Raw genomic sequence first — 72,089 nt, 5'->3', positions numbered from 1 at the left:
AGAAATGTTCGTCGAACGTTTGACGAACACCATCGAACCCCATTGAAACCAATGGCAGGCAAACACAAACACATACAAACACATGGAAAACACATAAAAAACACAACAAACAAATGGAAAAGTCACAACTACATATAGTCATGCAAAAAGAAAAGAGGTGGAGGAGTAAAAGGAGGAGGAGACACAGATATAGGCATGTCATGCCCTTCTAAAATCAAGAAAGGCTGGAGTACAAATCTAAAATCACTCTACCAACACCCAGACGTCTTGACAAAAATAAATAAATAAATAAATATCTTTAGGTAGAATGGCGGCAGGTCCATTCAGAACACTTTCCTTAGTAGACGTAGTGGTAGCCCCGTTGGGAGTTGTGCCAAAAAATGAACCCAATACATTCAGACTAATCCACCATTTGTCATATCCAAGGGGCAGGTCAGTAAACGACAACATCGACATGGAACCAAGTTCCATACTATGTACTGTACCTCCTTTGACGAATCAATCAAGCGGGTCAAGAAGTTGGGAAGGGGCACTCTAATGGCCAAAACAGATATTGAGGGGGCATTCTGGATACTACCTAGTGTCCTCCCATTGGGCTGCTTCTGTGAAGGAGCATACTACATAGATCGCTGTTTGCCCAAGGGGTGCTCCATATCCTGCTCACTATTTGAGGCGTTTAGTTGCTTCCTCGAATGTGTTGTCATAGACGTTTGTAAGGCGGCACATATTATCCATTACCTCGACGACTTCTTATGCCCGGGCCCAAAAGATTCGCCACAGTGTGAAAACACGCGGTAGTCCACCTGTAAGAAGGAGAGAGCTGGAGGGAGAGTGGACACCCCAGAGCCGAGGGGTTAGATTGAGAAAGAAAGAAGGCAGTGTAGCTTGCTTCATGGGTGGGGTACTCTGCTGAGTAGCAGAAATTGCTACTAGGCCCAAAAGGATTTCCTGGGTCAAATGCCGTTAAAAAATAGTACTTAGGTAAACAGGCAATGTAGCTTGCTTCATGGGTGGGGTACTCTCCTGAGTAGCACCAAATTCTACTAGGCCCAAAAGGATTTCCTGGGCTAGATGCTGTTAAAAAATAGTACTTAGGTAAACAGGTGGTGTAGATTGCTTCATGGGTGAAGTACGCTGCTGAGTAGCACCAAATTCTATTAGGCCCAAAAGGATTTCCTGGGCTATATGCCGTTAAAAAATAGTACTTAGGTAAAAAGGCGGTGTAGCTTGCTTCATGGGTGGGGTACGATGCTGAGTTGCACCAAATTCTGCTAGGCCCAAAAGGATTTCCTGGGCTAGATTCCATTATAAAATAGTAGTTAGGTAAACAAGCGGTGTAGCTTGCTTCATGGGTGGGGTACGCTGCTGAGTAGCACCAAATTCTACTAGGCCCAACAGGATTTCCTGGGCCAGATGCCGTTAAAAATAGTACTTAGGTAAACAGGCGGTGGGTGGCTGGGCTATTCTGCTGACTAGCTGACACTGAAGCTTTGGAGCAGACCTCTGAATACCAGGCCAAAGTATGAGGAAACAACTCTGCAGACTACCCTACCCACCTGGAATTAATGAAGGCAACGTCATTTAAAACTCAGCAAGGCAACTAAATAAAAGAGTCTCCATTTATTCCAAAAAATCGGCCACAGACACCACTTAAGTGGCATCAATTTCGCCAGAGTTTTTTAAAATGGTTAGTGAGGTGATTTTCAAAAATCATCAAGCTTTTAGTCTCCACAAGATGACACAGGAGTAGAAAAGTCCTTGTGGATCCAGGATTTGTTTATCTTGATGAACGTTAGTCTGTCTACATTGTCACTGGACAGCAGCATGCGCTTATCTGTCAGCACACCACCAGCAGCGCTGAACACACATTCAGGGAGAACGCTGGTTGCGGGGCACGACAAGATCTCCAAGGCGTGAGTGGTAAGCTCGAGCCATTTTTCAAGATTGGAAGCCCAAAATGAGCAAGGGTCCAGTTCCACAGTCATGGCATCGATGTTAACTTGGAGATACTCTTGTACCATCCTCTATAGGCGTTGGCTGTGCATCAGACTTCTTGTCTCCTGTGGCCTTGCAAAGGACGGTCTAAAAAAATCTTGAAGCGATTGGAAAAAATTGCTGTTACCATCAGATACGATGTTACTGTTACAGTTTGAGTGATGACTCCATAGTCCCACGGTTGGCAAATTAGAACTCAGAGATTCACTACGTGCACCACTGGTGTTTTGTGGAAAAGCAGATGTTAGATTCTGTAACAGTCTCTGCTGATACTCCTGCATGCGTGAATCCCTTTCTGTGGCAGGAATTATTTCGCCAAATTTGCTTTTGTACCGGGGATCTAAGAGTGTGGCAACCCAGTAGTCGGCATTACTTCGGATTCTGACAATTCGAGGGTCATGTTGCAGGTAGTGCAGCAAGAAGGCAATCATGTGTCTTGCGCATGCAGGAGGACCAAGTCCTTGTTGTCTTGGTGGTGGCGAGGTGAGAATCATGCTTCCTTCGTCAGCCCTCTCCCCCCAACCTCGCACAACAGAAATTTGATCAAGGTCTCCCTCATCTGTTGAGTCTTCCATGCCCAGCTCCAGTTCATCCTCCACTTCTTCCTCGCCTCCTGCACCTTCCTCAACAGTTTGGCTGCTACCATGCGCCCTCGATACTCCCTCTCCCACAGCCTCCAATGCCAGCCACCTTGGTGCTGCCAACCTTTGACCTTGGAGATATGAACCCTTCCGCATACGACTCCTCCTGTTCCTCCTCCTCTTGTTCCACCACCTGACTTTGAACACTGTTTAAGGTGTGCTCCAGCATGTAAATCACCGGAATGGTCATGTTGATAATGGCATCGTCAGCACTAAACATCTTCGTTGCTATTTCAAAACTGTGCAGAAGGGTGCATAGGTCCCTGATCTGAGACCACACCTGCAGCATGATTTGCCCCACCTCTTGATCTCGTTGGCCCAGGCTATACATCCTAACGTATTGCACCAGGGCTCATCGGTGCTGCCACAGTTGCTGCAACATGTGCAGAGTTGAATTCCACCATGTGGGCACATCGCATTTCAGCTGGTGAACTGGCAGGACCAACGACTTCTGTAGAGATACAAGTCGTCGAGCTGCGGGATGCGAACGGCAGAAGTGAGCACACAGCGACCGTGCCCTCTGCAGAAGCCCATGTAGTCCGGGATAGTAGGATAAAAATTGCTGGACAACCAGGTTCAAAATGTGAGCCATACAAGGCAGTGAAGTGACATTGCCCCGGCGAAGGGCTGCACCCAGGTTTGCAGCATTGTCGAACACAGCCTTCCCTGGCTGCAGGTTGTGTGGAGACAACCATTGATGGAACTCAGTCTCCAGAGCTGACCACAACTCCTCAGCTGTGTGACTCACATTTCCGAGACATTTCAATGAAAACACTGCCTGATACCGTTGAGACCTGGTGACAGCATAGTGAGGAGGTGTGCAGGATTCCTTCTGCGAAGTTGCAATGTGGGTGGCATTACCAGACAGGCATTGAGTGCAGGTAGAGGACCGATAGCAGGTTGAGGAGGTAGAAGCAGTGGAGGAACTTCTAGATACAGAGGATCAACGAGCAATTCGTGGCGATGGCAAGACTTGGACAGCAGCCCCTTCTCCTGATGTCGCCGTAGTTACCCAGTGCCCAGTCACCGACATGTAACGCCCCTGTCCATGTCTACTCGTCCAAGTGTCTGTGGTGAAATGCACCCTGTCACACACAGAGTTTCTCAAGGAAGCAGTGATTTTGTGTATGACATGCTGGTGTAGCGCAGGCACAGCTTTCTTTGAAAAGTAGTAGCAACTGGGCATCTGGTACTGGGGCACTGCGACGGATATAAGGTCTCGAAAATCCTCTGTGTCCCCCAGGCGGAAAGGCAGCATTTCTGTAACAGCTTGCAGATGGAGAAATTCAACCTCTTAGCTTTGTCATGGCTAGGAGGAAATGGCCTTTTACTTGTCCACATCTGAGGGACTGCGGGCTGGCTGCCGTGCTTAGATGGAGTTGAGTAGGGTGTCCCCGGCAAACTGCTGGTCTGTGAGGAAGGTGCAGGCGGAGATATTATGTTGCCTTGATCAAAATGTGGTGTCGATGTTCGAGAACGCTCAACCCCAGCAGGTGTTTCCACTTGCAAATGTCCTGACGACCTGCCAATCACACTGGCTCTTTAGGGAAAAGAGGTGGAAGGTCTGCATCCAAAACCATGTGCGACTGCTGTCCCCACAGTCACAGAGGATGAAGAGGACGCGGATGCACTTGATGGAGCAGATGGTCATTGACCCGACCCACTAGGCCTCATTGTAGCACAGTGAGCTTCCCACTGCAACTTATGCCTCATATCCATGTAACGGTTCATGCATGAAGAACTCAAGCTAGTGATTTTTTTGGCCACTACTGAGATTTTGTTGACAAATCTTACAGACAACATGAGTTCGGTCATCCTTTGCGATGTCAAAAAATGCCCAGGCTATGCAAGGCTTAGAGTCCGTGCGACCTGAAGAGCCACCACGACTTCTGGTCTGAGGCACAGTTGGAGTTGAGGATGCAGTTGTTGACGTGCTTCCAGTACTCCGTCTCTGTCCAGGAAGGCGCACCGTTACCTGGTCATCAGACTCGTCTTTAGCATCCTCCTCCACCTCCTCTGCTGACCTCATGGACTGGCGGACTGGGGGTTGACAGTAAGTGGGGTCTACAACCTCGTCATCATCATCCTGTGTGTTCTCAAACCCATCGTCCTCAGAGCCAACCTCTTCCTGCCCCGACTATAAAAAAGTCAAGCTTTCGGTCCAATCAGGTATCTCAGTCTCATCATCATCTTCCTCATTGTCTCCACCAACAGGAGTTACAGTTTTGAACGAGGGTCTACGTTATGTTCAGAACCTTTCTCATCTGGGCCTGGATCCGACACAAAGATTCTGGGCATCAGTACAGATAATTTCCTCGTCTGGATTCACAGAAGCTCTGGAGCAGACCTCTGATTCCAAGGCTATAGTATGCGTAAACAGCTCTACAGACTCAACCATGTGTGTGACACCATGCTCAGACGGGCAGCTGGAGACTTGGGAGCTGTGAGGAAGCAAGTGCGATTGGGGTGACAAATCTGAGGACTGGAGGAGTTGTGATATTGAAGTTGACATGGAGGAGAGCCCACTTGAACGAGCACTTGATATCCATTCAAGCACCTATCATATCAGATTGTTCACGAAAAGAAGTAGACATCTTACTTGGCTGGAAGATGGTCTTTCTTCTGCAGATGTTACTGTTGCTTTACCACCTACCCCACAGACACAACCTTTTTTTCCCCTTCCAACATGCCTATTCCCCTTTCCACCAGCAGCAGGCCTTTTGCCACTCATTTTAGTGCTTAACTAATTGGCAACTCTGTATCTGTAGTTGTTGGCACAACAACCGATGGATGAAAACTGAGCAGAACTGAGTGGCCAAACTGTGGTACTAGGCCCAAAACTAATAACTGGATTAGATGCAGTGAAAATTGAGATACACAGGCGGTATAGTTTGTTTCACAGGCGGGCTACTCTGCTGACGTGCAGACACTGCTCCTAGGCCCTATACTATTAACTGTATTAGACGCAGTGAAAATAGAGATTAAAAGGAGGTGCAGTTAGTTTCACAGGCGGGCTTCTCTGCTGACGTGCAGATACTGCTCCTAGGCCCAAAACTAATAACTGGATTAGATGCAGTGAAAATTGAGATACACAGGTGGTATAGTTAGTTTCACAGGCGGGCTACTCTGCTGATGTGCAGACATTGCTCCTAGGCCCTAAACTATTAACTGGATTAGATGCAGTGAAAATAGAGATGCACAGGCGGTGTAGTTAGTTTCACTGGCGGGCTACTCTGCTGACATGCAGACACTGCTCCTAGGCCCTAAACTAATAACTGGATTAGATGCAGTGAAAATTGAGATACACATGCGGTATAGTTTGTTTCACAGGCGGGCTACTCTGCTGACGTGCAGACACTGCTCCTTGGCCCTAAACTATTAACTGGATTACCAATACATAGAACATAGGCTCAATATGTGGCATCTCCCACCTCAATGCATAAATCTAATCCAAACAAACGGGAGCAGATGCCAGTGTAAAAAATTCCAAAACTTTATTTATACACACTTTTTAAATAATGAAATACAAAATTATTAAAATGACGGAGATATGACTGCACAATACAGCCACCTCACTAAGTAGCACATCCCATACAAATCCTTAATAAATTCGTAAATTGACGCCCATTTGGCTAAACATCACATATATATACACTGGGAGCTGGCTAAGCATAACCTTAATAGACTACATCCAAGTTTATTGAAAATTCCGATAAAATAATCCACATATATATGAAAGACAAACATAGACTGATACGTATGCAAAGATAACACACCAGGGTCACCAGGACCCCACACAATCCCTAGTCTGTTACTGCCTAACAGTACAATTGATTATAAAGTGCATGTGCAGAGAAATGTGAAGGCATTGGGAAGTATGCCTGCCGCTAGAAATAAAAACCACCAGTATATGCATCCCCACAACGGGGCATTCGTAGTTATAGGGAGGGTCGGCAGACACTTACCACAGACAGAAGTAGGCGGGTCCTGGGCTAGGTGTATAGCAAAAGCCCCCGACGTGCGTTTCGCGTCCCTAGTCGACCGCTTTCTCAAGGGAAGTGCATAAACACTGACCAGTAGGACCTTTTAAGGTCAAAGAGTGTGTCACATGTTGGACTTGGGCCAATCAAAGCGGCTGGGAAGCGGCGCATGCGCACCGCGTGCCGCAGGTCCTGGAAGTGCAAAGGAGCATCGCGCATTACTGCGCACGCGCGGGGAGTACACGGAGTCCCCAGGCGTGCGAGCAAGGCAAGGAGACGCACATGTTATGTTTGCTAATGACAGGTGTTATGAAGGCAATCCAGAAACACAGTGTGCTTAGCGATCAGAGCGCACATAGTGATCTGACAAATACCCAAAAATACAAGAACGAGCTCTGAGACGTGGAAACTCTGTAGACTGCACACCTGATCCTATCCTAAACACAACTAAAAGCGGCTGTGGATTGCGCCTAACAACTACCTAGGCAACTCGGCACAGCCTAAGAAACTAGCTAGCCTGAAGATAGAAAAATAGGCCTGACTTGCCCCAGAGAAATTCCCCAAAGGAAAAGGCAGCCCCCCACATATAATGACTGTGAGTAAGATGAAAAGACAAAACGTAGGGATGAAATAGATTCAGCAAAGTGGGGCCCGATATTCTAGGACAGAGCAAGGACAGTAAAGCGAACTTTGCAGTCTACAAAAAACCCTAAAGCAAAACCACGCAAAGGGGGCAAAAAAAAACCACCGTGCCGAACTAACGGCACGGCGGTACACCCTTTGCGTCTCAGAGCTTCCAGCAAAACAAAAGACAAGCTGGACAGAAAAAAAGCAACAAAAAAGCAAAAAGCACTTAGCTATACAGAGCAGCAGGTCACAGGAACAATCAGGAGAAGCTCAGATCCAACACTGAAACATTGACAAGGAGCAAGGATAGAAGCATCAGGCGGAGTTAAGTAATGAAGCAGTTAACGAGCTCACCAGAACACCTGAGGGAGGAAGCTCAGAAGCTGCAGTACCACTTGTGACCACAGGAGTGAATTCAGCCACAGAATTCACAACAGTACCCCCCCCTTGAGGAGGGGTCACCGAACCCTCACCAGAGCCCCCAGGCCGACCAGGATGAGCCGCATGAAAGGCACGAACAAGATCGGAAGCATGAACATCAGAGGCAAAAACCCAGGAATTATCTTCCTGAGCATAACCCTTCCATTTAACCAGATACTGGAGTTTCCGTCTAGAAACACGAGAATCCAAAATCTTCTCCACAATATACTCCAATTCCCCCTCCACCAAAACCGGGGCAGGAGGCTCAACAGATGGAACCATAGGTGCCACGTATCTCCGCAACAACGACCTATGGAATACATTATGTATGGAAAAGGAGTCTGGGAGGGTCAAACGAAAAGACACAGGATTGAGAACCTCAGAAATCCTATACGGACCAATAAAACGAGGTTTAAATTTAGGAGAGGAAACCTTCATAGGAATATGACGAGAAGATAACCAAACCAGATCCCCAACACGAAGTCGGGGACCCACACGGCGTCTGCGATTAGCGAAAAGTTGAGCTTTCTCCTGGGACAAGATCAAATTGTCCACTACCTGAGTCCAGATCTGCTGCAACCTATCCACCACAGAATCCACACCAGGACAGTCCGAAGACTCAACCTGTCCTGAAGAGAAACGAGGATGGAACCCAGAATTGCAAAAAAATGGAGAAACCAAGGTAGCCGAGCTGGCCCGATTATTAAGGGCGAACTCAGCCATCGGCAAAAAGGACACCCAATCATCCTGGTCTGCAGAAACAAAACATCTCAGATATGTTCCCAAGGTCTGATTGGTTTGTTCGGTCTGGCCATTAGTCTGAGGATGGAAAGCCGAGGAAAAGGATAGGTCAATGCCCATCCTACCACAAAAGGCTCGCCAGAACCTTGAAACAAACTGGGAACCTCTGTCAGAAACAATATTCTCAGGAATGCCATGCAACCGAACCACATGCTGAAAGAACAAAGGTACCAAATCAGAGGAGGAAGGCAATTTAGCCAAGGGCACCAGATGGACCATTTTAGAAAAGCGATCACAGACCACCCAAATGACTGACATCTTTTGAGAAACGGGAAGGTCAGAAATGAAATCCATCGAAATATGTGTCCAAGGCCTCTTTGGGACCGGCAAGGGCAAAAGCAACCCACTGGCACGAGAACAGCAGGGCTTAGCCCTAGCACAAATCCCACAGGACTGCACAAAAGTACGTACATCCCGTGACAGAGATGGCCACCAGAAGGATCTAGCCACTAACTCTCTGGTACCAAAGATTCCAGGATGACCAGCCAACACCGAACAATGAAGTTCAGAGATAAGTTTATTAGTCCACCTATCAGGGACGAACAGTTTCTCTGCTGGACAACGATCAGGTTTATTCGCCTGAAATTTTTGCAGCACCCGCCGCAAATCAGGGGAGATGGCAGACACAATGACTCCTTCCTTGAGGATACCCGCTGGCTCAGATAAACCCGGAGAGTCGGGCACAAAACTCCTAGACAGAGCATCCGCCTTCACATTTTTAGAGCCCGGAAGGTACGAAATCACAAAGTCGAAGCGGGCAAAAAATAACGACCAACGGGCCTGTCTAGGATTCAAGCGCTTGGCAGACTCGAGATAAGTCAAGTTCTTATGATCAGTCAATACCACCACGCGATGCTTAGCTCCTTCAAGCCAATGACGCCACTCCTCGAATGCCCACTTCATGGCCAGCAACTCTCGATTGCCCACATCATAATTACGCTCAGCGGGCGAAAACTTCCTGGAAAAGAAAGCACATGGTTTCATCACTGAGCAATCAGAACCTCTCTGTGACAAAACCGCCCCTGCTCCAATCTCAGAAGCATCAACCTCGACCTGGAATGGAAGAGAAACATCTGGCTGACACAACACAGGGGCAGAACAAAAACGACGCTTCAACTCCTGAAAAGCTTCCACAGCAGCAGAAGACCAATTAACCAAATCAGCACCCTTCTTGGTCAAATCGGTCAATGGTTTGGCAATGCTAGAAAAATTACAGATGAAGCGACGATAAAAATTAGCAAAGCCCAGGAACTTTTGCAGACTTTTCAGAGATGTCGGCTGAATCCAATCCTGGATGGCTTGGACCTTAACTGGATCCATCTCGATAGTAGAAGGGGTAAAGATGAACCCCAAAAATGAAACTTTCTGCACACCGAAGAGACACTTTGATCCCTTCACAAACAAAGAGTTAGCACGCAGGACCTGAAAAACCATTCTGACCTGCTTCACATGACACTCCCAATCGTCTGAGAAGATCAAAATGTCATCCAAGTAAACAATCAGGAATTTATCCAGATACTCACGGAAGATGTCATGCATAAAAGACTGAAACACAGATGGAGCATTGGCAAGTCCGAACGGCATCACTAGATACTCAAAATGACCCTCGGGCGTATTGAATGCAGTTTTCCATTCATCTCCTTGCCTGATTCTCACCAGATTATACGCACCACGAAGATCTATCTTAGTGAACCAACTAGCCCCCTTAATCCGAGCAAACAAGTCAGATAACAATGGCAAGGGATACTGAAATTTAACAGTGATCTTATTAAGAAGGCGGTAATCAATACACGGTCTCAGCGAACCATCCTTCTTGGCTACAAAGAAGAACCCTGCTCCCAGTGGTGATGACGATGGGCGAATATGTCCCTTCTCCAGGGATTCCTTCACATAACTGCGCATAGCGGCGTGTTCGGGCACGGATAAATTAAATAATCGACCTTTAGGGAATTTACTACCAGGAATCAAATTGATAGCACAATCACAATCCCTATGCGCAGGTAGAGCATCGGACTTGGGCTCTTCAAATACATCCTGATAATCAGACAAGAACTCTGGGACCTCAGAAGGGGTGGATGACGAAATCGACAAAAATGGAACATCACCATGTACCCCCTGACAACCCCAGCTGGATACCGACATGGAATTCCAATCCAATACTGGATTATGGGTTTGTAGCCATGGCAACCCCAACACGACCACATCATGCAGATTATGCAACACCAGAAAGCGAATAACTTCCTGATGTGCAGGAGCCATGCACATGGTCAGCTGGGCCCAGTATTGAGGTTTATTCTTGGCCAAAGGTGTAGCATCAATTCCTCTCAATGGAATAGGACACCGCAAAGGCTCCAAGAAAAACCCACAACGTTTAGCATAATCCAAATCCATCAGATTCAGGGCAGCGCCCGAATCCACAAACGCCATGACAGAAAACGACGACAAAGAGCATATCAAGGTAATGGACAGAAGGAATTTGGACTGTACAGTACCAATGACGGCAGACCTAGCGGACCGCCTAGTGCGCTTAGGACAATCAGAAATAGCATGAGTGGAATCACCACAGTAGAAACACAGACCATTCAGACGTCTGTATTCCTGCCGTTCAACTCTAGTCATAGTCCTATCGCACTGCATAGGCTCAGGTTTAACCTCAGGCAGTACCGCCAAATGGTGCACAGATTTACGCTCGCGCAAGCGTCGACCAATCTGAATGGCCAAAGACAAAGACTCATTCAAACCAGCAGGCATAGGAAATCCCACCATGACATCCTTAAGAGCCTCAGAGAGACCCTTTCTGAACAAAGCTGCCAGCGCAGATTCATTCCACTGAGTGAGTACTGACCATTTCCTAAATTTCTGACAATATACTTCTATATCATCCTGACCCTGGCACAAAGCCAGCAAATTTTTCTCAGCCTGATCCACTGAATTAGGCTCATCGTACAGCAATCCGAGCGCCAGGAAAAACGCATCGACACTACTCAATGCAGGGTCTCCTGGCGCAAGAGAAAATGCCCAGTCTTGAGGGTCGCCGCGCAAAAAAGAAATAATAATCAAAACCTGTTGAATAGGATTACCAGAAGAATGAGGTTTCAAGGCCAGAAATAGCTTACAATTATTTTTGAAACTTAGAAACTTAGTTCTATCTCCAAAAAACAAATCAGGAATAGGAATTCTTGGTTCTAACATAGATTTCTGATCAATAGTATCTTGAATTTTTTGTACATTTATAATGAGATTATCCATTGAAGAGCACAGACCCTGAATATCCATGTCCACACCTGTGTCCAGAATCACCCAAATGTCTAGGGGAAAAAAAAAAAGTGAACACAGAGCAGAAAAAAAAAAAAAAAAAATGATGTCAGAACTTTTTCTTTCCCTCTATTGAGATTCATTAGTTAGGCTCCTTGTACTGTTATGTTTGCTAATGACAGGTGTTATGAAGGCAATCCAGAAACACAGTGTGCTTAGCGATCAGAGCGCACATAGTGATCTGACAAATACCCAAAAATACAAGAACGAGCTCTGAGACGTGGAAACTCTGTAGACTGCACACCTGATCCTATCCTAAACACAACTAAAAGCGGCTGTGGATTGCGCCTAACAACTACCTAGGCAACTCGGCACAGCCTAAGAAACTAGCTAGCCTGAAGATAGAAAAATAGGCCTGACTTGCCCCAGAGAAATTCCCCAAAGGAAAAGGCAGCCCCCCACATATAATGACTGTGAGTAAGATGAAAAGACAAAACGTAGGGATGAAATAGATTCAGCAAAGTGGGGCCCGATATTCTAGGACAGAGCGAGGACAGTAAAGCGAACTTTGCAGTCTACAAAAAACCCTAAAGCAAAACCACGCAAAGGGGGCAAAAAAAACCCACCATGCCGAACTAACGGCACGGCGGTACACCCTTTGCGTCTCAGAGCTTCCAGCAAAACAAAAGACAAGCTGGACAGAAAAAAAGCAACAAAAAAGCAAAAAGCACTTAGCTATACAGAGCAGCAGGTCACAGGAACAATCAGGAGAAGCTCAGATCCAACAATGAAACATTGACAAGGAGCAAGGATAGCAGCATCAGGCGGAGTTAAGTAATGAAGCAGTTAACGAGCTCACCAGAACACCTGAGGGAGGAAGCTCAGAAGCTGCAGTACCACTTGTGACCACAGGAGTGAATTCAGCCACAGAATTCACAACACGCACCGCCGCAAACCAGGAAACCCGGGCCGCGGCGCGCATGCGCACAGCCACTACATCACCAATGTATAGACCCTAGTATATTGCAACCATAATTGAAAGCATATAAATAGTAAACATTACATCGATCTATAAGGTGGTATGGCGAGCATATACAGAAGCACACGCAGTACACATGCAAGGAAAGCGATCACTTATTTACAATGTAACGAAAATTTTTCATATTTCAAGCGGTTCACTCTCCATACGTTCAAATACAACGTCCTCTGTCATATCCTCCATGATGAAAATATTAGTGGCATGAATGGCATGAAAATGTATCCCAAGTCCGACTTTGAGATTGGCCCATACAATCAAGATCCCACTGCAAGGTGTAAATATGGTAATTAGTAACAGACACATCAAACAGTTAAAAACAATAAAATAAAAACACACCCTAAACAAATATCTGTGGGCAGCAAATAGGAATAGGTAACAAGATGTACACAAATATACGGCCATCAAGGTCCCAAGAATGAGGAGAAGGACTGGGATTCATTCAGACCACTGGGGGTCATAGTATCCAGTATGGTAATCCATTTAGCTTCAACCTGCGCCAAAATTTTCTTATAATCCCCTCCTCTTATACCCAGATGAATTATATCTATCCCCCTCACTTTAAATGATGATGGGTCGCTGTTGTGACATTGTCTAAAGTGACGGGGGACAGTTTTGAGGAGGGTGAGATCAGTCGCTGTCTTGGCCGCGCAAATGTCGCGCACGTGCTCACGAACCCTAACTCTGAGCTCCCTGGACGTTAATCCTACATAGATTTTTGAACAACCACAGGTAGCGTAATATATCACATTTGTACTACTACAAGAAATCCTGTGTCTGATTTCAAAGGTTTTTTTTACCGTCGGAGCTACAGAAGGTGGAGCAGCGCAGGACATTTGCGCAGGCAAGACAGCGACCGCATGGTACAAATCCTGGAGTTGGTCCTTTAGAGCCGAATGGATTTTTTGGGGTAGGTACATAATGACTGCTAACTAAGAGGTCCTTCAAATTTTTGGACCTTCTTGCAGTCAAAGATGCCCCCAGGGAGGGCTCAGTGCTCAAAATAGACCAATGTTTTGAAAGGATCTGCCGCATGTCCTCCCATTCATGATTGAATGTGGAAATGAACCGAATTGGTCCATTGCTGGTGGAACGTATTCGAGCTCTGGTACCCTTTAGGAGATCGCCGCTTGGAGTAGCCCGTGCCCTGCGATATCCCTGTTTAATGCACCGATTTGAATAACCACGTGCAGAGAATCTAGATTTAAGATCAGATGCCTGTGCCTCAAATTTCGCATCCTACGAACAAATCCGCCTCATCCTAAGGAACTGTCCAACCGGGACGGCCCTAATAGTGGAAGAAATGAGAGCTGAAGAGGCATGAATCAAGGAATTCACAGATGTAGGCTTACGGTATACATCCGTTTGGATGGACCTTTTTTCGTCCACCTCAAAACTGACATCTAAGAAATTAACTTTCCTGATGTCATGAGTATAAGTCAAAAAGATATTCAAAGAATTCCGATTCAGCGTCTCCATAAAATCCCCAAGCTGCTGCACCGTCCCGTCCCACAAAAAGAAAATGTCGTCTATGTATCTGTGCCAGCACAGCACATGGGAGGCGGCCCGCGGGCCCTCGTCGCCAAAAATGGATCTCTCCCAGGCGCCCAGGAAGAGCTTGGTGTACGAGGGCACGCAGGCCGCACCCATGGCCGTGCCGCGCCTCTGTAAGTAAAATTGATCTTTATAGACGAAAAAGTTGTGGGTAAGGACATAGTGCAGCAGCTCGAGGATAAAGTCACATAAAGGGGGGCGTACGTCATGCCCGGGATGTGGGCGGAAGCAACGCTCAAGCCACTGCCGCCATTATAACGTGTGGGGATAAAAGCACGCTGGGTATGCTCACATATACGGTAAGAATCCCCCAGGAAGAAGCGGTACGCGAAACGCGCGTCGGGGACCCTCGCCGTCACACTAGGTCGTATACCCCTTCACTTACTATTCAAACTGATACCATAAGTGGGTGTTGTTAAATGCTGCTTTGGATACGCCGGTTTTTGGCACTACTGACTGCACTTGTTGTTCATATTTACTGTGGCTATATTGTGGCATTTGCCCTTCTATTAGAACACGGCACAGGTCTATTTAGAGTCAGGTACTACTGCAAACAGTTTTAACAACAGTATATGGGAGCTGGTATTCTGCTGTACTTTTGGATCATAAGAGACAGACCCGGTCTTTGCACTTTGCACATAATTAAGGAAATATTTTCCAATAACCTTTATGCCGGGTATCTGTATTACAGGGATATATGTTTCCTATTGTATAGCCTTTTTTTATTATCCTTGTTAAATATATTTTAGATAGGATAGATTTATCTTGGGAATATTTATATTGGATTAGTATACTAGTCTATTAAGGTTATGCATAGCCAGCTCCCAGTGTATATATATGTGATGTTTAGCCAAATGGGCATCAATTTACGAATTTATTAAGGATTTGTATGGGGTGTGCTACTTAGTGAGGTGGCTGTATTGTGCAGTCATATCTCCGTCATTTTAATAAATTTGTATTTCGTTATTTAAAAAGTGTGTATAAATAAAGTTTTGGAATTTTTTACACTGGCATCTGCTCCCGTTTGTTCGGATTAGATTTATTAACTGGATTAGATGCAGTGAAAATAGAGATACAGAGGAGGTATAGTTAGTTTCACAGGCGGGCTACTCAGATGACTATCAGACAATGCTACTAGCCCAAAATGATTCGCTGAGCTAGATTACACCAAATGCTGTGACAAACACTTGCACAGCACTGGCACAGACCTGCCTGGCAAAAAGTGCAATGAACTGCTGTAACCTACCCTGAAAAGGGATTAAATTACAACTATATAAAGAATTACTGCAGCGCTGAGTATGAAGATATTGTATTGCTGCGAATTTAGACAATAACCACTTATTTGTCAAAAAATGTAATTTAAAGCATATATATAAATTCGCGCACAACGAGATCAAAGATAAAGTGACCATATGTTTAATAGAACAATAAATACGTAAACATATAGACAGACAATCTACAGATATATGCTTGCACTATTCCCAAAATAAAGTCCATCTAGGGTAAAGTGTTATGATCCGGTGACCTTGGAGCAGCATGAAAACTTTAACTGTAGTAGGTGGTAACTATACTGACCGCAAATCCTAATCTTAACACCGCAACTAGAAGTAGCCGTGGGGTGTGCCTAACAAATCCTAGATACCTCGACACAGCTGGAGGACTAAATACCCCTATAGATGGAAATAGGAATTCTACCTTGCCTCAGAGCAGAACCCCAAAGGATAGGCAGCCCCCCACAAATATTGGCTGTGAGTAGGAGAGGAAAGACACACACAGGCAGAAAACAGGATTTAGCACAAGAGGCCACTCTTGCTAAAATAGGAAAGGATAGGACAGAGTACTGTGCGGTCAGTATTAAAACCCTTCCAAAAATATCCACAGCAGATTATACAAAAAATTCCTCCATCTAACTAAAGACGTGGAACGTATATCTGCAACTCCAGAGAATCCTACACTCAGAGCAGAAATACAATAAAAAACAAGCACACAGCTTGTGTGCCATAGAAAAAGAAACAGATACTTATCTTTGCTGAATTGGCAGCTAAGCAGGAGAAGCCAGACAGAGGTCCAACACTTCCCAAGAAACATTGACAACTGGAAAGGACTAATGAGTCCTGCAAACCTAAATACCCCAGTCAGAATTGCAATCAGCAGATACACCTGTCCAGGACTGCAGCCCAGGGACAACTGCATTACCACCTACAACCACCGGAGGGAGCCCAAAAGCAGAATTCACAACAGTAAAGGTTCCCAATCAAGAAAACAACAGTTTGTAAAGTGAATAAACAACGCGGTAAGTTTTTAATTAGAAGGGCTATAATAACAGTGTACTTATCTGCAACAATGTATAACAACTAGAAAGAGGGCAAGGGTGCTGAATCGCACGCATTTATTTAAAAATAATGGCACGGAAGGAGTATTTCTATGGATTCTGTTTAGCTAAAAGCTAATCCCCCACTTTGGGAAAGCGACAATAAGAAAAAAGCAATGTCCTTAAAAAACTTTTGCATGCAAAAAAAAAAAATATATATATATATAAAGTACTGGTAATAAAAGTCATGATGCAAGGAGCAGCCCTGGCCGGTGGCAAAGCTTCACTAAAAAGGAGGGTAATGAGGCGTACTGCAATCGGATTAAACCGGGTCGGAAATCCAATGCATGCACGCCGCTAATTACCTTAAGCAGAGCGCTGATAGTGGATAAACGAGAGGTGCTCCTCTAAGTTGCTCCTGCTGATGTGGATGTCCGGCGTCCTGTGTTGCCTGAAGAGTCCAGGCTGCCCGTTGTAGTGGATGCACGCTGTGATAGCAGTCTCCTCGCAGTGTGCAATCACGAAGCAGCACCAGCCATGACATCACAAGTCATGTGATGCGGTAAAAAAAGTTCCAACAGAGTGAAAGTATGGATAGCAGAAAGGACCAACAATATCCAATGCGTTTCGGAAAGAAGCGCTTTCCTTCATCAGGGATGGTCCTTAATGCCGGAATTCACCTTTATATAGGGGAAGGGGTCCAATCTACTACATTTACATCATGCCAAACAGTTCAAAGTCACTGTTCAATCCTTTTGGAATAAGAGTATCTAATACAAAGATCCATTTACATTCTGCTCTGGACATAAGAGTGATGTAATTACTAGGGTTGAGCGACTTTTACTTTTATAGGATCGGGTCGGGTTTCACGAAACCTGACTTTCTCAAAAGTCGGGTCGAGTGAAATCGTCCGATCCTATAGAAAAGTCGGGGTCGGGGTCAGCCAAAACACGAAACCCAATGCAGTGCAATGGAAAACTCTCCTTCAGGCCCTGGGATCCATATTTAAGTGTAAAATAAAGAATTAAAATAAAAAATATTGCTATACTTACCCTCTGACGCGCCCTGGTACTAACCGGCAGCCTTCCTTCCTTAGAATCAGCGCGTGAAAGACCTTAGATGACGTCGCGGCTTGTGATTGGTCGCGCGACCGCCCATGTGACCACTCACGCGACCAATCACAAGCCGCGACGTCACCGAAGGTCCTTCAAGCGCTGATTCTTAGGAAGGAAGGCTGCCGGAAAGAAGCAGGGCGCGTCCAAGGGTGAGTATATTCCTATTTTATATTCCACGGTATTTGTATTTTTTCCAGTCCTGTTATTTACATTAAATTAATGACCGCTCAGCGACCAATTACAAGCCGCGACGTCATCGAAGGCCCTTTACGCGCTCATTCTTCAGAACGAAAGCAAGGCGGTTGCAGCGGTGACGACCAGGGCGCGTCAGAGGGTAAGTATATCAATATTTTTTATTTTTATTCTTTATTTTACACATTAATCTTAATCCCGATACCGATTCCCGATATCACATAAATATCGGAACTCGGTATCGGAATTCTGATACCGCAAATATCGGCCGATACCCGATACTTGCGGTATCGGAATGCTCAACACTAGTGCTCACTAATCCTTATTTTGAGTGGGCGCTTAGTCCTGCCCACTCTATTCACCATGTAAAATAGGTTGACATTAAATTTAGATTTACCACTTGCTCAAGGTATATACAGTCATGGCCAAAAGTATTGACACCCCTGCAATTCTGTCAGATAATACTCAGTTTCTTCCAGAAAATGATTGCAAACACAAATTATTTGGTATTATTATTTTCATTTAATTTGTCTTAAATGAAAAAACACAAAAATAATTGTCCTAAAGCCAAATTGGATATAATTCCACAGCAAACATAAAAAAGGGGGTGGACAAAAGTATTGGCACTGTTCGAAAAATCATGTGATGCTAACTAAATCACACTTGCAGCCAGTTGACATGGATTAAAGTTGACTCAACCTCTGTCCTGTGTCCTTGTGTGTACCACATTGAGCATGGAGAAAAGAAAGAAGACCAAAGAACTGTCTGAGGACTTGAGAAACCAAATTGTGAGGAAGCATGAGCAATCTCAAGGCTACAAGTCCAACTCCAAAGACCTGAATGTTCCTGTTTCTACCGTGCCCAGTGTCATCAAGAAGTTTAAAGCCCATAGCACTGTGGCTAACCTCCCTAGATGTGGACGGAAAAGAAAAATTGACAAGAGAGTTCAACACAAGATTGTGCGGATGTTGGATAAAGAACCTCGACTAACATCCAAACAACTTCAAGCTGCCCTGCACTCCGAGGATACAACAGTGTCAACCCGTACTATCTGTCTGCATCTGAATGAAAAGGGACTGTATGGTAGGAGACCCATGAAGACCCCACTTCTTCCCCCGAGACATAAAAAAGCCAGGCTGGAGTTTGCCAAAACTTACCTAAAAAAGCCTGAAACGTTTTGGAAGAATGTTCTCTGGTCAGATGAGACAAAAGTAGAGCTTTTTTGGGCAAAGGCATCAACATAGAGTTTACAGGAGAAAAAAGAGGCATTCAAAGAAAAGAACACGGTCCCTACAGTCAAACATGGCGGAGGTTCCCTGATGTTTTTGGGTTGCTTTGCTGCGTCTGGCACTGGACTGCTTGGCCGTGTGCATGGCTTTATGAAGTCTGAAGACTACCAACAAATTTTGCAGCATAATGTAGGGCCCAGTGTGAACAAGCTGGGTCTCCCTCAGAGGTCATGGGTCTTCCAGCAGGACAATGACCCAAAACACACTTCAAAAAGCACTAGAAAATTTTTTGAGAGAAAGCACTGGAGACTTCTAAGGTGGCCAGCAATGAGTCCAGACCTGAATCCCATAGAACACCTGGGGAGAGATCTAAAAATGGCTGTTTGGAGAAGGCACCCTTCAAATATCAGGGACCTGGAGCAGTTTGCCATAGAAGAATGGTCTAAAATTCCAGCAGAGCATTGTAAGAAACTTATTGATGGTTACCGGAAGCGGTTAGTCGCAGTTATTTTGGCTAAAGGTTGTGCAACCAAGTATTAGGCTGAGGGTGCCAATACTTTTGTCTGGCCCATTTTTGGAGTTTTGTGTGAAATGATCAATGTTTTGCTTTTTGCTTCATTCTCTTTTGTGTTTTTTCATTTAAGACAAATTAAATGAAGATAATAATACCAAATAATTTGTGTTTGCAATCATTTTCAGGAAGTAACTGAGTATTATCTGACAGAATTGCAGGGGTGTCAATACTTTTGGCCATGACTGTATATATGTATATATATACACACACATTTGGTATTGCCACATTCAGAAACGCCCGATCTATCAAAATATAAAATCAATAAATCTGATCGGTAAATGGCATAACATACCATACATAATGCGGGATATGCATGACGATAAATACTAAACAAACATTTAAAACTGCAATATGATGTGCCATTTAGCAACCAGTATATGATAACTAATCTTAAAAAAAGAAAATTATAAAATATCTAGGACCAAAAAGCAACAAAATTAGGAGGCAAGACCTTCAAAAACTTTCTACTTAATTTTTACCATGCATTTCCTTGGCACCCTAATTTATATATATATATATATATATATATATTGTAAGATTACGCTACCTGAGTGTGTTGGGGGACACTCGCTTGGCATAAGATTCAAGCACTCAGGCACGGTACCTCACATGAGTCTGGTTTATTACACATCATAAACCACATGACGTACAGTCCAATGTGTTACATTTCATGAACTTATCAGGACCCCCGGTCAGTTCATACAGCCAAAAGGCTTCTCTGTTGTGTATTACAATTCTCCCCGTCCGGGGTTACCTTTCAGGAGTCCATTGCTCAGGCTGACTTCATGTCAGACCCAGGTCCTCAACACAGACTGTCCAGGTCTACGGTCACTAGGTGCTTCCAGGGTGACCCCACTCCTAGGAGTCTCCAACACCGACCGTCCAAGACTTACAGCACACAGGCCAGTCTGTAGTGTCCAGCCAGGACACATGGAAGTCTGTCCACAGTTGCAGTCTCCCAAACACTCCCTCCATGTGCTACACACACCTACTTTTCATAGGTGTAACCACACCCACAGTGGCGTAACTACAAAGTTAGGGGCCCCGGTGCGAACTTCCAAATGGGCCCCCCCCTGCAGCCATGCCATACAACTCAATGTAACCCCCATAGAATACAACGCAGCCCCCCTAAGACACGAGCAAATGGTGATGAGGGGGCAGGGGAGAGGGCACAAGGGGGCTAGGGGAGACAGGCACAAGGGTAACATAGGGGGGCTAGGGAGCAAGGAAGACAGGCACAAGAGGACACATGGGGGCTAGTAGGCAGGGGAAAAGGTTACAAGGGGACTAGTGGGCAAGGGAGACTGACAGAAGGGGACAAGGGAGACTGACACAAGGGGACTAGTGGGCAAGGGAGCCTGACACAAGGGCCACATGGGGGCAAGTGGGCAAGGGATACAAGCACAAGGGGACACAGGGACAAGTGGGAAAGGGAGACTGACACACAGGGACTAGTGGGCAAGGGAGACTGACACAAGCACAAGGGGACAAAGGAGACAGGCACATGGGGACACACAGGGACAAATGGGCAAGGGAGACTGGCACACGGGGACAAGGGACACAAGTCCCTGACACACACACACACACTACAGATATCACACACACACACGATACCAGCTCATATACACAACTCACAATCTTCTCTCTGGTACAGGGGTGGCTGATGTAAATCGGCTGCAGCTCCGCAGCTCCTCAGCTCCTCAGCTTCTCCTGACCAATGCGGCTCCGTCCCGCACCTCCCCCCCTGCTCTCACCTTCTATCCCGGGGCTGCAGAGCAGAAGCTGACAGTCTCACCTGGCATGATGACTGGAGCTGCTTCCTGTCTCTCACGTGCCCCGGCTGCCCCCTCCCCCTAGATACGCCTCGGACTGTTGCCGTGCAGGAGGAATCTCCTGCACTGCAACATGGTGTTGGGTGCCCCTGACCTGCCGGGCCCGGGCCCCTGACCTGCCGGGCCCGGTCGCACTGGCGATTGCTGCGACCGCGGTAGTTACGCCACTGCACACCCAGGTATCTGTCATATGGCCAGTCAGGTGAGCGTGACATCACCACAGGTCCTTCAACACAATTATGTCTCCAAGTGCATCCCGAAGTGCACATGCAGCGCCCCCTGGCTGCAACATTGGTCACTGCATCACAATATATATATATATATATATATATATATATGTGTGTGTGTGTGTGTGTGTCACTGACATCTATATATCTATGTATTCTATGTGTATATGTCTATTCTATATTTTCTATTCTAATCTGTCACGCCGTGATTATACTGTATGCATCACATGCATTGCCGACCTTTCTTCTATCTATGTAATATATATTTACATATATATGTGTGTGTGTCACTGACATCTAGTTATCTATGTATTCTACGTGTATATATCTATTCTATCTATTCTATTCCAACCTGTCAGTGTGATTTTACTGTATGCGGCACATGAATTGCCAGCTTTTCAAAGGACACCGTTGCATAAAAATAGGACAGCACTCGCATTGTCTGTGTGATTTTTTTCCTTGCATCCATAGGCTTGCATTGGCGAGTCTCGGTGACAATCGCAGAATGCTGCGATTTTACACGCACGCTGAATACGCCCAAGAAAATAAACGCTGATTTGAGCTGCCCCATAGATTATCAGTGGTCCGACTGCTTAGGATAAGTAATGATTGTTTACAACTGTATACCATAAAACACCAAGAAAAAACGGAGCACTATACAATATGTAGAATTTATCAAAAAACTATATTACTTGCAATACATATTGGTAAAATCACCGTAAAAACAAGGTGGACAGTAATCATAACAAGGACAAAAAACCCTAGCGAAAAGTATGGGTCATGGCCATATGTAATTATAGTCTATATGTAGTCATAGTAAATCTCATCATTGTGGAAGTCAAAGATAAACCTGATCCATGATAAGCATGGGTACCATTGGCAGCAATATACAAAGAATTAAAATACAAGTACAACCAATTATAGATATGCTGCCATGATGCACATGGTATCAGAGACTAGAATACATTCTGGTAGCCAATTGGATATGCACAGGCACAGGGTTTTTTTTTATACAAAAACAGAATAAAGTTTCTTGTCCTTCATAATCTTTACAGCTTCAAAAATTAAAACCTATTTTCTTCGCCATAAAAAAAAACAGTCTTATCTCTGGATAAGACAAAGTAAATCAAATGGTCTCACCAATTAGGCCTGTAAAGCCGGTGCATTGCACATCAACCTGTTAAAAGGCATGGACAAAGATCTCTGTATCGAAGCAAGTCGATGACCTGAATGGTGCGAACGGCAGAAATGAGCTCACAGCTTACGTGCTTTCTGTAGCAGCTCATCCAGGCCAGTGTAGTGATGGAGAAAATGGTGTAACACTAGTTTGAGGATGTGAGCCATGCAAAGCACTTGTGTGAGCTTGCCTCGCTGTAGGGCCGCCTTCAGGTTCGCACCGTTATCGAACACGGCCTTCCCTGGATACAGGTTCAGTGAAGACAGCCATTGATCAAACACAGCCTGGAGAGCTGACCACAACTCATTAGCTGTATGACTGTGATCACCAAGGCATTTCAATGTTAACACTGCCTGATTGCGGTGAGCCCTGGCTGCGCAGAATGGAGGTGGTGGGGATTCGCTCTACACTGTTTGAACATGTGTCTCATTAAGGCAGAGGTTAAGGGCGCAGGTGGAGGCCCTAGAGGAGATAAAGGAGGAGGCAGAAGCAGTGGAGGAAGTGTTACATGTAGAGGTTTGTCCTGCAAGCCCTGGGGATCCAAGACTTATGGAGCAGCGCTTGCACCCACAGTCACCAGAGTCACCCAGTGCCCAGTCAGCGAGATGTAACACCCTTGGCAATGCTTACTTGTCCAAGTGTCTGTGATGAAATGCACCCTGGCAGACATAGATTTAGTAAAGGAATGGGTGATGTTGTCTGCGATATGCTGGTGTAGTGCAGGCACAGCTTTTTTAGAAAACTAATGGCGACTGGGCAATTGGTACTGGGGTATTGCGACGGCCATCAGCTTTTGGAAACCATCTGAATCTACCAAGCGGAAAGGCAGCATTTCCGTGGCCAAAAGATTGGAGATGGTGGAGTTCAACCACTTAGCTTTGTCATATGAAGGAGGAAACAATCTTTTTCATGACCACAACTGCAGTATTGTGGGCTGGCTGCAGTGCTGAGTGAGGGCGGAGTATGGTGAATCGGTCAAATTGCTGGACTGTGAGAGAGATGCAGATGGAGATGTTGTGATTGATTGTGAAAATTGTGGTGTGTTCGTTTTCTGAGATGGATCTAAAATAGCAGGCATGTCAGCATCCGTTACAGCTGACAGTGGGCTCTTAGCGTAACTGGAGCGGGTAAAGAACCCAAGGTTCTGTGGTCAAAGACATGTGTCTCAATAGTTGGCAAAGTAACAGAGGAGAAGGAAGAAACAGCAGATGCGATTCATGGGATTGCTGATGGTTGTTGAGGTCAGCTGGTCCGCGTTTGTGAGCAGTGGGATTCCCAGAGTAACGCATGTTAATTGCGCATGTGAAAATTCATACATGTAGTAGTCAAATTATTGTACTTTTTACCTCTACTCAGTATTTTTTGCAAAGTTGGCAGATTACGTGAGTTGGCTCATACTTTGCAGTGTCACCAAAGGCCCGGATAGGCAACCTTCATTACCCCTGCAAGCTGCAAACCCACCAAACCTGCTGGTCACAGCCACAGTTGTGGCTGAGGAAGCATTTCTCGTCGTGGCTGCATCAATACATGTCTGTGACGTACGACACAATGTAACCTCCTTGTCTTTCTCCTCAGATGACCTATTCAGCTGTGTGCCTCTATGTTCACGCCAATTGTGATCTAAAACCTCATCATCATCATCCTCTAAGTTATCACATTCCTCACCCTTTGAGTCGCCTTCCTCCTCTTTCTGCCCTGCAGCACAGTACAGTCTGCATAAGCCTCAGATACCTGAGTCTCTTCAGACTCACCAATCAGTGGTTCCATACATTCAATTGTATGGTTGGAGATTTTGAACGCGGGAGGAGGCAAGGGGAATTTGGTGCCACTTCTGTGAACTGTTGAGGTTGAGGAAGAGCAGCTCTTTCTGGGCCTCATTCAGGGCCGGACTGGCCATCGGGCAGTTCTGGCAAATGCCAGGAGGGCCGATGGCAGTCGTGGGCCGCTCGCCAGTGCCAATACTCCACCGCAGCTGACTCACCCCCCTGCCAGTGCTGCCGCATTCAACTATACCGGCGTCATAGATGCCGGTACAGTTGAATGCAATGATGGAGGAGAGAGCGTCTGATGTCGCTCCCTCTCCCATCATTCCATGCTCTGTCTCTGACACTGCGGATGCGTGATGATGTCATATCATTGCGCACCTGCTGTGTGTTGGGCAGGAAGACTGCAACTGCAACCAGAGCCGGGAGCAGTGCGGGGCACGAGGAGAGGTGAGGAGAGTGGTTTTTTTAAAATATATCAATGAGTGATACCTGGATTGTGGGGCTATTGGGGCAGGCTGTATTACATTCTATGGGGGCTGTGCTGTATTACATTTTATGAGGGCTGTGCTGTATTACATTCTATGGGGGGCTGGCTGAATTACATTCTATGGGGGCTGGCTGCATTACATTCTATGGGGGCTGACTGCATTATATTCTATGGGGGCTGTGATGCATTACATTCTATGGGGGGCTGGCTGTATTACATTCTATGGGGGCTGCCTGCATTACATTCTATGGGGGCTGTGCTGCATTACATTCTATGGGGCTGGCTGCATTACATTCTATGGGGGCTGGCTGCATTACATTCTATGGGGGCTGGCTGCATTACATTCTATGGGGGCTGGCTGCATTACATTCTATGGGGGCTGTGCTGCATTACATTCTATGGGGGCTGTGCTGCATTACATTCTATGGAGGGTAGCTGCATTAGATTCTATGGGGGCTGTGCTGCTTTACATTCTATGGGGCTGTGCTGCTTTGCATTCTATAGGGGCTGTGCTGCATTGCCTTCTATGGGGGCTGTGCTGCATTAACTTCTATGGGGGCTGTGCTGCATTACATTCTATGGGGGCTGGCTGCATTATATTCTATGGGGGAGGGCTGTATTACATTCTATGTGGGAGGGCTGTATTACATTCTATGGGGGGCTGTATTACATTCTATGAAGGGGCTGTATTACATTCTCTGGGGAGGTAGGCTGTATTAGATTCTATGGGGGCTGTATTACATTCTATGGGGTGCGGAATTATATTCTATGGAGGGGCTACATTATATTCTATTGGGGGCTGCATTATGCTCTATGAGGGGGCTACCATATATTATATATGCAGGGGCTGCATTATACTATATGAGGGGGCTGCATTATATTCTCTGGGGGTTTACATTATACTCAGGGGCTACAATATATTCTGTGGGGTGGCTGCATTATACTCTGGGGTGCCATCATTATACTATATGTGGGCTGCATTATACTGTATCAAGGGCTATGGGGAATGCATTATACTACATGAAGAACTATGGAGTGCATTATACTATTGGAAGTTGATTGCACTACATGGAAGACAATGGCAGCACTATAAGGAATGTATTATACTATTTGGAGGACTGAGGAGTGTATTATACTATATGAAGGACTGAGGAATGTATTATACTATATGGAGGAATTGCAGTGTATTTTAATATATGGAGGACTATGAGGAGTGTATTATACTATATGGAGGACTATGAGGAGTGTATTATACTATATGGAGGACTGAGGAGTGTATTATACTATATGGAGGACTGAGGAGTGTATTATACTATATGGAGGACTGAGGAGTGTATTATACTATATGGAGGACTGAGGAGTGTTTTATACTATATGGAAGACAGAGGTGCACATTATAATATATGGAGGACTATGCAGTGTATTATACTAAGCAAGCAAAATGCTGGCTATTCATCGAGTGATTGGATTGTTTATATGGGAACAGAAATCCTTGTTCTCAGCAGCACATTGCAGGTGTAAACTGTAGTTGTGCTGCTGATAACATGATACTGTATGGGGACAGATTGATCTAATTTTGATTGTTCTGTTCCCTTCATTCTTTGTCAGTTGGTGTAAAGAGGCCAGGAAACAAGCGAATGACTTCAGTATTGTCAATCACACTCGTTTAGTGGCCTGAGATCAGCACATGTAAATACAGCAGAAATGCTTCGCAGGAAGACCAGGCAAGAATGAAGACAGTTGTAGTTAGCACCCGGTGCCTGGGAATAGCGCTAACTCTACTGTTTTTCCCAGCCCATTTAATTCTGGTATGTGTAATGATTTTTACGGTTGAAGTCAGCTGCGTAATGTCAGCTGCTATCAATCCCTGGTGTAAGTAATGGAGAGGTGTCAATCAGACACCCCCACTACTAGCCCAGACCTGGTGAGATCCAACGACTCTGAAGAGCGGTGACGGTAGTAACAATACCGCTCTTCACAGTCGCCGAGCTCAGCGCAAGACCTGGAATATCTGAAGAGCGGTGACGTTACTGATGTCACCGCTCTTCAGAGTCACCGTGTCTCATGCTGTGCAGCGGAACCAAAAGTGACTGTAGGCAAAGTTTATGAAGCATCAGAATGAGGTTCCATAGCTTGGTCATCTCATCCCTTCATTATCTACGAGATCCAGTTATGTAGGTAAAGTAGCAGCTTTTCTTGGTACTGTAACTAAAAGCAATAAATAGGACTGAGCTGTAATGCTGGATACAGCTGTAATTATATGTTATATAGTCGTTTTACACTCCCCTCACTTCTTGTAACCTACAAGTGTACAAAGATATTACACAGTCACCATGTGACAAGTGGGCCTGTGTAACTTCAAATGCCAGGGCTGAATTTTAGTCCGAGTCCGGCCCTGGCATTATTAACAAGGCGTACTGCTGTGCGTCTGACAATGAAAGGTAGTGCAGTAGCCCATCCATTAACATAAATTGGCAGATGTCTTTGCATAGGACATGACATTGTTGGTTCACTAGTGCTTTCACTAACCTTACCACTAGGCTTGAGCGAAACGGATCGGACAACTTCTGGCAAAGTCGGGTTTCATGAAACCCGACCCGATCCTAGTGTGGGATCGGCCATGCGGTTGGCAATCTTCGCGCCAAAGTCGTGTTTCGTATGACGCGTTTGGCGCCATTTTTTCAGCCAATGAAGGAGCGTGGGCAGAGTGATGACATAGGTCTTAGGGGCGTGGATGCCTATCGCCATCTTGTCGCTTGTGCGCTGTAGCGATTTGCAATGTGTAACACCAGCTTTTCTGTTCAGGGACGGAGGGGAGAGAGAGAGAAGAAAAAAAAAAAAGAGTTAGATTTCCCATTGACTTTGCATTGGGTTTCGTGTTTCGGTCGATCCCCGCCTTTTCGCCATAATCGGCCGATTTCACTCGACTCGACTCGACCCTAAAAAAGTAAAAGTCGCTCAACCCTACTTACCACCTAACCCGCATACACCTTGAACACCAAGCCTAATTCACCTTACACCACAGCCTCGCTTTTTCACAGGCATGTTGTTAACATAGTGTGGTAGGAGCACAATGTTAGCAACGCAAAAATTGATTTTAAACTCTGCACCATCTCTGTAATCAGCAGCAGTAAATTCCAAAGTGAAATATGGTGTGCTGTATCACGTTAGTCACAAAAGAAAGAATTGTTTGAGGGTGAACATGGCATGTATGAGAAAGAAGATATGCTGCAAACAATTTGAAAGTCAGATGCCCCCACCATAAAGCTTTAGGAACACAATAATTTTTTTATTGCCTCTGGAACAGGCCTCTATTACACATTAGATGCTACAAGCTATTTGAATGTGGGATGTCCCGTACTGTATGAGTTAGGAGCAGAATAAATGTTTTGTGGCCTATGGATCAGGTCTCTATAACACACTAGATGCTATAAACTATTTGAAAGTCAGGTCCCCTACTGTATGAGATTAGGAGCAGAAGAATTTTTTGTGACCTCTGGATGAGGCCTCTAAAACACACTAGATGCTACAATCTATTTAAAAGTCAGGCCCCCTACTGTATGAAGTTTAGCAACAGAATAAATGTTTTGGTTATGTACGTGAGATCTGCAGACAGCTTACTTTCAACCCAGCAAAATGTCAAAGTATGATACAGCAGGCTGTCTAACTTTTTGCAACTGAAAAATTATAATTTGTTTTAATGTGCCTTAGGTCAGTAGACAGTTTCATATCACCACAGCACTAAATGACAAGGTGGGATACAGCAGGCTGTTTTACATTTAGCTTGTGAAAAAATATTATTTAGAATTCTATACTCGTGCATGGAGCACAATAGAAGGAGTGCACAACACACTTGTAGATATGTGCCCTGCTGACTTTGTCTGTGAGCAAAAAAAAAAGATAAATTTAATAGCCACACTGGACACAAGCTAGCTACACTATCTGACTGACATAAAACCGCCTAGCTAACTATCTAAAATCTTGCTGCTAACAGTGCCAGCGTCATGAGCAGCCTCACTGCGCTGTTACAATGTCAAAATGGTACTAAAACAAGATGTCAACTCTTCATATGAAGAGGGACATGTGATTTTACCAGCCAATGGCACAAGCCGTTGTGTCAGAACATTGTGGATGTTTTCTGCGCCCAGATTGGATAGCCGCAATGTGTACACATAAATTTAGGGAAAAAAATTAGTTTACAAGAATGCCGCGCCTCTGAGCTCTGCAAACCCCCTCCCCTCATCAAACATATGCCAAATGCTCATGATACACCATCATTATCGCTGCTAAAGTGCTGAAAATACTTTTGTGGCAACTCAAATATTTTCCCACACTTTTTACCGAATGTTACCGATTTTTACCGATTTTATAAAATTATGCTCATGTTTCAGATCACAAATCTAAATGTGCGATATATGTGCCGACTTTATGTTTGTAGATCATTTTCCGAACAAATACGCTCACCACTAATTATTGCTACTCTATGTGCTGGTAATATGTGGATATGGTCTGGTGGTATTATTTGTCTCTATTATTGCAAAAGTTATAATAATATTTACTTTATTATGGTGGTTTTTGTCAATGATCTGATCTGTATGCTAAGTTTATTAGGTCACTATATGGTGGTAATATGTGGGCATGGTGTAGTTTATTATTTATTCCATACATAATGGTACTAGATGAAGAGCCCGGCGTTGCCTGGGCATAGTAAATATCTGTGGTTAGTTATAGCACCTCACTTCTCTTATTTTCCCATCACGCCTCTCATTTTCCTCCTCACATCTTTCATTTTCCCCCTCACATCTCTCTTTTTCTCCCTTACACCACTCATTTTCCCCCTCACTCCTCTTATTTTCCCCCTCACTCCTCTCATTCCCCCCTCACTCCTCTCATTCCCCCCTAACACTTGTCATTTTGACCTCACATCTGTCATTTTCCGATCACTCCACTATTTTCCCTCACTCCTCTCATTTTTCACTCACATCTTTTCATTTTCACCTTACACCTCTCATTTTCACCTCACACCTCTCATTTTCCCCTCAGTATATACATGTTTGTCATCTCCCTATGCTTGGTTACAAAAAGTAACCATTACTGACTACCACATTTTTTGTTCTTGATTTCCTTTAGTGTTTCTTAAAGCCAGAAAGTTGCCATTTTAAATTACTTTAGTTTTGTGCCATGTCTGTGACCTGCTTTTTTTCTACAAAATTAGGCAACTGAATGAACATCCTCCAAGGCCGGTGTAAGGGTTGGCGGAACGCACCGAGTATATATCTATTAGAAGTAGTTGGTGCGTTCGCAACCCGGGATCCACCGTGCAGGAAAGCACCTGCTGCTAGATATGGCGGTACAATAAAGTAGTATAAACAGACTCTGTTACTTCACAGAGTCTGTTAGCAAAGATAACGCTATGCCTTGTTTAGCTCACAGAGGAACACAGCTACTTAGTAGAGCAGATGGTGGTCATGCAGTCAAAAGCAAACATGAAACTCCTCGCCGGAGGTGCCAGCATTCTTGGGGCTTATTTCAGCCGGGTCCCTGAATACACACACACACAAAACTCCTCGCCGGAGGTGCCAGCATTCTAGGGGCTTATTTCAGCCGGGTCCCGGACTGCATACAAACATGACCACACTGGTGCTGAGCTCATACAAAAATTGATACTAGCGCATGACCTACCTAGAGGACCAATAGGTTTTGCTGCAGTACCTAAGCATGTGACCCTTGATCTCCAATGAGAGATCTTACCCTGGGCATGCTCAGAAGGGGAAAAGTAGGACTTAGTCCCAAAGACATCTGCTCGCTGCTGATCAGTATGGGCTACAATGGCAGAAGCTGGAAGGACAGCAGTAACCCTTTGCACAGTGTCAGACTGAGCATGGTGCTGGGACCGATGCCTCCGCTGAGCAGGCTCCACTGCGACAGGAGAAGAATGGGAGACCGCAGCGGAGATGGCTCGAGATTCCCCCTGTGCAGAGGCAGGAACTCGACCCCTAACAGCCGGCAATTCCATAATTTTTGCCAGGGGTTGTATTAGTTAAGTAATGTTGCTCTTGTTATGCTGGATTTTAATGAGTAATAGTATAGCGATTATATTTGTTACTTGTATAGTGCTATTATTTGGTGATATACTGTGATATTTTGGTGACTGATCTTTTGTATTATATATACAGTAGGTAATATACACCTTGATTTGCCATAGCCATCAAGTACCTAAACATATTTTATATTCACTGCAAATCAAGTAGGCGTGTGTTCTCAAATGCCAGAGCTGAACGTGCACCCTAGTCTGGCATTGCTCTGGATGTATACAGTAATTTAACATTTATTAAAGCACTCCAGCAGGTTTTCAGAATGAATGGCAGGGCTAAAGCTGCAACTTCTCCAGCTACAGGAAAGATTTGCGTTATCGGAACAACAGGGAGGAATGATGACATTGCTATTTTGAGGCATTGCATCATACAGACAAGCTGCTGGTATTTACATGTCAAAAGTTCATATCACTTATGGGATATCTCTGGTTGGCTCTCCATACAGTTGTAATGATGTTTAGGTGTGTAAACAACATGTCCATCTTCTTGACAGTCTACATAAATACAGATAGAGTGAACTTATCCTATAGGTGATCAGAAAGCATGGAAAGGACACTATTCTTGGGCTAACATGAATGATGAAAACCTTCAACTATGGAAACCTTAAATGGAGAAAATTTCCTTAATACATTTTGTACAAATTCTGTAACATTTTGTAACCACGGTGAGTTCCTGACTAAATCATTATCTTAAAAGTGACTATGTCAGTAGGATCAACCCTCCTAAGCTGTCTACATGAGCATGTAGGACACTGAAAGTTGAATAAAATGAAACCTTGATATCTGTGATCCAATGTTTTATTCCTGAGAAATCCACATTTTTCTTAATATGTAAATGAACTGTTAATATCTATGGGCCAGTCAATAATCTCTATGAGAGTCTGCCTCCAGAGATTATTGTAAATCTCTGGAGGCAGACTCTAATAAATAAAGTAAACAATGATACCAAGTGTGTTTTCTTTATTTCTAAAGGTGCTATTGACATGGATTTCTTACCAGATGTCAGTAACAACCCATTCAATCCACACAGGCAAAGAAATCAAACCATAGATGACCTTAACTTATGTTATACGTAATAATGAGAAATGACACAGGGAAAAGCATTGAACACTGTTACTGAAATGTATTTAATACTTTGTACAAAAGCCTTTCTTGGTGATTACAGCTTCAAGATGCTTCCTGTATGGAGAAACTAGCAGCATGCATTGCTCAGGTGTAGTTTTGAGTCATTCTTACATACAAACAATTTACAAATCCTGAAGGTTCTGTGGGCTCCTTCTATGAACTTTGAGCTTTAGTTCTTTCCATACATTTTCTGTCTTATTCAGGTCACGTGATTGGCTGGGCCATTCAAGCTGCATTCTTTTCTTTTCTTTTCTTTTCTTTGAAATCAGCTGAGAGTTTCCTTGACTGTTTGTTTTGGATCGTGGTCTTGCAGAAAACTCCACCCTTGTTTCATCTTCATCATCCTGGTACATGGCAGAATATTTTTCTCACATATTTCTTTGTACATTTGTCCATTCATCCTTCCTTCAATCATATGAAGTTTGCCAGTGTTATATGCTGAAAAACAGCCTCATACCATGATGTTCCCATCTCCTAACTTTACTGTTTGTTATGGTGTTTTTGGGTCATATGAAGTGGCTTCTGACATCTAAACATTGTGTGTATTATGGCATCCAAAGAGTTCAATTTTGGTCTCATCTGGCTAGACTTTATTCTCCCAGTACTTCAAAGGCTTGTCTAAATGTTGAGCAAGCTGTAAACACTCTTGAATATGTTTTGTTTTCAGCAGAGTAGTCTTGCATAGGTTAAGTGCATTACGTCTAGTTTTCTTTGAAACACTTGCACCTGTTGATTCCAGGTCATTTTCTAGCTCTCCACAGGTGGTCTTTGGCTCTTGGACAATTCTTCTGATAATTCTTTTCCCTCCTGTCTGAAATCTTGTGGCGAGCACCTGGTAGTGGTTGGATTATGGCAAAATGATGTTCATAGAACCAACAGTCCTCATTGGAACCTTCAGTAGTTTAGAAATTCTTCTGTAATCATTGGCATCATATTGCTTTGCAACAATAAGGTTGCAAAGGCCTTGAGACAGCTCACTAGTTTCACCCATCATGAAATATTGTTTGTGTGGCACCTTATTAACGATAAGGCTCTGATAGGTGCAAATGGAAGAAACAAGTGAAAAAAGGGGCTAATGGATCAAGAAATTGAAGGAACTGTCAAATTCGGTGGGTGAAGCCTGATGATTTTTTTCACAGCCAAATGTGTTGGATACTGGACCAGGATCGATAGTGATTTTAATGCTGAGCTGTGAGTATCCTACAAGACACCTTATTTTGTGCACTCGAGAACTATGGGTATGAAAAGTAAAGCATAGTGTTCCAGAAGGACAATGACCCGAACCATATGCCGAGTTTGGGGAAGAAATGGTTCAATGACAATCCCTAGACCTCAACCCAATCATACACTTGTGGATAGAGTTGAAGAAAAACCTGTACATAGCCAAGTGAATTGACCAGTATGAAACAACTTTGGGAACGTGTAGAAGAGACTTGGAATGAGATTTTAGTTGAGACATGTTTGAATGTGATAGTGAGCATACCCAGAAGGATTCAGGCAGTGTTGAAAGCCAAAGGTGGATTTGCAAAATACTGATAACATAAGAAAACCTTACCCTTTTGCCCATTAGTGTAAATAAATTTTATATATATATATATATATATATATATATATATATATATATATATATAGTTGTGCTCAAAAGTTTACACACCTAGACAGAATTTTTTCTTTATTGGCCTTTCTTCAGAGAATATGAACGATAACAAAAAAAAAACTTTTCTCTACTCATGGATAGTGGTTGGATGAAGCCATTTAGTGTCAAACTACTGTGATTTATTTTTTTAAATCATAATGACAGCCCAAAACAGCCAAATGACCCTGATCAAAAGTTTACACACCCTGGTGATTTTGGCTTGACAACTTGCACAGAAGTTGACACAAATGAGTTTGAATGGCTGCTAAAGGTAACTGTTGTGAATTCAGCTTTTGGGCTCCCTCCGGTTGTTGTAGATGGTAATGCAGTTGTGACTGGACTGCAGGATTGGACAGGTGTATCTACTAATTGCAAAACTGACTGGGGTATATAGCCTTGCTGGACTCTTTAGTCCCTGCCAGTTGTCCATTGTTTTTGAAGGATTCACTTCCCTGCTGGTCTCTCCAGTTTGCTGTGCTTTTCTACAAAGATAAGTCCTGGCTTTGTTTTTGCTGTCCACCTGCAGTGGACCTTACAGTTTTGTGCATATTCATGTTTTTGTCTTGTTCAGCTTTGTCTGTGAAGGATTTTTTGCAGCTAAGCTGTGTCTCTGGAGATGCAGATATACCCCCCATGTCTTTAGTCAGATGTGGCGATCTGTATTTTCTGTGGTGGATATTTTCTAGTGTTTTAATACTGACCGCATAGTACTCTGTTCTATTCTTTCTTTTTAGCTAGTATGGCCTCCTATGCTAAAATCTGATTTCATTTCTGCGTATGTTATTTCCCTCTCCTCTCACCGTCAATATTTGTGGGGGGCTATCTATCCTTTGGGGATTTTCTCTGAGGCAAGATAGGTTTCCTGTTTCTGTCTTTAGGGGAAGTAAGATCTTAGGCTGTGCCGAGGGGTCTAGGGAGTGTCAGGTACCCCCCACGGCTACTTCTAGTTGTGCTGCTAGGTTCAGGGTTTGGGGTCAGTACAGGGACCACCTTCTCCAGAGTCCGTCTCAAGCTGCTCCTAGGCCACCAGATCATAACAGTACAACTGGCCAACAATGAGTTAATTGCATCTCAGAAGAAGGGAGAGAAGCTTTTGAGCCATTTTTTTTCCTTAGCCTGTTCCTACCTCTTTACCTCTGGGTGGCTGCGGAACCTAGTAATAACATGAGTGTTCAGGATTTAGTTTCTCATGTGGATCAGCTTGCTGCTAGGGTACCGGGTATTTCAGAATATATTGTTCAGACTCCTGCTTAGAACCTAAGATTCCCACTCCTGATTTATTCTTTGGTGACAGATCCAAATTTTTGAGTTTGAAAAATAACTGTAAACTGTTTTTTGCATTAAGATCCCGGTCGTCTGGTGATCCCATTCAGCAGGTTAAAATCATATCTCTGCTGCGTGGTGACCCACAGGATTGGGCATTTTCCCTGGAAACTGGCAATCCTGCTTTGCTTAATGTTGATTCGTTCTTTCAGGCATTGGGGTTGTTGTATGATGAGCCTAATTCTGTGGATCAGGCTGAGAAAATCTTGTTGGCCCTGTGTCAGGGTCAAGAAGCGGCAGAATCGTATTGCCAGAAATTTAGAAAGTGGTCTGTACTGACTAAATGGAATGAGGATGCCTTGGTGACAATTTTCAGAAAGGGTCTTTCTGAATCCGTTAAAGATGTTATGGTGGGGTTCCCCACGCCTACTGGTCTGAGTGATTCTATGTCTCTGGCCATTCAGATTGATCGGCGCTTGCGCGAGCGCAGAGTTGTGCACTCTATGGCGTTGTCCTCTGAGCGGAGCCCTGAGCCTATGCAGTGTGATATGACTTTGTCTAGAGCTGAACGTCAAACATTCAGGCGTCAGAATAGGTTGTGTTTTTACTGCGGCGATTCTGCTCATGTTATTTCTGATTGCCCTAAGCGTATAAAGAGAATCGCTAATTCTGTTTCCATCAGTACTATACAACCTAAATTTCTGTTATCTTTGACCTTGATCTGCTCGTTGTCATCATTTTCTGTCATGGCATTTGTGGATTCAGGCACCGCTCTGAACTTAATGGACTTAGAGTTTGCCAGATGTTGTGGTTTTCCCTTGCAGCCTTTGCAGAACTCTATTCCTTTGAGGGGCATTGATGCTACACCGTTGGCTAAAAATAAGCCCCAGTTTTGGACACAGCTGACCAAGGGCATGGCGCCAGCCCATATGGAAGATTGTCGTTTTATGGTGTTGCATAATTTGCATGATGATATTGTGCTGGGTTTTCCATGGTTGCAGCTACATAATCCGGTGTTAGATTGGAAATCCATGTCTGTGACTAGTTGGGGTTGTCAGGGGGTTCATGATCAGGTTCCTTTGATGTCAATTTCCTCTTCCCCCTCTTCTGAAATTCCTGAGTTTTTGTCAGACTTCCAGGATGTATTCGATAAGCCCAAATCCAGTTCCCTTCCACCGCATAGGGACTGTGATTGTGCTATTGACTTGATTCCAGGTTGTAAATTCCCTAAGGGCCGACTTTTCAACCTGTCTGTGCCTGAACATACCGCCATGCGGAGCTATATTAAGGAGTCTTTGGAGAAAGGGCATATTCGGCCATCTTCTTCACCGTTGGGAGCGGGGTTCTTTTTTGTTGCCAAGAAGGATGGCTCCTTGAGACCCTGTATTGATTATCGCCTCTTGAATAAGATCACGGTCAAATTTCAATATCCTTTGCCTTTGCTTACTGATTTGTTTGCTAGGATTAAGGGGGCTAGCTGGTTTACTAAGATTGACCTTCGAGGGGCATATAATCTTATTCGTATTAAGCAGGGTGACGAATGGAAAACTGCATTTAATACGCCCGAAGGCCATTTTGAATACCTTGTGATGCCATTCGGACTCTCTAATGCCCCATCTGTGTTCCAATCCTTCATGCATGATATCTTTCGGAGTTATCTTGATAAAATCATGGTTGTATATTTGGATGATATTTTGATTTTTTCCAATGATTGGGAGTCTCATGTGAAACAGTTCAGGATGGTATTTCAGATCCTCCGTAATAATGCTTTATTTGTGAAGGGGTCAAAGTGCCTCTTTGGAGTGCAGAAGGTTTCTTTTTTGGGTTTCATTTTTTCTCCCTCATCTATAGAATTGGATCCGGTTAAGGTTCAGGCCATTCATGATTGGATTCATCCCACATCTGTGAAGAGCCTTCAGAAATTCTTGGGCTTTGCTAATTTTTATCGTCGTTTCATTGCCAACTTCTCCAGTGTGGTTAAACCTCTGACCGATTTGACCAAGAAAGGTGCTGATGTGACGAATTGGTCCTCCGCGGCTGTCTCTGCCTTTCAGGAGCTTAAACGCCGATTTACTTCTGCCCCTGTGTTGCGTCAGCCAGATATTTCTCTTCCATTTCAGGTTGAGGTTGACGCGTCTGAGATTGGGGCAGGGGCCGTTTTGTCTCAGAGGAATTCTGATGGTTCCTTGATAAAACCATGTGCCTTCTTTTCTCGGAAGTTTTCGCCTGTGGAACGCAATTATGATGTCGGCAATCGGGAGTTGTTGGCTATGAAGTGGGCATTTGAGGAGTGGCGGCATTGGCTTGAGGGGGCCAAGCACCGCATTGTGGTCCTGACCGATCATAAGAATCTGATTTACCTCGAGTCTGCCAAACGGCTGAATCCTAGACAGGCTCGATGGTCCCTGTTTTTCTCCCGTTTTGATTTTGTGGTCTCGTACATTCCTGGTACTAAGAATGTAAAGGCGGATGCCCTCTCTAGGAGTTTTTTTCCTGATTCCCCTGGGGTTCTTGAGCCGGTCGGCATTTTGAAGGAAGAGGTGATTCTTTCTGCCATCTCCCCTGATTTACGACGGGTTCTTCAGGAATTTCAGGCTAATAAACCTGACCGCTGTCCTGTGGGGAAACTGTTTGTTCCTGATAGATGGACTAGTAAAGTGATTTCTGAGGTTCATTGTTCTGTGTTGGCTGGCCATCCTGGGATTTTTGGTATCAGAGATTTGGTTGGTAGGTCCTTTTGGTGGCCTTCTTTGTCGCGGGATGTGCGTTCTTTTGTGCAGTCCTGTGGGATTAGTGCGCGGTCTAAGCCTTGCTGTTCCCGCGCTAGTGGGTTGCTTTTGCCATTACCGGTCCCCGAGAGGCCCTGGACACATATTTCTATGGATTTTATTTCCGATCTTCCAGTTTCCCAAAGAATGTCGGTTATCTGGGTTGTCTGTGACCGATTTTCTAAGATGGTTCATGTGGTGCCTTTGCCTAAATTGCCTTCTTCTTCTGATTTGGTTCCATTGTTTTTTCAGCATGTGGTACGTTTGCATGGTATTCCGGAGAATATTGTGTCCGACAGAGGTTCCCAGTTTGTTTCTAGGTTTTGGCAGGCCTTTTGTGCCAAGCTGGGCATTGATTTGTCTTTTTCTTCTGCATTTCATCCTCTGACAAATGGCTAGACTGAGTGAACTAATCAGACCTTGGAGACCTATTTGAGATGCTTTGTGTCTGCTGATCAGGATGATTGGGTGGCTTTTTTGCCATTGGCCGAGTTTGCCCTTAATAATCGGGCTAGTTCGGCTACTTTGGTTTCGCCTTTATTTTGTAATTTTGGTTTTCATCCTCGTTTTTCTTCTGGGCAGGTTGAGCCTTCTGACCTTCCTGGTGTGGATTCTGTGGTCGACAGGTTGCAGCAGATTTGGGCTCATGTGGTGGACAATTTGGTGTTGTCTCAGGAGGAGGCTCAACATTTTGCTAACCGTCGTCGGTGTGTTGGTTCCCGGCTTCGGGTTGGGGATCTGGTTTGGTTATCTTCCCGTCATGTTCCTATGAAGGTTTCTTCCCCTAAGTTTAAGCCTCGATTTATTGGTCCTTATAGGATTTCTGAGATTATTAGTTTGGTGTCCTTTCGCCTGGCGCTTCCGGCCTCTTTTGCTATTCATAATGTCTTCCATAGATCTTTGTTGCAGAAATATGTGGAGCCCGTTGTTCCCTCTGTTGATCCTCCGGCCCCTGTGTTGGTCGATGGGGAGTTGGAATATGTGGTTGAGAAGATTTTGGATTCTCGTTTTTCGAGGCGGAAGCTTCAGTACCTTGTCAAATGGAAGGGTTATGGCCAGGAGAATAATTCTTGGGTTTCTGCCTCTGATGTCCATGCCGCTGATTTGGTTCGTACCTTTCATCGGGCTCTGTTGTGAATTCTGTGGCAGAGTTCACTCCTGTGGTCACAAGTGGTACTTCGGCTGATTCTCTTTGGGATCTTCCGTTTGTGGAGGAAAGTGGTACTGCAGCTTCTGAGTTTCCTCCCTCAGGTGATCTGGTGAGCTCGTTAGCTTCTTCTCTACTTAACTCCACCTGATGCTTTGATCTATGCTTCCTGTCAATATTTCAGTGTGGGACTTGTTTTTTCCCTGGATCATTCCTGTGGCCTGCTGCTCTGCAAAGCTAAGTTTTGCTTATGTTATTTTGTTGCTATTTTTCTGTCCAGCTTGCTTTATGGGTTTTTCTCGCCTGCTGGAAGCTCTGAGACGCAGAGGGACCACCTCCGTACCGTTAGTCGGTGCGGAGGGTCTTTTTGTCCCCTCTGCGTGGTTTTTTTATAGGTTTTTGTGCTGACCGCAAAGTTATCTTCCCTATCCTCGTTCTGTTCAGCTAGTCGGGCCTCACTTTGCTAAATCTGTTTCATCTCTATGTTTGTGTTTTCATCTTACTCACAGTCATTATATGTGGGGGGCTGCCTTTTCCTTTGGGGAATTTCTCTGAGGCAAGGTAGGCTTATTTTTCTATCTTCAGGATTAGCTAGTTTCTCTGGCTGTGACGAGGCGCCTAGGTTCTGGTCAGGAGCGCTCCACGGCTACCTTTAGTGTGGTTTGATAGGCTTAGGGATTGCCGTCTGCAGAGTTCCCACGTCTCAGAGCTAGTTCTATTATTTTGGGTTATTGTCAGTTCACTGTATGTGCTCTGACCTCCATGTCCATTGTGATTCTGAATTACCTTTCATAACAGTACAGGAAGCCAAAAGTGCTAATGATTCTCAATAGAGGGAAAAAAGAAGTTCTGAGACCATTTTTTTTTCTTTGCACTGTGTTTTGTCTTTTTTTTCCCCTAGACATTTGGGTGGTTCAGGACACAGGTGTAGCAATGGACATTAAAGGTTTGTCTTCATGTGTGGATCAGCTCACGGCAAGAGTTCAAAATATTCAAGATTTTGTGGTCCAGAATTCTTTGCTTGAACCGAGAATTCCTATTCCAGATTTGTTTTTTGGAGATAGAGCTAAATTTCTGAGTTTCAAAAATAATTGTAAACTATTTCTGGCTTTGAAACCTCGCTCTTCTGGTGACCCAATTCAACAGGTTAGGATCGTCATTTCTTTTTTGCGCGGCGACCCTCAGGACTGGGCATTTTCTCTTGCGTCAGGAGATCCTGCATTGAGTAATATCGATGCGTTTTTCCTGGCGCTTGGGTTGCTGTACGATGAGCCTAATTCAGTGGATCAGGCAGAAAAAAATTTGCTGGCTCTTTGTCAGGCTCAGGATGAGATAGAGGTATATTGTCAGAAATTTAGAAAGTGGTCAGTGCTCACTCAATGGAATGAATCTGCGCTGGCAGCAATATTCAGAAAGGGTCTCTCTGAAGCCCTTAAGGATGTCATGGTGGGATTTCCTATGCCTGCTGGTTTGAATGAGTCTATGTCTTTGGCCATTCAGATCGGTCGACGCTTGCGTGAGCGTAAACCTGTGCACCATTTGGCGGCATTACCTGAGCTTAAACCTGAGCCTATGCAGTGTGATAGGACCTTGACCAGAGTTGAACGGCAAGAACATAGACGTCTGAATGGTCTGTGTTTCTACTGTGGTGATTCCACTCTTGCTATCTCTGATTGTCCTAAGCGCACTAAGCGGTTCGCTAGGTCTGCCACCATTGGTACTGTACAGTCAAAATTTCTTCTGTCCGTTACCTTGATCTGCTCTTTGTCATCATATTCTGTCATGGCATTTGTGGATTCAGGCGCTGCCCTGAATTTGATGGACTTGGAATATGCTAAGCGTTGTGGGTTTTTCTTGGAGCCCTTGCAGTGTCCTATTCCATTGAGGGGAATTGATGCTACGCCTTTGGCCAAGAATAAGCCTCAATACTGGACCCAGCTGACCATGTGCATGGCTCCTGCACATCAGGAGGTTATTCGCTTTCTGGTGTTGCATAATCTGCATGATGTGGTCATGTTGGGGTTGCCATGGCTACAAGCCCATAATCCAGTATTAGATTGGAAATCCATGTCGGTGTCCAGATGGGGTTGTCAGGGGGTACATGGTGATGTTCCATTTCTGTCAATTTCGTCATCCACTCCTTCTGAGGTCCCAGAGTTCTTGTCTGATTACCGGGATGTATTTGATGAGCCCAAGTCCAATACCCTACCTCCGCATAGGGATTGTGATTGTGCTATCAATTTGATTCCTGGTAGTAAATTCCCAAAAGGTCGATTGTTTAATTTGTCCGTGCCTGAGCACACCGCTATGCGCAGTTATGTGAAGGAATCCCTGGAGAAGGGGCATATTCGCCCGTCATCGTCGCCATTAGGAGCAGGGTTCTTTTTTGTAGCCAAGAAGGATGGTTCGCTGAGACCTTGTATAGATTACCGCCTTCTAAATAAGATCACGGTTAAATTTCAGTACCCCTTGCCATTGTTATCTGATCTGTTTGCTCGGATTAAGGGGGCTAGTTGGTCCACAAAGATAGATCTTCGTGGTGCGTATAATCTGGTGCGAATTAAGCAAGGTGATGAATGGAAAACTGCATTTAATACGCCCGAGGGTCATTTTGAGTATCTCGTGATGCCGTTCGGACTTGCCAATGCTCCATCAGTGTTTCAGTCCTTTATGCATGACATCTTCCGAGAGTACCTGGATAAATTCCTGATTGTGTACTTGGATGACATTTTGATCTTCTCGGATGATTGGGAGTCTAATGTGAAGCAGGTCAGAACGGTTTTTCAGGTCCTGCGTGCTAATTCTTTGTTTGTGAAGGGATCAAAGTGTCTCTTTGGTGTGCAGAAGGTTTCATTTTTGGGGTTCATCTTTTCCCCTTCTACTATCGAGATGGATCCTGTTAAGGTCCAAGCCATCCATGATTGGACTCAGCCGACATCTCTGAAAAGTCTGCAAAAGTTCCTGGGCTTTGCTAATTTTTATCGTCGCTTCATCTGCAATTTTTCTAGTATTGCTAAACCATTGACCGATTTGACCAAGAAGGGTGCTGATGTGGTCAATTGGTCTTCTGCTGCTGTGGAAGCTTTTCAAGAGTTGAAGCGTCGTTTTTCTTCTGCCCCTGTGTTGTGTCAACCAGATGTTTCTCTTCCGTTCCAGGTCGAGGTTGATGCTTCTGAGATTGGAGCAGGGGCTGTTTTGTCGCAGAGAGGTTCTGGTTGCTCAGTGATGAAACCATGCGCTTTCTTTTCCAGGAAGTTTTCGCCTGCTGAGCGTAATTATGATGTGGGCAACCGAGAGTTGCTGGCCATGAAGTGGGCATTCGAGGAGTGGCGTCATTGGCTTGAAGGAGCTAAGCATCGCGTGGTGGTATTGACTGATCATAAGAACTTGACTTATCTCGAGTCTGCCAAGCGCTTGAATCCTAGACAAGCTCGTTGGTCGTTGTTTTTTGCCCGTTTTGACTTTGTGATTTCGTACCTTCCGGGCTCTAAAAATGTGAAGGTGGATGCTCTGTCTAGGAGTTTTGTACCCGACTCTCCGGGTTTATCTGAGCCGGCGGGTATCCTCAAGGAGGGAGTAATTGTGTCTGCCATCTCCCCTGATTTGCGGCGGGTGCTGCAAAAATTTCAGGCTAATAAACCTGATCGTTGCCCAGCGGAGAAACTGTTTGTTCCTGATAGGTGGACGAATAGAGTTATCTCTGAACTTCATTGTTCGGTGTTGGCTGGTCATCCTGGAATCTTTGGTACCAGAGAGTTAGTGGCTAGATCCTTTTGGTGGCCCTCTCTGTCGCGGGATGTGCGTGCTTTTGTGCAGTCCTGTGGGATTTGTGCTCGGGCTAAGCCCTGCTGTTCTCGTGCCAGTGGGTTGCTTTTGCCCTTGCCGGTCCCGAAGAGGCCTTGGACACATATCTCTATGGATTTTATTTCTGTCAGTCATTTGGGTGGTCTGTGATCGCTTTTCTAAGATGGTCCATCTGGTACCCTTGTCTAAATTGCCTTCCTCCTCTGATTTGGTGCCTTTGTTCTTCCAGTATGTGGTTCGTTTGCATGGCATTCCAGAGAATATTGTTTCTGACAGAGGTTCCCAGTTTGTTTCGAGGTTTTGGCGAGCCTTTTGTGGTAGGATGGGCATTGACTTGTCTTTTTCCTCGGCTTTCCATCCTCAGACTAATGGCCAGACCGAGCGAACCAATCAGACCTTGGAAACATATCTGAGGTGCTTTGTTTCTGCTGATCAGGATGACTGGGTGTCCTTTTTGCCTTTGGCTGAGTTCGCCCTTAATAATCGGGACAGCTCGGCTACCTTGGTTTCACCGTTTTTCTGCAATTCTGGGTTCCATCCTCGTTTCTCTTCTGGACAGGTTGAGTCTTCGGACTGTCCTGGTGTGGATACTGTGGTGGACAGGTTGCAGCAGATTTGGACTCAGGTAGTGGACAATTTGACCTTGTCCCAGGAGAAGGCTCAACTTTTCGCTAATCGCAGACGCCGTGTGGGTTCCCGACTTCGTGTTGGGGATCTGGTTTGGTTATCTTCTCGTCATATTCCTATGAAGGTTTCCTCTCCTAAGTTTAAACCTCGTTTTATTGGTCCGTATAGGATTTCTGAGGTTCTTAATCCTGTGTCTTTTCGTCTGACCCTTCCAGATTCTTTTTCCATACATAACGTATTCCATAGGTCATTGTTGCGGAGATACGTGGCACCTATGGTTCCATCTGTTGAGCCTCCTGCCCCGGTTTTGGTGGAGGAGAAATTGGAGTATATTGTGGAGAAGATTTTGGATTCTCGTATTTCAAGACGGAAACTCCAGTATCTGGTTAAATGGAAGGGTTATGCTCAGGAGGATAATTCCTGGGTTTTTGCCTCTGATGTCCATGCTCCCGATCTTGTTCGTGCCTTTCATGTGGCTCATCTTGGTCGGCCTGGGGGCTCTGGTGAGGGTTAGGTGACCCCTCCTCAAGGGGGGGGTACTGTTGTGAATTCTGTGGCAGAGTTCACTCCTGTGGTCACAAGTGGTACTTCGGCTGATTCTCTTTGGGATCTTCCGTTTGTGGAGGAAAGTGGTACTGCAGCTTCTGAGTTTCCTCCCTCAGGTGATCTGGTGAGCTCGTTAGCTTCTTCTCTACTTAACTCCACCTGATGCTTTGATCTATGCTTCCTGTCAATGTTTCAGTGTGGGACTTGTTTTTTCCCTGGATCATTCCTGTGGCCTGCTGCTCTGCAAAGCTAAGTTTTGCTTATGTTATTTTGTTGCTATTTTTCTGTCCAGCTTGCTTTATGGGTTTTTCTCGCCTGCTGGAAGCTCTGAGACGCAGAGGGACCACCTCCGTACCGTTAGTCGGTGCGGAGGGTCTTTTTGTCCCCTCTGCGTGGTTTTTTTATAGGTTTTTGTGCTGACCGCAAAGTTATCTTCCCTATCCTCGTTCTGTTCAGCTAGTCGGGCCTCACTTTGCTAAATCTGTTTCATCTCTATGTTTGTGTTTTCATCTTACTCATAGTCATTATATGTGGGGGGCTGCCTTTTCCTTTGGGGAATTTCTCTGAGGCAAGGTAGGCTTATTTTTCTATCTTCAGGATTAGCTAGTTTCTCTGGCTGTGACGAGGCGCCTAGGTTCTGGTCAGGAGCGCTCCACAGCTACCTTTAGTGTGGTTTGATAGGCTTAGGGATTGCGGTCTGCAGAGTTCCCACGTCTCAGAGCTAGTTCTATTATTTTGGGTTATTGTCAGTTCACTGTATGTGCTCTGACCTCCATGCCCATTGTGATTCTGAATTGCCTTTCATAACAGGGCTCATCCTGATCGGCCTGGGGGCTCTGGTGAGGGTTCGGTGACCCCTCCTCAAGGGGGGGTACTGTTGTGAATTCAGCTTTTGGGCTCCCTCCGGTGGTTGTAGAGGGTAATGCAGTTGTGACTCGACTACAGGATTGGACAGGTGTATCTACTAATTGCAAAACTGACTGGGGTATATAGCCTTACTGGACTCTTTAGTCCCTGCCAGTTGTCCATTGTTTTTGAAGGATTCACTTCCCTGCTGGTCTCTCCAGTTTGCTGTGCTTTTCTACAAAGATAAGTCCTGGCTTTGTTTTTGCTGTCCACCTGAAGTGGACCTTATAGTTCTGTGCATTTTCATGTTTTTGTCTTGTCCAGCTTGGTCTGTGAAGGATTTTTTGCAGCCTAGCTATTTCTCTGGAGATGCAGATATACCCCCCATGTCTTTAGTCAGATGTGGTGATCCGTATTTTCTGCAGTGGATATTTTCTAGTGTTTTTATACTGACCGCATAGTACTCTGTTCTATTCTTTCTTTTTAGCTAGTATGGCCTCCTATGCTAAAATCTGATTTCATATCTGCGTATGTTTTTTCCCTCTCCTCTCACAGTCAATATTTGTGGGGGGCTATCTATCCTTTGGGGATTTTCTCTGAGGCAAGATAGGTTTCCTGTTTCTGTCTTTAGGGGTAGTTAGATCTTAGGCTGTGCTGAGGGGTCTAGGGAGTGTTAGGTACCCCCCACGGCTACTTTTAGTTGTGCTGTTAGGTTCAGGGTTTGCGGTCAGTACAGGGACCACCTTCTCCAGAGTACGTCTCATGCTGCTCCAAGGCCACCAGATCATAACAGTACAACTGGCCAACAATTAGTTAATTGCATCTCAGAAGAAGGGTGGAAAGCTTTTGAACCATTTTTTTTTTCCTTAGCCTGTTTGGTCTGTTCCTCCCTCTTTACCTCTGGGTGGCTACGGAGTGTAGTATTAACATGAATGTTCAGGAGTTAGTTTCTCGGGTGGATCAGCTTGCTGCTAGGGTACAGGGGATTTCAGATTTCATTATTCAGACTCCTGCCTTAGAACCTAAGATTCCCACTCCTGATTTATTCTTTGGTGACAGATCCAAATTTTTGACTTTCAAAAATAACTGTAAACTGTTTTTTGCATTAAGACCCCGGTCTTCTGGTGATCCTATTCAGCAGGTTAAAATCATCATATCTCTGCTGCGTGGCGACCCACAGGATTGGGCATTTTCCCTGGAATCTGGCAATCCTGCTTTGCTTAATGTTGATTCGTTCTTTCAGGCATTGGGGTTGCTATATGATGAGCCTAGTGCTGCTAGGTTCAGGGTTTGCGGTCAGTACAGGGACCACCTTCTCCAGAGTCCGTCTCATGCTACTCCTAGGCCACCAGATCATAACAGGTAACATCCTCACCTGTGACCTGTTTGCTTGTAATCAGTGTGTGTTCATAAAAGCTGAGTGAGTTCCTGGGATCCAGACAGACTTGTATCTTTCATCCAGCCACTGACGTTTCTGGATTGTGAGTCATGGGGAAAGCAAAAGAATTGTCAACGGATCTCCGGGAAAAGGTAGTTGAACTGTATAAAACAGGAAAGGGATACAAAAATATATCCAAGGAATTGATAATGCATGTCAGCAGAATTCAAGCTGTGATTAACAAATGGAAAATCAGGGGCTTTGTAAAATCAAAACCACGGTCAGGTAGACCAACAAAAATGTCGTCCACGACAGCAAGGAAAAAAGTTTGGGATGCAAAGTAAAACCCACAAATAACATCAGCTGAAATGCAGGACTTTCTGAAAACTAGTGGTTTGGCTGTTTCAAGATGCACAACAAGGAGGCACTTGAAGAAAAATGGGCTGCATGGTCGAGTCGCCAGAAGAAAGCCATTACTGAGCAAATGCCACAAAGTATCTCGCCAACAATACACAAAACAGTACAGAGTCAAGCCCCAAAACTTCTGGAGCAAGGTAATATGGAGTGATGAGACCAAAATTAAACTTTTTTCCACAACCATAAATGTTAAACTTGGAGAGAGGTCAACAAGGTCTTTGATGAAACAAACACCATTCCTTCTGTAAAGCGTGGAGATGGATTGCTGATGTTTTGGGTATGTGTGAGCTACAAAGGCACAGGAAACTTGGTCAAGGTTGAAGGAAAGATGAATGTAGCACAATATCTGCAAATACTGGAGGCAAATTTGCACTAATCAGCCCGGAATCTGCACACGGGATGTACTTGTATGTTCCAACATGACAATAATCCAAAACCCAAGACCAAGTCAACCTGTCATTGGCTACAGCAGAACAAAATGAATGTTCTGTAGTGGCCGTCTCAGTCTCCTGACCTCAATATCATTGAGCCACTCTGGGGAGATTTCAAGCACACAATTCATGCTAGACAGCCTGGGAATTTACAGGAACTGGAGGCTTTTTGCCAAGAAGAGTAGGCAGCTTTACCATCTGAGAAAATAAAGAACCTCATCCACAACTACCACAAAAGATTTCAAGCTGTCATTAATGTTAGAGGGGGCAATACACAGTATTAAGAAATGGGGTATGTAAACTTTTGATCAGGATCATGTGGATGTTTTGGGTTGTCATTATGATTTTAAAAGAGAAAACACAGTAGTTTGATAATAAATAGCTTCACCCAACCACTAACCATGAATACAGAAAAAGTTTTGGTGTTATCTTTCATATTCCCTGAAAAAAGGCCAAGAAAGCAAAAACTCTGCTGGGGTATGTAAAATGTAAACTTTTGAGCACAACTATATATATATATTTTTCTGTATTTTCATGACTATGAAAATTGTACATTCACACTGAAGGCATCAAAACTATGAATAAACACACGTGGAATTATATACTTAACAAAAAAGTGTGAAGCAACTGAAATTATGTTTTATATTCTAGATTCTTCAAAGTAGCCACCTTTTTGCTTTGATGACTGCTTTGCACACTCTTGGCATTCTCTTTATGAGCTTCAAGAGGTAGTCACTAGGAATGGTCTTCTTCCAATAATCTTGAAGGAGTTCCCAGAGATTCTTAGCACTTTGTTAGGGGTCGAGTTCCCACTTCTGCACAGGGGGAATCTCGAGCCACCTCCGCTGCGGTCTCCCATTATTGTCCAGCCGCAGTGGAGTCTGCTCAGCAAAGACGTCGGTCCCAGCGTCTTGCTCATTCTCACTCTGTTCTGAGAGTTACTGCTGCTTCTCCAGTCTCTGCCATTAAAGTCAGTGCTGGTCAGCAGCGAGCGGACTTCTCTGGGACTAAGTCCTTGTCTGCACGTACTGAGCATGCCCAGGGTAAGATCTCCCGTTGGAGATCGAGGGTCATGTGCTCAGGCTCTGCAGCACATTCCATTGGTCCTCTTGGCAGGTCTTGGAAGGGCAAAGGTGCCGTGGCCACTTCCTGTGCTGCAGCTATATAAACTGCGCATGACCGCACGGCCATGCGCTAGTATTGTCTTACAATTGTTAATGTGTGTATGTTGTGAGTGCAAGTCGTCCTTGGATACCCCTACCCTATTGAATGTCTGTTCGCGGAAGGTGTATGGTTGCTATCTAGCGCCCGACTTTCCTACAGCACTAATCACACATTACAGCGTCCAGTTGCTGTGACCGCCAGTACGGCGCCGTGCACTTCCTCTGTGCTTTCCTTACCCAAGCCTGGGTGGTTAGTGGCGTTTGTCAGTGCGGCACCGCATGCACTCTTGTGCCTTAATATTGTTGTTCAGTTTCCTTACACACCCAGTTGCAGTGTTGTGCCAGCAAGGGTCTAATCGGACTTCAATCCTAGCTGGGGTTGAGTTCGCTGACTACTTGCTCGCGCTTTAGGTGCGGTACCGTGGTCCTGTGACTCAACAGGATTGCTTCTTTCACGCTGGGTGAGGTTAACCCACGCGTGTATACTTTAGTGTACCGCCATATAGTCTGCAAATTGCTAGCAGCAGGTTTTCACCTGCACGGTGGACCCCGGACTGCGAACGCATCTATATCATCTGTCTTGGTGCGGTCCGCCAGTCCTAACAGAATACTAGTGCCAGGGTCTGGCTAGTAAAATGGCGGACGACCAGCGTTTACAGCGGTACATCCAGCAGCTGGAGGGAAGGTTGGCGGCTCTTGAGCGTACAACCTCAGCTGTGGATGTCACTGCTGTAGCTGTGCAGGCTGCAAGTGTAGCCGCAGCCAGTTTGTCCGCTGCCACCCCTGCTCCGACTTTATCCCGTCTCCCGCTTCCTGACAAGTTTGCTGGCGACAGTAAACATTGTCGCGGATTCGTGAGCCAGTGCTCTATACATCTTGAGCTCCTGGCGTCACGTTTTCCTACGGAGCGGGCGAGAGTGGGATTTATCCTATCTCTCTTGTCGGGCAGGGCGTTGGAGTGGGCAATGCCACTCTGGGAGCGAGATGATCGTGTGGTACAGAGTGCTCCTCTCTTCTTGGACACTCTGAAGCAGGTCTTTTTAGGGCCTCGGGTTACCCACGACACCGCACTCCAATTGTTGTCTATTACACAGGGTACGTCCGTGGTCAGCCAGTTTGCCATCCAGTTCCGGACTCTAGCTTCAGAGTTAGAGTGGCCAGACAAAGTTCTTATTCCGGTGTTCTGGAGGGGACTGGCAGACCATGTGAAGGACGCCTTGGCCACTAGGGAGATACCGGCCACACTGGAGGACCTTATTTCTGTGTCTACCCGCATCGACCTCCGTTTTCACGAGCGGAGGTTGGAGCGGGCCCAGTGTAGGCAGAGGTTTCGGGTGGCTCCAACTTTCGCCAGACCTCTGGAATCCCCTGTCTTGGCGTCAGATTCCCATGAGGCCATGGAGGTTTCTCGAGCGGGACCTAAATCTCTAGCCGCTCGAGTACCAGTGGTTTGTAATAACTGTCAACAACATGGACATTACGCCAATAAATGTCCGCGGCGGTCGGGAAACGATCGCGTCTAGTAACCATTGGGGGAGGTTCACTAGACACAGCAGCATTCTCCTCCAAACTGTCCTTTAAAGGGACAATCCTGTTAGGCTCCTCCACTCTAACAGTCGAGCTTTGTGTGGATTCAGGAGCAGAGGGAAACTTCATGTCCTCTGCTTTTGCTACACGTCATGCTATACCACTAGTCATGCTCGCCAAACCAATAACGGTTAGAGTTGTGAATGGGGCGACACTCCCACTGCAAATCACACACCAGACAGTTCCGTTCTCGCTGTCCATATCTCCTTCCCACCAGGAGATTATTTCCCTTCTTGTCCTTCCTGAGGGAATGGATGAGATTTTGCTGGGAATACCCTGGCTCTGTTTCCACTCCCCACATATTGAGTGGTCCTCAGGGAGAATATTGGGTTGGAGTAAGTCTTGTTTGGGCAGGTGTGTGAGTGAGTGTGTACAGGTCTCTACTACCGAGGTACCCGCAGATCTTTCTTCACTTCCCAGGTATTATTGGTGTTATGCAGACGTGTTCTCTAAAAAGGCTGCTGAGACTCTACCGCCCCATCGCCCTTACGACTGTCCTATCGACCTCTTGCCTGGAGCCGAACTTCCTCGGGGAAGGGTATATCCCCTCTCGCTCCCTGAGACGGAGGCTATGTCTCAATACATTCAGGAGAATTTGGCAAGAGGGTTTATAAGGAAGTCAGTGTCTCCGGCAGGGGCGGGATTCTTCTACGTGCAAAAGAAGAACGGGGAGTTACGTCCTTGCATCGATTACAGGGGTCTCAATGCTATCACTATTAAGAACAAATACCCGTTGCCCCTGATATCGGAGCTCTTTGACAGATTAAGGGGAGCTAAAATATTCACCAAATTAGATCTGCGGGGTGCCTACAATCTGATTCGCATCCGTGAGGGGGACGAGTGGAAAACGGCTTTCAATACCAGGGATGGGCACTATGAGTACCTGGTGATGCCTTTCGGGCTCTGTAATGCCCCAGCCCTTTTTCAGGACTTTGTCAACGATATCTTCCGGGATATGCTTTCTACCTCGGTCGTAGCCTATCTGGATGATATTCTCATCTACTCTCCAGATATTGACTCCCACCGGAGAGATGTTGGCAGAGTCTTCGAACTCTTACGGGCGAATTCCTTATATGCAAAGTTGGAGAAGTGTGTGTTTGAACAGGAGTCCTTGCCTTTCCTGGGCTATATCATCTCGGCCCAGGGATTGGCTGTGGATCCTGCCAAACTACAAGCAGTGATGGACTGGCAGGAACCCCATTCTCTTAAAGCGGTGCAGCGCTTTATGGGGTTCATAAATTACTATCGCCAGTTCATTCCCCACTTCTCAACTTTGGTAGCTCCCTCGGTATCCCTCACCAAGAAGGAAGCGAATCCCAAATCGTGGTCCGAAGGGGTCTCCAAGGCCTTCACTTCTATAAAGTCCCATTTTGCTAGCGCTCCCATCTTACATCGTCCCGATGTGGGTAAGCCATTCCTTTTGGAAGTGGATGCCTCATCTGTTGGTGCTGGAGCAGTCCTCTATCAAAAGGATGCTCAGGGTCGGAAGCACCCATGCTTCTTTTTCTCAAAGACCTTCACACCAGCGGAGAGAAATTACTCCATCGGGGATAGAGAGTTGCTGGCAATGAAGTTGGCCTTTTCGGAGTGGAGACATCTCTTGGAGGGTGCTCGGTTCCCATTCCAAGTTTTCACGGATCACAAGAATTTGGTCTATTTACAAACAGCCCAGCGGCTGAATTCTCGTCAGGCCAGATGGTCCTTCTTTTTCTCCCGGTTCCACTTTACCCTACATTATCTCGCCGGGGAGAAGAACATTCGTGCTGACGCTCTCTCTCTCTCCTTCGTGTCAGCTGAGGAGGAGGAGGATGAGCCTCGGCTCATTGTCCCTTCGGAGAGTCTGAGAACTGTAGCTCCGGTTTCGCTAGAGTCTGTGCCTCCGGGCAAGACTTTTGTTCCCATCAATTTGCGTCCGGAGGTTCTCTCTTGGGCTCATTCGTCCAGAGTGGGTGGACACTTTGGGGCAAAAATGACATCTGAGTTACTGGTGAGAATGTACTGGTGGCCACATATGGTTCGTGACGTCGGAGACTACGTTCAGGCATGTGTCTCTTGTGCCAAGAATAAGTCTTCCCGACAACGGCCAGCTGGTTTGTTATACCCTCTGCCGGTGGCAGACAGGCCCTGGGAGATGGTCGGGATGGATTTTGTTGTGGGTCTGCCCAAGTCTCGTGGCTGTACCATTATTTGGGTAATCACCGACCATTTTTCTAAAATGGTGCATTTGGTGCCGCTTCCCCGGTTACCTTCTGCACGGGCCTTGGCAGCGTTGTTTGTCAAACACATCTTTCGTCTTCACGGTATGCTAGACAAAATTGTCAGTGACCGAGGTCCCCACTTTGCGTCTCGGTTCTGGAGAGAGCTTTGTCATCTTCTCAGTATCGAGTTGAATCTCTCTTCGGCTTATCATCCCGAGACAAATGGGTTAGTAGAGAGAGCCAACCAGACCTTGGTCACATATCTGCAACATTTTGTTTCTGCTAAGCAGGATGACTGGGCATCTTTGCTACCGTGGGTGGAGTTTGCTCTTAACAATGCTGTCGCTGATTCCACTGGACAGACTCCATTCCTGCTTAACTATGGTCAGCATCCGCGGGTACCTGTGCCCATGCCCATGTCTTCCGCCGATTCCAGGGTGGCAGACTGGGCTGTGGAGGCACGGGACATTTGGGATCGCACTCAAGATGCCATTCAGGCTTGCAAGGAGAGAATGAGGTCCTCCGCCGACGCACATCGGCGCCCCGCTCCAACCTTTGCTCCTGCCGACTTGGTGTGGCTCTCCGCCCGTAACATCAGGCTGCGAGTTGAGTCTACCAAGTTTGCACCTCGCTACTTAGGTCCTTTTAAGGTCCTCGAACAGGTTAATCCTGTGGTTTACCGTCTGGCCCTTCCTCCATGCCTAGGTATCACCGACACCTTTCATGTGTCCCTCCTTAAGCCCGTCTACATGTCCCGATTTTCTGAGTCATCTACTGGGACGTCGGGTTCGTCTACGGACGATTACGAGGTGAACGCTATCTTGGGGTACAAGGTGGTTCGTGGCAAAAAATTTTATTTGGTGGACTGGAGGGGTTACGGTCCTGAGGATAGATCCTGGGAGTCTGCTGAGCACATTCGGGCTCCGCAGCTCATTGCTGCCTTCGAACGTAGCGAGGCCCAAGGAGGGGGGGCCCTAGGAGGGGGGGTAATGTTAGGGGTCGAGTTCCCGCTTCTGCACAGGGGGAATCTCGAGCCACCTCCGCTGCGGTCTCCCATTCTTGTCCAGCCGCAGTGGAGTCTGCTCAGCAAAGACGTCGGTCCCAGCGTCTTGCTCATTCTCACTCTGTTCTGAGAGTTACTGCTGCTTCTCCAGTCTCTGCCATTAAAGTCAGTGCTGGTCAGCAGCGAGCGGACTTCTCTGGGACTAAGTCCTTGTCTGCACGTACTGAGCATGCCCAGGGTAAGATCTCCCGTTGGAGATCGAGGGTCATGTGCTCAGGCTCTGCAGCACATTCCATTGGTCCTCTTGGCAGGTCTTGGAAGGGCAAAGGTGCTGTGGCCACTTCCTGTGCTGCAGCTATATAAACTGCGCATGACCGCACGGCCATGCGCTAGCATTGTCTTACAATTGTTAATGTGTGTATGTTGTGAGTGCAAGTCGTCCTTGGATACCCCTACCCTATTGAATGTCTGTTCGCGGAAGGTGTATGGTTGCTATCTAGCGCCCGACTTTCCTACAGCACTAATTATTATTATTATTATTTATTATTATAGCGCCATTTATTCCATGGCGCTTTACATGTGAGGAGGGGTATACATGATAAAACAAGTACAATAATCTTGAACAATACAAGTCACAACTGGTACAGGGGGAGAGAGGACCCTGCCCGCGAGGGCTCACAATCTACAAGGGATGGGTGAGGATACAGTAGGTGAGGGTAGAGCTGGCCGTGCAGCGGTTTGGTCAATCGGTGGTTACTGCAGGTTGTAGGCTTGTCGGAAGAGGTGGGTCTTCAGGTTCTTTTTGAAGGTTTCGATGGTAGGCGAGAGTCTGATATGTTGTGGTAGAGAATTCCAGAGTAGGGGGGATGCACGAGACAAATCTTGTATGCGATTGTGGGAAGAGGAGATAATAGGGGAGTAGAGAAGGAGATCTTGTGAGGATCGGAGGTTGCGTGCAGGAAAGTACCGGGAGACGAGGTCGCAGATGTATGGAGGAGACAGATTGTGGATGGCTTTGTATGTCATGGTTAGGCTTTTGTACTGGAGTCTCTGGGTGATGGGGAGCCAGTGCAGGGATTGACAGAGGCGAGAGGCCGGGGAATAGCGGCGGGACAGGTGGATTAGTCGGGCAGCAGAGTTTAGAATAGATTGGAGGGGTGCAAGAGTGTTAGAGGGGAGGCCACAGAGCAGGAGGTTACAGTAGTCAAGGCGGGAGATGATGAGGGCATGGACTAGGGTCTTTGGAAATTCTTGGTTTAGGAATGTGCGGATCCGTGAAATATTTTTGACTTGGAGGCGGCAGGAAGTGGAAAGGGTTTGGATATGTGGTTTAATTGAGAGATCAGTGTCAAGGATTACCCCAAGACAGCGGGCTTGTGGGACTGGGGAGAGCGGGCAGCCGTTTACTGTAATGGATAGGTTCGTTGGGGAGGTCGTGTGAGATGGGGGAAAGATGATGAATTCTGTTTTGTCCATGTTAAGTTTTAGAAATCTAGTGGAGAAGAAGGATGAAATAGCAGACAGACATTGAGGGATTCTGGTTAGTAGGGAGGTGATATCTGGTCCAGAGATGTAGATCTGTGTGTCGTCAGCGTAGAGATGATACTGAAAGCCGTGAGATTCTATGAGCTGTCCCAGGCCAAAGGTGTAAATGGAGAAGAGCAGGGGTCCTAGAACTGAACCTTGCGGGACTCCGACAGATAGGGGGCGAGGTGAGGAGGTGGTGTGTGAGTGGGAGACGCTGAATGTACGGTCAGTTAGGTATGATGAGATCCAGGATAGGGCCAATTCTGTGATTCCAAGGGATGAGAGGGTCTGCAGCAGCAGGGAATGGTCCACTGTGTCAAAGGCAGAGGACAGGTCCAGGAGGAGGAGGATAGCGTAGTGTCGTTTGCTCTTGGCGGTTAATAGGTCATTGGTGACCTTAGTTAGGGCAGTTTCAGTGGAGTGGTGTGACCGGAAGCCTGATTGAAAGCGGTCGAAGAAGGAGCAGGAAGATAGATGGGAGGACAGTTCAAGATGGACATGTTGTTCCAGTAGTTTTGAGGCAAAGGGGAGAAGTGATATAGGGCGATAGCTAGATACAGAGGATGGGTCAAGAGAGGGCTTTTTGAGGATAGGTGTGATTGAGGCATGTTTAAAGCTTGATGGGAAAATGCCAGTTGTTAGTGATAGGTTGAAGAGATGGGTTAGGGTTGGGATGAAGACTGTGGTGAGGTTTGGGATGAAGTGGGATGGGAGTGGGTCAAGTGCACAGGTGGTGAGATGCGATCTTGAGAGTAGAGTGGAGAGTCCGTCTTCTGTAATGGTGGAGAAGTTGGTTTTGGAGGTGGAGGGCTGGGTAGTTGGGAGGAAGGGTTCTGGGGGTTGTTTACTAAAACTGTCTCTGATGTTCTCAATTTTCTGCTTGAAAAATGAGGCAAAGTCTTCAGCTGAGATGAGTGGGGAGGGAGGAGGTGCTGGGGGACGGAGGAGAGAGTTGAAGATGTTGAATAACTGTTTGGGGTTGTGAGCCAGGGAGGATATGAGAGATGAGAAGTAAGCTTGTTTTGCTGTGGCGAGCACACATTACAGCGTCCAGTTGCTGTGACCGCCAGTACGGCGCCGTGCACTTCCTCTGTGCTTTCCTTACCCAAGCCTGGGTGGTTAGTGGCGTTCGTCAGTGCGGCACCGCATGCACTCTTGTGCCTTAATATTGTTGTTCAGTTTCCTTACACACCCAGTTGCGGTGTTGTGCCAGCAAGGGTCTAATCGGACTTCAATCCTAGTTGGGGTTGAGTTCGTTGACTACTTGCTCGCGCTTTAGGTGTGGTACCGCGGTCCTGTGACTCAACAGGATTGCTTCTTTCACGCTGGGTGAGGTTAACCCACGCGTGTATACTTTAGTGTACCGCCATATAGTCTGCAAATTGCTAGCAGCAGGTTTTCACCTGCACGGTGGACCCCGGACTGCGAACGCATCTATATCATCTGTCTTGGTGCGTTCCGCCAGTCCTAACACACTTGTTGGCTCTTTTGCCTTCACTCTGTTGTCCAGCTCACCCCAAACCATATCGATTGGGTTCAGGTCTGGTGACTGTGGAGGCCAGATCATCTGTCGCAGCACCCCATCACTCTCCTTCTTGGTCAAATAGCCCTTACACAGCCTGGAGGTGTGTTTGAGGTCATTGTCCTGTTGAAAAAAAAATGATGGTCCAACTAAACGCAAACCGTATGGAATAGCATGCCGCTGCAAGATGCTGTGGTAGCCATGCTGGTTCAGTATCCCTTCAATTTTGAATAAATCCCCAACAGTGTCACCAGCAAAGCAGCCCCACAACATCACACCTCCTCCTCTATGCTTCATGGTGGGAAACAGGCATGTAGAGACCATTTGTTCACCTTTTCTGCGTCGCACAAAGACACGGTGGTTGGAACCAAAGATCTCAAATTTGGACTCATCAGTCCAAAGCACAGATTTCCACTGGTCTAATGTCCATTCCTTGTGTTCTTTAGCCCAAACAAGTCTCTTCTGCTTGTTGCCTGTCCTTAGCAGTGGTTTCCTAGCAGTTATTTTTCCTTCAAGGCCTGCTGCACAAAGTATCTTCTTAACAGTTGTTGTAGAGATGTGTCTGCTGCTAGAACTCTGTATGGCATTGACCTGGTCTCTAATCTTAGCTGCTGTTAACCTACGATTTCTAAGGTTGGTGACTCGAAACTTATCCTCAGAAGCAGAGGTGACTCTTGGTTTTCCTTTCCTGGGGCGTTCCTCATGTGAGCCAGTTTCTTTGTAGCGCTTGATGGTTTTTACAACTGCACTTGGGGACTATTTCAAAGTTTTCCCAATTTTTTGGACTGACTGACCTTCATTTCTTAAAGTAATGATGGCCACTCGTTTTTCTTTACTTAGCTGCTTTTTTCTTGCCATAATACAAATTCTTACAGTCTATTCAGTAGGACTTTCAGCTGTGTATCCATCAGGCTGCTGCACAGCACAACTGATGGTCCCAACCCCATTTATAAGGCAAGAAATCCCACTTATTAAACCTGACAGGGCACACCTGTGAAGTGAAAACCATTCCCGGTGACTACCTCTTGAAGCTCATCAAGAGAATGCCAAGAGTGTGCAAAGCAGTCATCAAAGCAAAAGGTTGCTACTTTGAAGAACCTAAAATATAAGACAAAATTTCAGTTGTTTCGCACTTTTTTGTTAAGTATATAATTCCACGTGTGTTAATTCATAGTTTTATGCCTTCAGTGTGAATGTACAATTTTCATAGTCATGAAAATACAGAAAAATCTTTAAATGAGAAGGTGTGTCCAAACTTTTGGTCTGTACTGTAGGGCCAGATGACTCATTTATGCACATCGGCTGAGTGAGATTGGGAAAGGACTACATTCCTTCTACTTTGAGCATGATAAAGTATCACTATAATGACATTATTTTAGGGAATGAGCTATTCATCTTCTGCCCTGTGTCAAGGCTCTTTGGTGTAACTACTGCCGGGAGGCTAGCCGCTGCAGTAAGGGAGCCCAGAGCAGAACGGCGGAGAACTCACTGGGTAGCAAGCAGGACCTGAACCATGTGACAGTGGGGGGTGGCCAGGCACCATGGTGCAAAGGAGGCAAATGGCACCGGAGAATAGTCAGACGTGCCGAGGTCAATAACTACGGGACAAGCGAGGTACTGGAGGGTGAGACAGAAGGATAGTAAGGTGGAAGCCGGAGGTCAGAAAGCCGAGTAAGCGGATGAATAGAAACACAAAGCAGAGAAGCCGAGAGGATCAAACAGACCAGATCAAGCACAGCGAGCAAACAAACAACACAGTACACCAAGGGGGTCAAGCACACAGACCAAACTGAAGTAAAACTGACAGAGAATCCTAGTTCAGTGTGGGTATAAATATCCCTTCCAGATCCAAAAGGAGGCCACAACAATTAACCCTGAGAGGGCAGGGCATTAACCCTGTCCAAACCATGACACCCTGGTCTTTATAGGATTAGTCTTTTTCTGAGGCACTGTGCTATGTGGGTTAATTTTTACTTGTGGTATAACTTTTCATGCAAAGATGTGTATTAACCAAAATAATGCCACACTGGCAATATTGGTAGCCTAGTGGGATGAATGGTATCATTATTTTGGCCCCAAGGCTTTACTTCTATATATTTAAGTTATTTTGTTGGTTTTTCATGTTTTAAGCACGTTTGCACCTTCACTTAGTGGGTATCTAGACTTGTTTTTGTTTTTTATCTATACTTAATAAAAGTTGTATTTTAAAAAAGGGTTTTTCCTAGTAAGCAGAAGAAACATAAGATCCCCCATTAATGTTTTCCCAGTGGAAGTAATGTGATCAGACAAAATGCTAAGTGAACTCCTGAGTCGTATAGAACCTACAAGAATGATATTGAAGTACCGAATTCAATAAAAATCTATGTTATTGCAATAAATAAATTACATGTAACAACAGTGAAAATACACCCTGAAAAGAGGCTGGCTCAAAAATGACAATAAGAGCGTAAGTGAAGTACAGACTAACATAGTATATATATAAAATGTAAGTGCACAGGTAAGTATCAATCTACATTGATTGATAAATTGCATAATAAAAGTCTGTTGAATTATTATGAATGCAAGTATGCATGTAATGATTGAATGGAGGTTTTCAATAAGTGTGAGTCATACAGGGAGTTATCCTATTAAATATTATTCAATTATCCACCATTCAATTAGTAACATAGTAACATAGTTATTAAGGTTGAAGGAAGACTTTAAGTCCATCTAGTTCAAGCCATGATTGCTCTGAACAGACAGAATAATCCTAATGACAGTTATATGAATCGCTTACCCATGATAAATTGGTGTTAGGGCTAGCGGAATGCACCAACTAATAGGGTGATAGATATGAGGTGCGTTCGCAGCCCGGAGTCCACCGTGCAGAGATACCTGCTGCAAGTAATAGCCGATGGACACTGAGCTCACTCGTTGGTTAAACTTCACCCCGTGAAATGAAAGCGAGCTCTGTTACCTCACAGAGTCACGCTGTACACAGGGACTGAAACCCTAACTTTAAAAGTTGTGCTTGCTCTGGAACTCTTCTGTGCTAACCGCACACACTAAGCAACCAGATGCTAAACCAAGGCTAATTGCCCCCACTGACGCTAGCTGCTTGCCTGAGTGTACAGCCCCAAGGCTAAACTGACTCACACCCCTTATATACAGTGTGGCAGAGTATCCACTGGCAACTTCCAAACACAAATGATACTAGTGCATGGCTGTGCGGCCATGCAAACCTTTTATAGCTGTAGCAGTTCAGGACCTTCCTAGTGGACCAATACTAGCTGCTACAGGACCTGAGCGTGTGACCCCTGACCTCCAATGAGAGGTCTTCCCCTGGGCATGCTCAGGAGGGGAAAAGCAGGACTTAGTCCCAGGAGCACCTGCTCTCCGCCAAACAGCACTAATTATAATGGCTGAACCTGGAAGGGCAGCAGTAACCTAATGTGTAGTATCTATCCTCAACAGGCGCTGGGACTGATGTCTCCGCTGAGCAGGCTCCACTGCAGCTGGAGAAGAATGGGAGACCGCAGCAGACATGGCTCGAGATTACCCCTGTGCAGTGGCAGGAACTCGACGCCTATCACTTGGTGCTGCACAGATCAGGGAGAGGGCCCCTTGATGCACTTTTTATGATAACTTTCGAAGGAGGTAATATAAGTTGGTATGCATTGAACATGTAGACGCATGTTCACACTGGCCACTAAACAATGACAACCTAAAACAAAATGAGCAAATACTCTGCAGTAAGAAAATAAATAGCAATGGGGCATGAAAATAACATAGGGTACTTTTTTTTATAAGAAAAACGTAAACGCCATCCCACCACATCAAGGTGACCCTATGTTGCATGCATGCCAACTTATATTCCAGGTTATTTCTTTCGGTTTTACTTTTTTTTGTGCAAATAAGGGTGTGGCCTCCCTTTTCTTTGAGCTGGATGTTGCATTTGTATAGCTTCCCATAGCTGGTTGTCCAATAGTCAGGGCTTCGGTCCTGCTTGGCCCTTTTTCACATAGCTACATCATTTGACATATGATAAGGTTTTAATACTAGAGGTAATGACCGTCCCGAGTAGGGTCAACTTGATGTGGTGGGATGAGTTTTCCATTTTTTATAAAAACAATGTTAACTGTGATCTATGTTATTTGTAATCACTATTGCTATTTATTTTTTTACTTACTGATGTGTTTTTGCTCATTTTGTTTTTGTCTTAGGTCTTGCTAAAAAGTTGCCTGACTTAGCAGAAAGGGGTATAGTCAAGTGTGTGACTTCATGTCCCAAAGAATGAGCCTAAATTGTTCCTCAAATTTCTGGCACAAGGTAAGCCATGGTGCTTTGTTCTTAGACTACACAGTCGAAAGATGTGCCGTACAGCAAACAGAATGATAACTGTGATAAATCTGATGCATTTTAAAACTGGCTAGCCTAAATTTGCACTAAAGTCAAGTTCAAATGGCCGTATTGAAAATGACCGTAGCTCTGTCAGACTTTCATTGCATATAGTATTCTGGTCCGCAAAACACAAAAATGTAGTGCATGCTGCGATTTGTAGCCATGTTTACTAGCACACAAATGACACCAAAGACAGCACATGAAAATATGCTGATGATCAACCCTTTTAGCAGCAACAACCACAAACTCCCAGTCAGAGAGTTATGCTGTTTTTCTTCACTATAAATCTCCCATTTAAGAAGGGCCCACAAGTTCTTACTATGGTTTATGTCAGATAAGGAAGGTGGCCATCTTTAAGCCTTTTCTGGCAGCCAAGCATTTGAGGACTTAGATGCAGACTTTTTCCTGTATCACTACTTGAAAAACTGTCAACTGGCAGCAGGTTTGGGAGTTGATTTTGAGACCATCTTCAGAAAAATAAAGGCCAACTAGCTCATCTTTAATAATACCAGACCATAGAAGTACCTCACCTCCAACTTACTGGTGTGTGAGTCACAGTGGAGGTAGGTGCTAATTACTGATCCAGCTATGGGACCATCCTTCTTGTCTGCGAAGAGTCACTCTCATCTCATCAGTCCATAAAACTTTGAAAACACTGTCTTCAGATATTTCTTGGCCAAGTCTTGATATTCCAACTTCCACAGTATGTCTTGTTCAGTGGTTGTAGGGTTTCAGCTTTCCTTATCTTGGCCACGTTAGTGTGCATATTTTTTTCCTGTTGACTATTTGCAACAAAACTTTTGATGGTTCTGTCATAATGCCGCAATATCTTAGCAACTTCAAGAGTGCTACATTCCTCTGTAAGACTTTACTTTTTACAGTTAGTTAATTCTCTTTTTGTGGTCCATTTTTCATAAAGAGTGTTGATATCCTTAGACACCTCTTTCCCACACTTCACAAATACACATCACCTGATATACTTTAAACCAACAAGCATTCTAGTTTATACATCTTAAACTTAGACAGGGAGTTAAATATGCATAAAAATGATGATATTGTCAAAATACTTAAAAGAGTTGTCCGATCCAAAATTCTAAGTCTGCAGTCACACTGTAATCTGAGTGGACTTGCTGATTTCTGAGCCAGGACCGGCAGGTACATGTGCATTATGCGTACTTCCAACAGAACCCGAAAAGTGTATGGAGCAAAGCCATCCACGGGGCATGGCTGATTAGTGAGTGAGGCCTCACTCAATACAAGTATGCAGAATGAGATCTCGTCCACTAGTCGGGTTCGCCAAGAGCAGTGTGAAAGACTGGTGGAAAGCATGCCAAGACGCATGAAAGCTGTGATTAAAAATCATGGTTATTCCACAAAATATTGATCTCTGAACTCTTCCTGAGTTAAAACATTAGTATTGTTGTTTCTAAATGATTATGAACTTGTTTTTTTTTTTTGCATTATTTGAGGTCTGAAAACACAGTTTTTTTTCTTTATTTTGACCATTTCTCCTTTTCGGAGAATTTTGTACTTTTTTTTTTTACAAAGAAAAATGTTCAAAATTAAAAAGAAAAACAGTGCTTTCAGACCTCAAATAATGCAAAGAAAACAAGTTCTTAATCATTTAGAAACAACAATACTCTTAATTTTTGCCAGAGCTGTATATGTGTGTGTCACTGACATCTATATATCTGCGTATTCTACGTGTACAGGTCCTTCTCAAAAAATTAGCATATAGTGTTAAATTTCATTATTTACCATAATGTAATGATTACAATTAAACTTTCATATATTATAGATTCATTATCCACCAACTGAAATTTGTCAGGTCTTTTATTGTTTTAATACTGATGATTTTGGCATACAACTCCTGATAACCCAAAAAACCTGTCTCAATAAATTAGCATATTTCACCCATCCAATCAAATAAAAGTGTTTTTTAATAACAAACAAAAAAACCATCAAATAATAATGTTCAGTTATGCACTCAATACTTGGTCGGGAATCCTTTGGCAGAAATGACTGCTTCAATGCGGCGTGGCATGGAGGCAATCAGCCTGTGACACTGCTGAGATGTTATGGAGGCCCAGGATGCTTCAATAGCAGCCTTAAGCTCATCCAGAGTGTTGGGTCTTGCGTCTCTCAACTTTCTCTTCACAATATCCCACAGATTCTCTATGGGGCTCAGGTCAGGAGAGTTGGCAGGCCAATTGAGCACAGTAATACCATGGTCAGTAAACCATTTACCAGTGGTTTTGGCACTGTGAGCAGGTGCCAGGTCGTGCTGAAAAATGAAATCTTCATCTCCATAAAGCATTTCAGCCGATGGAAGCATGAAGTGCTCCAAAATCTCCTGATAGCTAGCGGCATTGACCCTGCCCTTGATGAAACACAGTGGACCAACACCAGCAGCTGACATGGCACCCCACACCATCACTGACTGTGGGTACTTGACACTGGACTTCATGCATTTTGGCATTTCCTTCTCCCCAGTCTTCCTCCAGACTCTGGCACCTTGATTTCCGAATGACATGCAAAATTTGCTTTCATCAGAAAAAAGTACTTGGGACCACTTAGCAACAGTCCAGTGCTGCTTCTCTGTAGCCCAGGTCAGGCGCCTCTGCCGCTGTTTATGGTTCAAAAGTGGCTTTACCTGGGGAATGCGGCACCTGTAGCCCATTTCCTGCACACGCCTGTGCACGGTGGCTCTGGATGTTTCCACACCAGACTCAGTCCACTGCTTCCTCAGGTTCCCCAAGGTCTGGAATCGGTCCTTCTCCACAATCTTCCTCAGGGTCCGGTCTCCTCTTCTCGTTGTACAGCGTTTTCTGCCACATTGTTTCCTTCCAACAGACTTACCATTGAGGTGCCTTGATACAGCACTCTGGGAACAGCCTATTTGTTGAGAAATTTCTTTCTGGGTCTTACCCTCTTGCTTGAGGGTGTCAATGATGGCCTTCTTGACATCTGTCAGGTCGCTAGTCTTACCCATGATGGGGGTTTTGAGTAATGAACCAGGCAGGGAGTTTATAAAAGCCTCAGGTATCTTTTGCATGTGTTTAGAGTTAATTAGTTGATTCAGAAGATTAGGGTAATAGGTCGTTTAGAGAACCTTTTCTTGATATGCTAATTTATTGAGACAGGTTTTTTGAGTTATCAGGAGTTGTATGCCAAAATCATCAGTATTAAAACAATATAAGACCTGACAAATTTCAGTTGGTGGATAATGAATCTATAATATATGAAAGTTTAATTGTAATCATTACATTATGGTAAATAATGAAATTTAACACTATATGCTAATTTTTTGAGAAGGACCTGTATATACTGTATCTATTCTATCTGTTCTATTCTAACCTGTCACTCTGTGATTTTACTGATTTCAGTACATGAATTGCTGGCTTTTATTCTATCTTTTACCAAATGTTATCGACTTATTCCCATTTTAACCCCTTTACCCCCAAGGGTGGTTTGCACGTCAATGACCAGGCCAATTTTTACAATTCTGACCACTGACCATTTATGAGGTTATAACTCTGGAACGCTTCAACGGATCCTGGTGATTCTGGCATTGTTTTCTCGTGACATATTGTACTTCATGATAGTGGTAAAATTTCTTTGATAGTACATGCATTTATTTGTGAAAAAAACGTAAATTTGGCGAAAATTTTTAAAATTTCGCAATTTTCAAACTTTGAATTTTTATGCAATTAAATCACAGAGATATGTCACACAAAATACTTAATAAGTAACATTTCCCACATGTCTCCTTTACATCAGCATAATTTTCGAACCAAATTTTTTTTTGTTAGGGAGTTATAAGGGTTAAAAGTTGACCAGCAATTTCTCATTTTTACAACACCATTTTTTTTTTTAGGGACCACATCTCATTTGAAGTCATTTTGAGGGGTCTATATGATAGAAAATACCCAAGTGTGACACCATTCTAAAAACTGCACCCCTCAATGTCCTCAAAACCACATTCAAGAAGTTTATTAACCCTTCAGGTGTTTAATAGGAATTTTTGGAATGTTTAAATAAAAATGAACATTTAACTTTTTTACACAAAAAATTTACTTCAGCTCCAATTTGTTTTATTTTACCAAGGGTAACAGGAGAAAATGGACCCCAAAAGTTGTTGTCCAATTTGTCCTGAGTACGCTGATACCCCATATGTGGCAGTAAACCACTGTTTGGGCGCATGGGAGAGCTCGGAAGGGAAGGAGCGCCGTTTGACTTTTCAATGCAAAATTGACAGAAATTGAGATGGGACGCCATGTTGCGTTTGGGGAGCCACTGATGTGCCGAAACATTGAAACCCCCCACAAGTGACACCATTTTGGAAAGTAGACCCCCTAAGGAACTTATCTAGAGGTGTGGTGAGCACTTTGACCCACCAAGTGCTTCACAGAAGTTTATAATGCAGAACCGTAAAAATAAAAAATCATATTTTTTCACAAAAATTAGATTTTTGCCCCCAATTTTTTATTTTTCCAAGGGTAAGAGAAGAAATTGGACCTCAAAAGTTGTTGTCCAATTTGTCCTGAGTATGCTGATACCCGATATGTGGCAGTAAACCACTGTTTGGGCGCATGGGACAGCTCGGAAGGGAAGGAGTGCCGTTTGACTTTTCAATGCAAAATTGACAGAAATTGAGATGGAACGCGATGTTGCGTTTGGAGAGCCACTGATGTGCCTAAACATTGAAACCCCCCACAAGTGACACCATTTTGGAAAGTAGACCCCCTAAGGAACTTATCTGGATGTGTGGTGAGCACTTTGACCCACCAAGGGCTTCACAGAAGTTTATAATGCAGAGCCATAAAAATAAAACAAAATTTTTTTCCCACAAAAATTATTTTTTAGCCCCCAGTTTTGCATTTTTCCAAGGTTAGCAGGAGAAATTGGACCCTAAATGTTGTTGTCCAATTTGTACTGAGTACGCTGATACCCGATATGTGGTGGGGAACCACCGTCTGGGCGCATGGGAGGGCTCGGAAGGGAAGGAGCATCATTTGGAATGCAGACTTAGATGGATTGGTCTGCAGGCGTCACATTGCGTTTGCAGAGCCCCTAATGTACCTAAACAGTAGAAACCCCCCACAAGTGACCCCATATTGGAAACTAGACCCCTCAATGAACTTATCTAGATTTGTTGTGAGAACTTTGAACCCCCAAGTGTTTCACTACAGTTTGTAACGCAGAGCCGTGAAAATAAAAAATCTTTTTGTTTTCCCACAAAAATTATTTTTTAGCCCCCAGTTTTGTATTTTCCCAAGGGTAACAGGAGAAATTGGACCACAAAAGATGTTGTCCTATTTGTCCTGAGTACGCTGATACCCCATATGTTGGGGTAAACCCCTGTTTGGGCACACGGGAGAGCTCGGAAGGGAAGGAGCACTGTTTTACTTTTTCAACGCAGAATTGGCTGGAATTGAGATCGGATGCCATGTCGTGTTTGGAGAGCCCCTGATGTGCCGAAACAGTGGAAACCCCCCCAATTATAACTGAAACCCTAATCTTAACACACCCCTAACCCTAATTCCAACGGTAACCCTAACCACACCTCTAACCCTGACACACCCCTAACCCTAATCCCAACCCTATTCCCAACCGTAAATGTAATCTAAACCCTAACCCTAACTTTAGCCCCAACCCGAACCCTAACTGTAGCCCCAACCCTAACCCTAGCCCTAACCCTAACCCTAGCCCTAATCCTAGCCCTAACCCTAGCCCTAACCCTAGCCCTAACCCTAGCCCTAACCCTAACCCTAACCCTAGCCCTAACCCTAGCCCTAGCCTTAAACCTAGCCCTAACCCTAGCCCTAATCCTAACCCTAGCCCTAACCCTAGCCCTAATGGGAAAATGGAAATAAATACATTTTTTTTATTTTTCCCTAACTAAGGGGTGATGAAGGGGGGTTTGATTTACTTTTATAGCGAGTTTTTTAGCGGATTTTTATGATTGGCAGCCGTCACACACTGAAAGACGCTTTTTATTGCAAAAAATATTTTTTGCAATACCACATTTTGAGAGCTATAATTTTTCCATATTTTGGTCCACAGAGTCATGTCAGGTCTTGTTTTTTGCGGGACGAGTTGACGTTTTTATTGAAAACATTTTCGGGCACGTGACATTTTTTGATCGCTTTTTATTCCGATTTTTGTGAGGAAGAATGACCGAAAACCAGCTATTCATGAATTTCTTTTGGGGGAGGCGTTTATACCGTTCCGCGTTTGGTAAAATTGATAAAGCAGTTTTATTCTTCGGGTCAGTACGATTACAGCGACACCTCATTTATATCATTTTTGTATGTTTTGTCGCTTTTATACGATAAAAACTATTTTACAGAAAAAATAATTATTTTGGCATCGCTTTATTCTCAGGCCTATAACTTTTTTATTTTTTTGCTGATGATGCTGTATGGCGGCTCGTTTTTTGTGGGACAAGATGACGTTTTCAGCGGTATCATGGTTTTTTTATATCTGTCTTTTTGATCGCGTGTTATTCCACTTTTTGTTCGGCGGTATGATAATAAAGCGTTGTTTTTTGCCTCGTTTTTTTTTTTTTTTTCTTACGGTGTTTACTGAAGGGGTTAACTAGTAGGACAGTTTTATAGGTCGGGTTGTTACGGACGCGGCGATACTAAATATGTGCACTTTTATTAGTTTTTTTTTTATTTAGATGAAGAAATGTATTTATGGGAATAATATTTTTTTTTTTTTCATTATTTTGGAATTTTTTTTTTTTTTTTACACATTTGGAAATTTTTTTTTTAACTTTTTTACTTTGTCCCGGGGGGGACATCACAGATCAGTGATCTGACAGTTTGCACAGCACTCTGTCAGATCACTGATCTGACATGCAGTGCTGCAGCCTTCACAGTGCCTGCTCTGAGCAGGCTCTGTGAAGCCACCTCCCTCCCTGCAGAACCCGGATCCGCGGCCATCTTGGATCCGGGGCTAGAGCAGGGAGGGAGGGAGGTAAGACCCCCGCAGCAACGCGATCACATCGCGTTGCTGCGGGGGGCTCAGGGAAGCCCGCAGGGAGCCCCCTCCCTGCGCGGTGCTTCCCTGCACCGCCGGCACATCGCGATCATGTTTGATCGTGGTGTGCCAGGGGTTAATGTGCCGGGGGAAGTCCGTGACCGCTCCTGGCACATAGTGCCGGATGTCAGCTGCGATAAGCAGCTGACACCCGGCCGCGATCGGCGGCGCTCCCCCCGTGAGCGCTGCCGATCGCTATGATGTACTATCCGGTCCAGGGTCAGATAAGCCCAGGGCAACTCGACGGGATAGTACGTCTAAGGTCACAGAGGGGTTAAGAAAAATGCTCGTGTTACCGATCACGAATCCGAATGTACCATATTCGTGCTGAATTTATGTTTGGCAATTGTTTTCCGAACATATTTGCTCATCTCTACACTCCCTGACAGCAGTTATGTCGCTTATCCATGTTATGTAAATAAAAGCTTGTAAGCTGATGTTAAATTCATCTATTGGTTGTATAAATTATTCTTTTGAAAACTGAAACCCTCCGAAATGTGGTTTAGGTTAAGAAAATAAATTGGCATCAATGCAGAAGTATTGATCAGTTAATGGGCACAGAATGGTCAGATTTTGCCAAGACAAGTGTTTTGTCGCCCACAGAAAGTAATGTGATATTCAAAAAAATAATTAAATTAAAATGCAAATATATGTTGCATAACATTGGTGAATTAAGTTGTGGTGCTATTAGAGTCATATTTAATATTTTATGTGACTTCCATGAGCTTGAAGGACTGCATCCATGCGGTTCAACAATGATTCATACAATTTATTAATAAAGTCATCAGGAATAGCAAAGAATGCAGTCTTACATGCCTCCCAGAGTTCATCTAGATTCTTTGGTTTTGTCTTCCTACCTTCCTCTTTCATCCTACCCCAAACATGCTCAATGATGTTCATGTCTGGTGACTGGGCTGGCCAGTCCTTGAGCACCTTGATCTTTTTTGCCTGGAGGAACTTTGTTGTAGAAATGGATGGATGAGAAGGAGCACCATCCTGCTTCAGAATTTGACCCCTTTTATGATTTGGAATATAAGAGGTAGCTAATGCTTCTTGATATTTTAGGCTTTTGATATTGCCTTCCACCTTGCAAATGTTTCGCACACCCCCATACTGAATGTAACCCCAGACCATGATCTTTCCACCACCAAATGTAACTGTTTTCTGGGTGTATTTTGGATCCATACAGGCTCCAGTAGGTCTCCTGCAGTATTTCCGATGGCTGTGGTGTAATTCTACTGAATTCATCAGAGAAATCCACCTTCTGCCACTTTTCCAGCATCCATCTGTTTAGCAGGCTGTGGGACTTTGCAAATGCCACACATTTTTTATTTGCCTTTTGCTTAGTGCTGGCTTCTGGGCACTGATTCGACCATGGAGGCCATTTTGAGACAGAATCCTACAAACTGTTCCAGCTGACACAGAGACTTGAGGTGACCAGGCCTGTTGAAGCTCTGCTGCAGTGGAAGAGGGGCTTGCTTTAGATTTTCTAATCAACAAACATTCCTCTTGAGTAGTTGCCTTGCGGGGTCTGCCGGACCTGGGCTTGTCAAACACATCTCCAGTCTCTTCAAATCTTTTTTTAATTCTTTGTACTTGACGCTGAGACACATTAAAGGTGCCAGCCACCTCTGCAGTGGATCTGATCTTCAGTCTCTTGATAATCCAGGCTTAGGTCACAGTGTGGATTTTTGGCATGCTGTCAGAGCTCAAGTTGCTGTTCAAGTGAAGGTCTGGGGTGCAGGTTTTCTTTTTATACACACACACACACACTAATTAACTGATCATTTACTGAGCACAGGTGAGGATGTAAACTAGGATTGGGTGCATTATATGACCAGGCGACAAAACTTTTGTCTTGGCAAAATCTGACCATTCTGTGTCTATTAAATGATGCCCATTAACTGATCAATATTTCTGCATTGATGCCAATTTATTTTCTTAACCTAAATCACATTTTGGAGGGTTTCAGCTTTCAAAAGAATAATTTATACAACCAATGGATGAATTTAATGTCAGGTTATAAGCTTTTACTTACATAACATGGATAAGAGACATAACTTCTGTCAGGGAGTGTATTGAGGAGCATTATAACACACTGTTAATTTTATAAGCATTATTTTGGGTGTAGACCCACTTCACCACTGGCTGGGTTTACTCTGGAGGGGCATAACTAAGTGACTAGTTGGTCTTCACTAAATCCTCTCATGGTGAGGATAGGCTTGGGTCATTAGGGTAGGCACCAAGTGCCACTCAAGTGCAGTCCCCAGACATGCAGCAGCTGACTATCGGGTCAAAGGCAGGCATTTAAAGCACAGAGGGCAAAGACAGAAATGTGGTCAGAAAGTCTGAGGTCGGGGCGGCCAGCAAAGGTTAAAAATATAAAGCCATTGTAAGAAGCGGCAAGATCAGACAAAATGAGTACACAAGCAGGGTCTGTAATAAGAAAGACAACACAATTAGGAACCTTGAAAGGGAATTAGTAATGAACTACAACTAGGACCTAAGCTTAGACAAAGTGTGGACAGAGGAGCTGCCTAATATATTCACTGCTGGCAGAGCATAGGCCAGGGAAACAGAACTCTGTAACACACAGTGGCTTTAAATTCCTTCAGAGTCTGGCTGCACTTCCCACAACAAGAGGATGAAACTGTGCTGGAATTGTTGCATGAGGCAGCTCAGCTAGATAACTTGACACTGGGAGGAGCTCAGCAGTGCATGCAGTGAGTAGGATGACACCTACTAGTTGAGATGTTCAGTGGAAAACCAGAGAAAATGGAATTCTGCAGAGATTATTTTGGTTGCCCGAAGTCATCATGGCATCTGGTCCAAATCGAGATTAAAAGGGATGAGAATGACTACAATTAGTGAAGATATAATCTGCATATAAATGTTTATTTATGAAACTGCATAATCAGTACTTTGGTTCCTATATAGTCCGCAGTAACAACTCCTAGTATCTCATTACTCTTGTTAATTACATAATAGAAGTTGTAGATTTATGATATAGCAATGTATATTGTGGTTGCTGATCTCAATGTTACATAGTAACAAAGGACTGTCTGCACCTACCCAATCCCAAGAAGTAGTGGTGTCTTTGTCAAGCCTTGTCCCCCAGATTTCCCCAGATGGTGGAGATGCTGGGGTCTCGTATCTAGCTATACTCCTAACTTAATCCTTATCTGATCTCTCCCACCCAAGGAGGTGAGGGGACGAAGTGTATAGGAAAACACAAACCAAACTGACAGGGGTTAACAGACAGGGATAAAAGAAAATTACTATCATAAAAATACTTTCACAAAACAACAGATTGGGAAACAGAGGAGATATAGGAATGGGACACCAAATGTAAGAGGATAAGGGTAGCATGCAAACCTACTCCATGCAGCAATCTCCAGAAAAACTCTCCAACTGCATACTCCAAACGCTGAACTTTCTTCTTCACCACCAAACCAGGAAGTAGAACTATCGCTGGCACCGCCCAAATGCCAGTGATGAGCATATATACCAGAGAGGAGTGGGCAACACTAAACAGCTGAGACTATTCAGGATGGAAAGCTCCAGGAGAACTGATTAACCATTGCCATGACAGAATAAGGAAAAACCTGCACTGTTTAATAGGATGGTGAAACCGTTCTGATAAGTGCAGGAGTTTGTGTAAGCAGACGCTGCTATCTTTTGGCCCCTTTCTGTTGCAGTATCCCTGTGACACTAACATTGTAATTGGCAATTGTATTGAAGGACTATTGATGGGTCTGGTGATGTAATCAAGTATTGATGGTGGTTCAGGCGCTGCATTAATGTGCTGCTAGTGGTTCTGGTGCTGTATTCCTGTATTGATAGTGGTTCAGGAGACAGTTATTTGTTCTATATGCTGCAATACTATAGATACAAAAATGAATACTCTTCTCACTACTCACTATCGCACACATTTTATGAATAAAGGTGTTTGGAATCTAGATTTTTTTTATCTATCTCCTCCCCATTGGGTATTTTTTTTAATATTTGTGGGGGTATTTAGGTTTGTTTTTGAAGTGAATTCTGTATGCCATGAATAAGAGCATGTTAACTACTCGAAACATGTACGCTCCATACCTCATTTTATGATGTACTCTAATACATGTTTTAATCAACATTCAATAAAAAATATTTTTTCTTCTTCCATGTGTCTAGTTGAATTTTTGGACAATCAAAGACAAAATGTACAGTTGAAACCAGAAGTTTACATACACATAAAAATACATGTTTTTCTCAATATCTGACATGTGACATGAAATCAGAAAAAACGTTTCCCGTTTTAGGAAAATTGGGATTATCATAATTATTAACATTTGCCAAATGCTAGAATAATTATACAGAAA

Source organism: Ranitomeya imitator, chromosome 1 (genome assembly GCF_032444005.1).
Source record: "Ranitomeya imitator isolate aRanImi1 chromosome 1, aRanImi1.pri, whole genome shotgun sequence".
In the NCBI taxonomy this organism is placed as follows: Eukaryota; Metazoa; Chordata; class Amphibia; order Anura; family Dendrobatidae; genus Ranitomeya; species Ranitomeya imitator.
Note: the sequence above shows the minus strand (reverse complement) of the source record.